This window comes from Medicago sativa, chromosome 1 (genome assembly GCF_051527215.1).
Source record: "Medicago sativa cultivar Bolivia chromosome 1, Bolivia_mono, whole genome shotgun sequence".
Classification (NCBI taxonomy): Eukaryota; Viridiplantae; Streptophyta; class Magnoliopsida; order Fabales; family Fabaceae; genus Medicago; species Medicago sativa.
This window is the reverse complement of record NC_140749.1, coordinates 86,444,251-86,516,339: the sequence shown is the minus strand read 5'-3', so window position 1 is coordinate 86,516,339 and position 72,089 is coordinate 86,444,251. Positions and strand designations below refer to the sequence as shown.

The window sequence follows — 72,089 nt, the reverse complement described above, 5'->3', positions numbered from 1 at the left end:
CACTAAGGACCTAGTCAACAAACCACATCGAGAAGGAAGATAATCAAGCTAAACGTGGGGTGCCACGATCCCCATTATAAGGGGAGCTATCACGCACAACCCGTCAAATTAGCCGAGCAAAGGCTCATCACCATAAACCTCGATGTTTGGCTAATATGCATGTTTTTTTTTATTCTGTAAATACTCAGTTCATACACTACAATTAGACATCCAATCAAACAAACTAATTTTGCATTTTTATCCCTTTATCATTTTTTTATGAATTTTCTAATATAGTTTAAAAAACCCAAACCAATTGTACCAAACTCTCTAATTGAAAAGTCAGGGAACCCACAATTAGGGGACAAAGTTCCTCCCTCAACGTTAATCGCCTAAAGTAAAAGGAATCAAAGTTAAGGAAATTGATATGTTCGGTGTTGACTCCGTAAAACCACCCATTTTAAGACGTTGTAATTGAAAAACCAACATTACCGATCTCAAGACCTTGTTATAATGATATGTGACAATCCTAGATTCATGCTTGTGTTTTTTCAATAAATATTTCAGTTCTTGTTAATGGGTCTCATACGCTAGAGATTAATATCCAAAAGGGATTCAAATAGTGTGATTGTATGACTTCCTTCTTTTGAGTGCTTTTATTAGAAAGGACGAGTCCTTGAGCGAGTTCTTAGGTTTTGTTTTAGACGCCTTGTGTTGTGAAGTAATACGTATATTGGTCTCAGTGATATGGGTTTTCTTCTCAACTTTGTCCTAAATAGTATTCTTATTTTCTCCCTTTCATTCACGAAGATATCTAAAAAAAAGGTATGGAAACATATTGTCTTGTTGCAAAGGTGCTTACTTTGTGAGGGCTTCCAAAGGGGATAAAAAAACATACTATAAGGTTCGATGGGATGATGTTTACAAACCAATTTAATAAAGGAGGTCTTAGGGTGAGGGACATGCATGTGTTTAACTTGGCTTTCCTATGGAAGTGGAGCTGGAGGATCCTTAAAGATAGTTCAACCTTATAACAGGATGTCCTCATTGATAGGTGTATGAGTCCTAGATCATTAGGTCCCACTCAGGGAGGTGTTCTGAAGGATCTCGATTGGTACCTGCTTGGTGGAAAGTCGCCTCGTAGATTGGGTCTATCGTGTAGTCAACTTTGGACTTGTTTTCAACGAGAAGTCATGTAGGTGATTCATAATGGACATTAAACCTCTTTCTAAAAGGATCCCTGGGTGTGGGTGTTAACCTTGGGTCGCTAATTCTGAAGGCTTTTCCATATGTTGAATCAATGTGATTCAGTGGTGGGAGGTATAGAGTCAACGTTTGGATATGTCATCTAGTGACAATCATTAAGCTCATTATCTAGTGAACGAATATCAAGGGTCAACCATCCGTCAAGCATATGATGTAAGATTCGTTTAAGATCAATAAATATATTATATTTAAATCACCATCTAAATAACAATGAATTTTATGCTCTGGTGATCAAGTAATTCATCTTTTGATATTGTTGTTCATAAAGATTTTCTATAAGGTTATTGTCTAAAGAACAATAGTATTATCCATTGAACCTTAATCCAAAAGTTTGAATTCAAAGGCACATGTCCAATACATTTGTATATGTTAGTGTTTGCAAAATCATACGAATCATCTAAAGTTGAAACCCAAAGAAGTTTCTGTGCTTAAAAGAACACGTATGTGTTACAACGTGATCAACACAAAATGTGTTGAGCACCACAACTCAAAAGAAATTTCCAAAAGTTTTTAAGCAATGTCTATCTGAAAGAGTTAAAAAGGTGTGAATACAAGTCTTTAGAAACTATTCACAACTTTTAAAGATTAGGAAACCAATGTCAAACAAAAAATATCTTATAACATTCGATTTATAGAAAAAGAGATAGTAAAAGGTTGCACATAAAATAAAAATCTTTTGAAAATGCCATGAACATAGAATTTAGGATTTCATTACATATTTTCTCTTATTAGAGTAAATAGATCATTTTTTTTTTAAAAGGAGAGTAAATAGATCATATTGTACACCAAACAAGTTGTCGTAACACAAGTTTTGTTAAAAAAAAAAAAAATTAGGAGATAAAAAATGTTTTTATTTACCTGTCCTTTTTAAATTTTAATAATACATTAATTATTTTGTCGATAAAACCCATATAAGTATTTATTGCATATTCAAAGGTATTACAGAAACAAAACATATAATTCCATAAAAAAATTATTAGATTTATTAGGATATATGTAATTTACGCTAAAACTATATATATATATATATATATATATATATATATATATATATATATATATATAATTAAGAGGGTGATTAAGAGGTTAATTAATATATGATGAACACTTTACAAATTAAAATAACCAATAATAAGGAACTTAATTGATAAAATATTGACACATGGTTAATTTAGTCCTACTTCTACCGTCCTTTCATTCTAGAGTTCCAAAGAATATATCATGCATGTTCTTTACTGCAAGTTTTTTGACAGGATGGAGAAAGGTATAAATGCTTTAATAGTGAGTTCCCTGTTAGGACAGAGATGAGCTCGTGCTACACAGAAAAGAGTTTGACTGAGAGCACTCTTGGCAACAAAATGGCTTCTTTCCTAAAATATGTGTCTCTAACTCTCCAAGGCACCTTCCTATCTTCACCCTCTAACTTGTGAATTGTGAGGTGAGCTCGTGCTACATAGAAACAAGTGCAGATTGTTTCATGTTTGTGTAAACTATACTTGTTTCAACTTTATTTCAAACAATCCTTTAAAAAAAATACATTTTTTCAAACAAGTGAAATAAAAGCTTCTAAGGTGAGCAAGAAGCTTCCCTCACTCACCGAGTTAGACTTTGCAAAGCCTATCTGTCAAAAAATTTAAGACCTAAGTCTACATACTAAAACCCTGATATGACATGCTAGTCTTTTTTTTTTTTTTGTTGAGGAAATGCTTGTCTATTTCTTACAAACATCTTTAAATAAGTAATGTGGTCTAAGTTTAAATATAATAGTGAATTAATAAATTAATGAGTTTAAACTCTTTTGATATTTAAAAAGAGTTTTTAAAGAATTTGACTATATATATTATATCATACTAGGGAACATATTTGAAAATTATGAACGGTGTTTTTTTTTTTATGAAATTTTGATTTTGATTAAAACTAAAAATATAAATGTTTGTTTTTTTAATGACACAAACAACAAACTTTATTATAGAACAAGTTGTTTAAGGGTATAATTGAGATGATGAAAAAGTAAGCATAAATATACTCATTTATTTCGTTATACTTTTTAAATGATAAAGGAAAAAAAACATACATACATATATATATATATATATATATTCATATCGTGTTTGTTACCTTTTTTTTCAATATTTAAATTTATTCTTATCTATTTGTACATGTGTTATTTGAATTGAAAATTGAGGGCATTTTTTAAAAGAGAAAAAGTCAGTCCAAAAAAACTGAAAGGAGTTATTTTCTTTATATATAATATAGATTTCAATTCGAATTTATAGTAATACATTTAAAAATGAGAAAAACTAATGTATTTTTTTTGTGGTGGTCGGGATTAGAACCCCAAACCTTTGCATATATTATGCATTGTCCCTATCAATTGAGCTTATCTCACGAGGACAGAAAAACTAGTGTATACTAATAACTAATAAGCTTAAATTATTAAAAAAGTTGACAAATTTATAATTTAATTTAAAATACAAAATATAATATAACAATAGATAATATTATTCATATTTAGGCCGACCTCACTATAACAAATTTCTAGATTTGCCATTATGTCATTCTAAATTTTTCGTTCAAATTATAGAGGATAAGGATAAGGATGGAGAGCTTAATATTTTTGGTTTCTTATAGGTTTATTTACTAGAGGTTTTTAATCTATGTATTGTTGTTCACTAAATGTGAACCTCTCTCACGTATGAAATTTGATCTTAATTCGTCACGTTATAAGAGACTAGTTCATTCCAATAGACTCAACATAGTTGATATGATGGCTGTTTTTAATAAGGAGTATGAGGAGTGCGGGAAACATTTTTTTTTAAAAATATATTCTTTCTGATACTCACTTTATTATTGGACGAAATCAATGTGAGTTCACATTATGGAAGTAGATCCCACATAAAATGGTAAAAACTACATTGGTTTTCCACAATAACGGGGTAATTGATGTTAGAGAGAATGTTGTAAAAATAGTGTTGCTTACGCTCCCATAATCGTATAAGGATGGAGGCATGAAGACTATGGTTTATAGAGAAATATATTAAGGAAAATTGTAAATTGTATTCTCAACGAACATGGACAATATATCAATCTAGTTATAGCAATCAAAACATAATTTAGTTTAGGAAACAATATATCCATTTATATATGTTTTGATTGTGAAATATTAAGTCTAAAACATACCTTAAAAAAGGGTGGTCACAACGTAGGGTAATTGGTTTGATACGTAGAACCCACCTCTGAAACTGACCCTGAATTAAATTCAATAAATTCGTCTCACGGTTTGTCCCCAAAACACAGTCAAGCATTAACTAACCCACTCCAAATAGGACAGGCACAGGTGAAGTGATTCAAATTTACCAACAATATCCATTGCTTTGCCAAGCCCAAGCAATTGTGTACTGTAATGGTCCAAATGTTTCAAACAACCAAATCAAGATACAAGCATAGTAAAACCACTCTGGCTTCAATATTACAACTAGTTTTGATTGTATATCGAACGGACATTAATAATACCTCTAGTTTCGATTTAAAGTCAAGTCTACGGTGCACAAGTAACATAAGTCTTGCATCATGTATAAGGTTGTTTTTACCATTGAATAAATAAATATTGCTATTGAATTAAATAAAATATGATAAGATTTATTGGTTTAATGTTAAAATAGACTTGTGCATGATGCAAGAGTAATGTGTCTGTGCATATTAGATAAAATCTTGATTTAATAGGTTCATTCGTCTTTTTTATTGGTAAATATATTGTTGATGTGAAGTGTCTAAATTTTTATCGATGACTAACTGGTCGCTTTTAGTCTTGTTCGAACAAACTACAATTTGAACTAGATTGTACCAACCTGAAACTAATTAGTTTTCAGTTGGATCCATTGCATTGATTTAATTTTCAAAACATTGATTACAATTGTGACTCATCTTGATTGATATGGCTAAAAAGTTTAAATTAATTTATACAACTAAATAATCAATCATCATAACAAACTACTAAAACTAGGCCCTCCAAACCAACATTACATTCATCATAGTGGAATTAGACTTCCATTTTTTAAGCAACGTCTCGAGTTTAAACATAGTTGATGAAAAAAATATGATCAGGAGAGAGGAGAGACCATTAAAGGTGGCCAACCAAAAAATTTGGTGAAAACTCAATAACATGATTACTGAAAAATAAATTGGAACTCAGTGTTGTAATCTGTTAGTCAAAACTAGCAGTCTTGAGTGGGGAATTAGGAAAATTACTTTCGGAAACTATCTAAATCAATGGGAATACATTAGAATTGAAACTAATTATAAGTCATATATAATGCTGACAATAATAATATATAGTCAGAAGAGGTTTGTAGACAAAAAACAATATTATGCTTAGCTTTAACATGAATAGTGTTGGGCTTATTCATGGAATTATAAGGACATGTATGTGTTATAGCAAAATGCAACTGCCACGAAGAAAAAGACTAAAGATAGGTTCTTGCCTAGCTTTTAATACATATTGCAAATTAAATAAGAAAAAAGGAGTGATGGTCATAAACCAATAACCATGGCAAGTCTATTGTTCCCCTTCCAATCTTAATCACCCTGCTCCCTTGCCAACGTCTAAAGATAGCTATTAACTCTTTTTCATTCATTACATGTAACCTCAATGAACTACATGCGAGGTAGTTCCAATTGAAGGAATGATTTACATCACTCTCCCGACTCTACATCGAGTACAAATGAATTTCTTAACGATAAATGTTAGTTGTTATTTACTCCCTCCGTTTCAAAATGAGTGTCGTTTTGGGTGTTTACACACATATTAAGAAATGCAATGATTAAAAGAAAGAGAATGGTTATTTTACCAAATTATCCTTATTAACTATTGGTTAGTTTTAAAAGTAATACTTTGGAAGTAGTGTGCAGAGTATTAATTGGAGGGTATAATTGAAAAGAAAAAGTTATTATTGCATTGGAAACTGAAAGCGACACTCATTTTGAAACAATTTTTTTTGGCTAAAGCGACACTCATTTTGAAACGGAGGGAGTATTTGTTATTGGATTATTTCAATCTATAAATTCTTATTGTTCTAATTCAAATGTCTCTCCAATCTCAAACTAACTAGAAAATATGTTACTATGCTATAATAGCTTCCAAGGATAATTCATTTATAAGTTGAAAATATAACTATTTCTCATTTTGTTAGAAGTCCCATGTTCGATGAGATATGATCCGACAAAATGTTAGGGCGGACTTCACTTTGCAAGTCATTTTTGTAAGTTTGAGTTGGATTCAACCAAAATTAAAATATGTCATCAGAACTCGATCAATATTTGTTGGTATTGCTATTAGGTCCGATATCATGGTTGTGATGGGGGTGTTAAGCGTCTCATATTTAATATGATATGACATAACAATATATTTATACGTGGGGCAGTCCTCACCATAGAAGTCGGGATTGTAAGGTTGAATTGGGTCCAACCAAAATTCTAATACAACTATACAAGCGATAAATTACCTGATCTAATCCAGTTTCTGATATGGTTTTGGAGCTTGTCCTGCCGATTATAAAATCAACCTGCAAAGGTAATACATATGAAGCTTAAGTTAGATCCTAATTGCATTAGAAATATCCTAATCACAGTAGAATTTGTTGTTGTTTGAAGTAAACATGAAATTTGGCATCTGTTATGAGATTTGAACCCTTTATTCAGTCACACACACATAAAAAGGAAAAAGTAGAAAAAATAACAATTAAATAATCATTAATTTTCAAATGATTTTAGCATGTTCACTTTTTTATGTGTGTGACCAAATAGAAGGTCCAAATTTTTGTGTCCACCGAAGAATTATTCGTGTTGAGATATTTTGTGATAAAAGTGCATATGTATATGGCCCACATAGTGAGGAGTTGATATAAGATGGTCTTTATGTCCTACAGGTGTAATGAGTTGTTAGGCCTGCCTCAATTCAAAATGAATTACCATGAAAATTGCTTTTCTCACATTTAATTTTGCCTAAAAAAACACATCGTAATGATGTTTTTTTTACTTCAAACGGTAGTTAACTACCGTTCAAACTTTTCAGCGGTAGTTAACTACCGTTCCACGTACAACTTAAAAAAGAAAAAAAAACTCCAAAAGTAATTAACTACCGTGGAGCATGAGAAATTGATTTTTAAGGGATGTATTTTAACGGGTAACATTTCTAATTCTACCATGATATGATCTATATGGGATGCCTTTTATTTAAATATAATAATTTATTTTTAACTTAATTTGTCTGGTGATTACTTTAGGGACCAGCCACAAATGTCTATGATATGATCGATATGAGACACACATCAGTCATATTCATACTACAACATGCATGTTACAAGGAGATTTGGCCGATAAATGTGTTTTCAATGTTCATTTCAAAACAAGAAATTTAGTTAGTGGCATCCATCTTCATATCTACGTCTTGGTAATGTTTTTTGGCTAGAAAGACTGGAGCTTCTTGTATTTTTTATGAGTGGTTTATGAATCCTTTGGATTATACGTTTAATTAGGAAGTTTCGCATATGTAGGGTATAATTTTTTGCTTGTGGATTTAGTATACTTAAATTATTCTCGTTGGTTGGGTTTATTACTTGTATTTATATCCATTATCAACATATTCTTCTTTGATGTTATAACAAAACATATCTAAGTATTGGTCTTCATATAAAATAAAACATAGATTAACATTGATTTTTTTTTTCTGATGGCAAATGGAGCAAAGTCAAACTCCTTATTTTCGGCATTCCTTAAGCATAAATTTTTGCTTCATTCTCTATCACTTAAATACTTGGCTTATAAATAATTTTAAAGAAAGCCTAGAAATAGACCGTACTTAAATATAGACTAATGAGAAATGAGAAAATGTATAAAGATCATAGGAGAGCCTTACCAACAAGATACAATTCAATTCAATTTGAAGAGCAACAAACTTCCCCAGCCCTCATGAGTACCATTTGAGAATAGTGAACTATAATTTGTAACAAATATATAAATGCATGTTATGATATGACCAGTAGATGGCAAAATAAAACTAAACTACCAACAGAAATAAAAAAAGACCAAGAAAAAGAAAACTAGTTCTGCTGAATTCCATCAATTTTTTTCCCAATGTTTCTGAATCTTCCTCACCCTTAATATAAAAAATTGATCATTTTCTTTTTTCTGTGGTTATTTTATTTTGGATTTGGATATACAACAATAAAAACATGCTTAGTTTAGACAAAATATAAAAACAGGATGGAATATTATCATGCAAAAAAAGAATGTAACAATGCAAGCTAATAATGACTAACAAAAAAAAATTGAAACGTTGGCATATAGCCAGTTAATCAAGGACAAAAATAACATACCAGGAGAGATATATTCATCTCAGAGCAAATGATTAGGAAATGCGTGTCATGCACCAAACAGTGAAATGTTGTACTCTTAGTTGTTAAGATAATTTTTAGTACACATGAAACATATAGTAGAAGCTTACAAAATCACCAGAGAGTCGTTATAAATAAAGCAAATGCATATTGATTCATACACTGCCAAATAATTTAAGATAAAATATAGTTGCAGATATGGACTTCAAATCACTGCAAAAGGAACTGATAATAAATAAATAATACTATAACCTTGAGATAAAGAGGACTAGGGATATAGAGAGAATGATTACTACTTTAGAATACTAGTAAAGCAGTCATAATAATAGCCTCGAGAGAGTAAGAATCAGAGAGTTTGTATCAGAGTTGTTGAAGTACTGTACGATTCCTGCAAATTTGGTTATTATATACAGAAAAAGTTCCTAATCCACACTTTTCTGGATTTTGTAACTTTATACCGCTAGTAATAATCTTATTTTTATGCAGAAAATAATCTTATTTTTCATGCTGCATCTTTTTTCCATTTCCATTTCCATTCCCACCTGCATACTCCTGTATTATTTTCTTTAGAAGATATATATCCTTCTGACAAATCAACTTTCTTCTCTGTGTCTCTTTTGTGTACATAATATATCTAGTGCAGAATGTGATGTAGGCTAGACCAGGTCATAAGCATTTTTTGCATAGTATATGTCCAGCTTGTCTAGTTTATGGTAGTCAATAGTTATATTATTGTGGATTAGTCTTTCATGTGGCCCAACAAAAATCACTTCTATTCAAAATATCAATGACTCAAATTCAAATGCAATTAAAAACAACTTCAAAATATCAACTATTCAAAATTCAGATATGATTAGCTCTAATAGGTCAAAATTTTGTCAATCCAAAATAATGTTGATGTTGCTTACTTAGTAGTTATAATTTAGAATTTGGTAAGGTATATTATATGTTAAATTAAGCAAAAAATAACGATTTTAAAAATTTATCAAATGTAAGAGCTTGATAATTATAAATATTAGGAGCAGTGGTTAGGTAACTTAGGTTAGATTTGTACTCTAACATTTCTCTATGATGTAGCCTGATTTTCCTTGCATCCAAATTTACTGCATCGGCCAACTGCTCCTGCTATTCAAATCTATAAATCAGTGCTTTTTCCTATACATTTTAACGATCTTTAAATTAACATTAATGAACCATAGCTAGCTATAGAAATAATGTCTCCTTTGACATTAGCAAACCCCAAGTTTTCCTCGATCTTTTGCCACTTTTTCATGTAATTCCCTTCTCCTCTCGTACGAATAATTTATAAAGAACACTCCCACAATAACTGCACTAAAAAAATAAAAATAAAAACTATTTCAATCACTGCAAAATTGGAAGTGAAAGTGAAAGGAAAATGAAAAAGATACTCACCCTTAGAAATTGAAAGTTCTTGCTTCTTAGTGCACGTATTGAAATTGTTAGGAAAACAATGAATACTAAGTAGCAACGTGCACAAATTGCGGAGGTTGCAAGTGATTGCTTCAACTGAAATGGTCGGGAGTGTGTACGTGCAGACACTCCGACGCTAAGTCAATATTGAGTTATAGAATGGAGGTTATAAGAGTAAAGAGAATCTAACATTGGGGGACTGTTGAGAGTCCCCTTTATATAGTGTGGAGGTACATGTACCGTTGTGACGGCTACGGATTCGAGTGAACGTGGGGGAGACATTACCGTTTAGGAGGGAACGGGTCTCCCTATTGCTCCGAGCACCCCCTTACAGGGAAGGGGTGTATTGCGAGTAAAATAGCCCAAATACTGGATTTGGGTTGTTTTGGATTGGACCTATGCAAACGGGTCTAGGAGCATTTGCTCAATCCATAACAATAACCTTAAAAGTTGATAATTTTTAAAAATAAAATAAATATTTAATTATACGATCAATTGTTCCAAAAACTAAAAAGCATAAAAATTGTGTCATTACCATAAAAAAAATAGTTTGGTTAGCTACTATTCCGCCGTTATCTGGATTGTGTAATCTGGACATGTGGGTTTTTAGAAATGACTAGGGGATAAATGAAGCTATCAAATAATGTGTCGTTGTTGGTAAAATCAAGTTTCAGTTGAGTTTATATCTAAAAAAAAATTAGTTGGGTGGAAAGTAACAAGACCGAAGCCGAGGAAAGGAACAAGTCCAAAATTACAAACCTTGAACTTTAGGGACAATGCAATTTGAAAGCTATTTTTACTCTCTTCTCTTAGAATAAATAGTCAATTTGATTCCTGACTCTGCACCTCGCTGTCACAAAGGTCTCTAACTCAAGATTAAATACAAAGTTACACCTGAATGTGCACTTCTGTTATCACATATTTACCCTTCAAGACAAAACAAAATTGTGCACAGATGAGTAAATCCAGATAAAATGACGTTTTCCCCATCGGGTAAATAAATTTAGCGAGAGCGATTTTTGAGAATGAGGTGGGAAAAGAAGCTCCCATACAATGTTAATCATTGGGCTTTGAGGAAAATTTGTCAAATTAGGACAATTAAGGGGTGAAATCAAGTCTTGAAGGTTAAATTAGAGAAGCTGCTGCTAGACATAGTTTCTCTATTTTGAGCATACCTCCCTCATTTTAAGCTGGGAACAATTATTTGTTAGCCTTTCAATATTTTCCTCTCAAACTCTTATGTCAAATTAATGCAAAATATTTAGGGAAATTTTATCCTATACCCCAACACATGTACTTTCACCCCTACAAATCCTTTAAAATTTCAGTTTTGCGCTTTTTACTATTTAACCTTTTTACACATTAATTGTTCACCATCACTTTCCACATTTTTCATCTAGTATGAGTTCACCCCCACATTAGTATATTTTTTTTTTGACAAATAGTATATTTTTTATTTATTCCCCTGCTTCTGAAATTTTTACAGAACACTCATCTTTACTTTTCGAATGCTCTAGACATCCTTTCCGAAAATAAACCAGAAACCTTACATAAGAGTATTCCGGTGTACATCTTTTTTCCAGAATTTATTTTCTTATTTCAAAAGAATCTGTCAAAGAATTAATAAAAGGTGGGGAATTAATAAAAAATAGACAAAAGAATTAAACTAAAAAACAATAACATCACAAAACCAGAAAAAAAAAAAAAAAAAAAAAAAAGTGAAAACTGTTTGTTTTATGGTCTCTGCACCTCCGCTCTGTTTAATTAAAATTTGAGTAAAAAGAAAGTAAGGAAAACTTAATGAAACGTCGAAAAAGAAAAACAGTGCCTGAACCGGAAAACTTAATGAAACTATTCCGGGAAGCTTTGAATGTGTTTTCCGGAAAATCAAGCAACTATTCGGTGAACGATTTTCGTAACCAAAAATACGATTCCGTGAATCTAACACAACCATAGAGCGAAACGATTCTGGTAACTATAACATTCTGGTTGCAAGAGTCTACGTTGGTAAAAGAAAAATCAAATCAAAACGTTTCCGACAAAGAAGGGTTCCAGACTTCTGGTAATACTTACTGTTTGTTGCTGCTGCAAACGTTCTCCAAAAAAAATGTAGGGTGAACATTTGAACAAGGTGGAGGTAAACAAGTGAAAGAGTGATTGAGTTTTATTTTGAATAAAGGGTAAATTTGGTACTTTATGTCAAATGTTGGGGTTAAGGTATAAATGTAGGGGTGTGGGGTATAACTTCCAGGTGCCAATTTTAACTGCCCCAATAGAGCTTCGAGTGTACATAAAGAAAACAATGATTTCACTTCCCCAACATTACTCAAAACATGTGTTTTGTCCGAGTTGCACTATTCGGACGTGCAAAAATCACCCCTTGGTTGCATGTTCAGATTTTGTTATCCAAACAAAATGTGTGTTTTGATAATTGAGAAGCTATAAAAATAAAAATTAACTTTTGCCCAATTTGAACATGAATTTCTAGACAAAACACCATCGCCCATCAACCTGGTATAAACGTGGGGTGTGTATAAAACTGGGCCCAAATATTTATTGAGTTTTAAAAATGAGGACATAGCCTTAGAAGTTAAAAGCCCGTCGTCTTATAGCCACTTGAAAATTGCTCTTCTCACTATCATTTTCATCCAAACACACCCTTATGTAATTATTCTTCATCCAATTTATTGAGTATCACTCATAGGTATTGACAATATAAAGGAATTGCAGCTGATCGGCGGTAAGAGATGTGGGTATGTAGGACCGAACTTAGTTAACAAACATGTTTATTCATTGTTCTCGTGAACTTAGTTCAATTGTATTGCACAATGCATAACATATGTAAGGTAAAATAACCACCCGTTATACTATTTGGTCGATTTGGACAAACCCATTAGTTTTCGATTTGAGTTGGGCTGGATTAGTGGGTTAACCAATTTATTTTTCAGTTTTTTTGTTAATATTAAATGATTAAATGATGATTCCTCAAAATTTTCATAAAAGATACCCAACTTTTTTATTTTTTAAAAAAAATTGTGTAACTTATTTTCACTATATTTTACGTATACAAATAATAAATGATACTATCAAATAATAAATTTCATTGTAAAATGCCTGCAACAAGGTAAAATTGCATGACATAAAATTACATTAGCATCACAATAACCAAAACGTACAACATCCGAAATTGTAACTCTAGCATGTTTTGATTTTGAATATAGAATGACTTGTGTCAATTTGGAAATTAGACTTGATTTATGACCAAAATATTTTGTATTCTTCTTTTTCCTAATGAAAATAAAAATAAAAATGTTATATTATTAGATAAGTGAGTTTATCGAATTTGAGTTTAGTTTTACTCGAAACCTATTATTTTTTATGGATTTTTCATTTTTAAAATTATACTTACCCAATTAACCAACCCAACCATGTAATTGAAATCAAGTTCCACTTAATTTTGAAGAAAATGTCCCTTAACAACCTGCAAATTAGAGGTATCATGATTTCACATGATTGTGAAACAGCATGAACAAACTTTTTGCAAATTACTTATCAAAACTCTGCTTAGTCAGTGACTTTGTTTGGCATAATGCAAACATTTCTCTGAGATCGTTATAAACAATCATTTGTAGAAATTGTTGCATCAGAATTCACAGAGAAATATATGATTCCCGGACTGTGAATGCTGGTGTCAGCACAACATCTTAGTTAATTATTATCTGTAAAAAGATGAAGAATTTCAGAGAATAAAGGTGTGGTCCTAAACATGTTATATGAGATCGAAGAGAGCTAAGTACAAAAGTAAAAGTCTAACAAAATGGCCATGACTAAAGCTGTGCAGAGCACCAAGAAATTAAAGTCATAGGACGCCAATTATCTTTTTCAGTTCATACAGAGTCCTTTGAAATGCTTTCCCACCAGTTGGTACTTACAAACAAAATCCAAAGCTATGACCAAGGTAACGTTTACCGTGATTGAGACAAGCCCATGTCGTTATGAAATGCTGCTTCTTCAACAACATATATTGTTTTTTTTTATGGACCGTGTATCCTCTATGCGCAGCTATAAAGACTAATCCATCGAGTTGGGTTGGGCAGCAATAAGCGGCAAAGTTCTTTCTCAAAAGATTTAACTATATTACATTCTCAAAACTTGGTTGGAACTCACAATCTCCAGGCAAAACCGAGAGAGACCATTGAGTACCTCATCTAAAATCATCTCCAATTACAAGTTTATAAGGAACACGAACTTGGTTCTATTATCAATATTAAGTGGCTCCCACAATGTCATATCACACTTATGCAACTCAAACATATTTTACTCCAATGATAATAAATTAAACAACTTTACGAAACTCACATTTATTATGATTTTTTTATTTGAACTCAACTTTTGTAACTCATTTTTAATGATTTTTCTTATGCAACTTTGATGATATGGTAACTTATTTAAGCTATTTCAACCATGTATTTACTACCTACACTATCACATCATGGTTCCTCCAATAAATAGAGAAAATAAAGAACTTCATTGAAGATGATAAATTTAAAATAAGAAACATAAATGTGGTGACTCAACTATTTGCAGTTTAGACTTTAGACCAAGAATATAACAGCCATGCTTCTTTTGATTTATCTGTTTTATATTCGACACATTGTAGAGCTGTGACATAAAGTTAGACGATGTGTCAAAGTGATTTGTTTGATTTAAATTAGATAAGAACTAAGCCAAATCAGATGCCACCCATGCATGCATGTGTTAGTAATTGGATGGAATGGACGGGACTTGATTGTAAATTATAGCAAAATTAAGGGACCAAAATGACATATTTTTGAAAAGAGGCGAAGAGTTTTAAATCACCAACTAATTAAATACCTATTTTGGAGCAAAAGTAAAGCTTACAGGATGCATGTAAAACAACAGGGTGTCAAAGGTAGTTATAATGCTTTTCATGAACTGAGAATGAACTTAATCATTTTTTTTTGGAAAATGCTAACAAGTGCCCTAAGGGCATTGTTTAAGCATCTAAAAGTAGCAACTTTTGCATTGGAAATTGTACGGGTATGACTTTAACATGTATTTGACTTGTATTTTCAAGACATAATTCTTTTTGTGGGTTCCTTAAACAATGCCCTTAGGGCACTTGTTAGCAAGACCCTTTTTTTTTTTAATTAACCATCCAGTTTATAGTAGGATTTTTCATATGATTTTTATCTGAGGAGCCCTTGATCTCATAGGTGCTAAAGAGTGGATCTATATGTAATTTGAATTCTGTTTTTACTTTTTGGTTTGGTAGCGTCGTTGTTTTGGTGTTTTTTTTATTCCGTTACCGTTGTAATTTTTAAATCATAACACTTCTTGTGTTTTGATGGTTATGTTTATCCTATCGTTTATTTGGCATTTTCAAAACAAAGTTTATAGGAAAAGGTACCCTTATAAAAAAATTGTCATTGTAATTTAAAGTTCGGTCAAAAGTAAGTAAATTTCAACAAAAAATTATTGAAACTCGTTAATCAAAGCCCCTTGATCAATTACTTTTAACTATAGGAAACTTAATTTTCAAATAACGAAGAGAAACTTCCCCTCTTATAAAAACATGGTTAACCTTTATTCTTTTAGATTTATTTAATTAATTTTTTATAAAAAAATAAAATTAATTAATTATTATTAAAGGGTCAATGGGACACCATATCTAATCTTCAACCAAGTGAACTATTAAGGCCTACCCACATAAAATTCTTTGTCATCAAGCATTCCCAAGAAACTCAAACTAGTGACCCCTTATTAAAGGCTTAGAGACTGTTTTTACTTATGTTCAGTAGCTTTCAGATGGATTATCTTCTCACTAAGAAATTTATAGGTTGTCACCTTCAAACATGGCCAATTATCAAGTTGTCACAGCTTGCAACAATTGAATTATTAGTATTACATGTAAGTTAATGATCAATTATTCAAGCGACTGAAGATAGTACATTTGATTATTATTTTCACATTCCATAATGGACACTAAGCTCATGTTGCTATAACATTGACGTATGTCTATTGTGATAACGTAAATTCTTTCAACGAATTTCTCACGCGCGTTGCACGTGTTCTCGAGTTTACACGCATTGGAGTGGTATGAAGTGGCTCTCTAGAAGCCATACAGACAAAGTAGTTCAATTGTTGAGATCTCATGAATGAATGACTCTTACACCAGATTCTTAACTGTGACATGAGCAAAAATCAACCACAAAATTGAATAGGAACTAGTATTACTCAAATAATGATTTAGCATTAGTCTTTTTCTGCAACTGTTATTGTTTCTACTTTTCTTAGGGATCTTAAATAGATACACACAAAACAACAAAACAGATGATAAGGTAAAGTAGCTAAAGTCCACCTAGTCAAAAGTAAACAACAGCAGCAGCAGTTGAAAGGCATGTAAATAGCATCTTCAAAGAGTAGGGCCTTATTGTATTAGAGCCTCCAACAATTATTCCCGCCAAATTTGCATGCCTCTTTTGGTTTCTTAAATACTCAAATACTGTTCCTTGTTAGTAAAAAGAAGAGTTTACTATTTGATTTTGATGTCAAAACCAACTTTATCAGTACAAAAATTATCATGCAGACATAGACAGAGAACTCAGCACAAGAGAGTTTTTGGAATCTATATAATGAACTTCAATTTCTTTTTTGTTCCTTTTCTTTACTCAATTATACTGTTGCAGCAATCCACTATACATCAAAACTCTCATTCTCTTTACATTACATTAAAAAAAAGTTAGTGCACAAATGATTATTCTGACAATCTTTCAGTTTCAACTACATTCAGTCATCATAAATATTCCCTAAAAATAATTAAAAAATCTTGAATAAAAAAATCCTCTTCATCAACTACCTGCATAATAAAAAAATAACTGATCATTAGTAAGCATGTAAATATTGTTATTAAGCATTAATAATTTAATAATTAATAACAAAAATGTAGTATTACCTAATGATTGTTAAAGTGGAAACTCAAGTGTTTGTTAATTTGGTATCAAGATGATGTGTTGTATTGATCATATCATATGTTAGGCAAAGCACCAAAACTAGAGATTATAAACTGAAAAAGATAAAGTGAAGGCAAAATTAGACAAAGAAATGAGGCAAAAGCAGAACACAAAGAAAAGCATGAAAGAGAGAAGAAAAACTAACCTTTTTCGGTATATGGGAAATGGGTTGTCCCTATCTATCTCCCTCCATGAAAGTATTTCTTCAAAGTAAAATCCCTATTGGTAAAAGGGGACCATTTTCTGAAACAGTAACAGGCGCATGTAAGATTTCTAATTCAAGTTAAAAGAATAATTCTAATGACAATAAGAAAAGAACAAAAAGACTTTCAAAGTATTAGAGAATGAGATATAGACTTTTCAGACTATATTGTAAACATAAGTTTGTTTATGTTGCCTTTCAATTTCATGAAATCAATTTGTATAAGCTAGAAACTTTTTACATAAGCTATCTTGGAGAGTTAATGGAAATAAGTTGAAAGCAACTTATAGACAAGTCATAAGTTGTTTATAACTCTCGCCAGCAGTCTCACAAGTGCTGATAACAATAGATAAGCTCAATTAAGTAAATACAAGCAGACTAATGTCAAAGATCATATAGGTATATTCTTTAGGCTGTATGTATTCATTGCATGATGCAATGATCCACTATTCCACTCTATTATGTTCAAGTCCATATAAATCAGTTACAGCCTCAGAATCTTGTACTTTTGGTCTAACCAGCAATATTATAAAGAAAAGTTTGGGCCCCCTTTTGGGACAGGGTCATGTTTGCTTAGGGTCCTGCACATAGTTTTTTGTTTTTCTATTTGTATGTTGTATTTGAATGAGCTTATAAAAAGAAAAAAAGTACAAACACTAAGCTGCTTAATTTCCACTATCTTAAAATCATGATTATGAGAGTCTATAAGGGATAGAAAAGGTACTTGAATATGGATGGACACGTCTCTTGTTCAACCTTCCCTTCTTTAGAAAAAGTTTAGTTCAGTATATCCACCAGAATATGGCAGAAGTTCTTCCAACTCAATTCTTGACTGAGAACAACTCATACTTTTCTTCAATTTGCCGTGAGGTGACTCAACCTCAGCCCAAAATATGCCATAAACAGGTCGGTGGTCTGAAAATCTTGATTCACCACGAACATAAGACAATTGATGGAGACCTTCTCCATACCATAGAATACGGTCACACCTATAAAAAGAAAAATGTTCATGTCTTCGTAGGTTGTAACAATTTAACATGAAATGAAACATACTTTATTTTATAAATTCCAATTAGGTAATGTGATAATCTTACCAAGCAGGTGTTCTCCTTTTTTCCTTGGGGTGCATATCATCTCCTGAGTATCGATCTGAATTAGTTGAATACTTGTAAGTTGGAGGAAAATATATCTTCCCTTCGTTCCATCCCACAAAAGCGCGGCCTCTTTTTTGCTCTATTCTCAACTGCCATGAGTGTCAATAGTTAAGAATTATTATGTAACTTAAACAATAAACATGAGGTTAATGATGACGTGAAAGAGACATACTTGATCATTTTCTAGCAATGCTCTCCAATTTTGCATCTCAACAAGTGCCTTAGCAGAACGGTAGGAGAGAGCGATCCGATAATTCAAATCTCCAAGCCATATAATTCGACTACATTAATGAATTTAAAATGAGAAAATGCAAAAGCTTTTGCTTAATGAGAAGAAAAGACAATCATAAACTTAACTGTTACAGAGTGCATTCTAATTAAGTGCTTATTCAATATGTTGTTCACATGAGCTTAATTAACTATTAGTTATTCTGTGGATCTTGTTGAAATAAACTATTTTTTATAAATGTATCCAAACACTAATATAAGTAGTCAAATTATGAGATGAGCACAAATAAACTCTTTCAAACATGAGTTCAATCATAGATGAATATATGAGAAGACTCTTACTCGTGCTCGAGGATTGTCTGAGGAGATTTCTCGTTGTCAACGCCATGAACACGAGGAAACCTTGTCTTTTTAAGAATCTCCATTACATCAGAATTTCTTCTTAGTTCATCACCCTCTTTCTGTCCTGAGGTTAAATGACTGCAGATAAAGCAAAAGCTTGTTTCGTGCACAGACATACTAATTGAGATGGACCCCTGCAAAATCCAACCAAAATAACTCTCATATAAGCCAATCCTAAGCAACCATCATTTTCACCATAAAATAAATTACTCTAAAGAAAAACAAAAGTTAGGATTGTTATGAATGAGTTAAAAAATTCACCTTATTTCCTAGATATCCCATCAATCCTCTGCCAACACACGATACTTTCATGTTTCGAACATGATCTTTCAGTTCGCCTTTCACCCATACGGTAAGGTAGATTCCCACCATTTGCTTACTTGCAACGAGGCAGTACCTTGAATGTCCTGGCATGCTATATCCATCTTCATTAGAGGCAGATCCACCATTAGTGGACATCGGTGAATATAAGACGGTACTCGGTGAATCCACAAGGCCATTGTCATCATCAGACGAACCCCATCTTGAATAGTCACTCGGTCTCGAGTAGTCACTTGCCCTTGAATAGTCACTAGGCCTATAACCCCATCTTAAACTAGGATCAAAGTCACTAGGCCTGTTACCGAAAATTACACGATCGCAAACGCTGTATCTTCGATCAACTTGTGGTTGCACAAGTGAAGGATCATTGTCCATTCCCCAACCACTAGAAGTTGTCTGGAACGATCGCCTGTGGAAGAAAGACGAATTCTTCTGCCTAGCTGATCCCTCGAAATCTGCATTCAGCTCTACAACTGGCTGAGGAATTGGAGACGGTGTATAACATCCACTACTTCCACTGGTTCCAGGAAGATTGTTTAATGTCTTTCTGATAAGAGCCAACCATTTTTTGGCAGGGCCATTGTCCTCTGCCCCTAGGATATTACCGGCATTCAACGGAACTATCTCTTGAAATCTGCAAGAGAAAGGTAAAGATTCAGAATAGAAAAATATGTCATTCGTAAAGCAGTTAAGGGTTAAATATATTTTAGTCGCTATCAAATTTAATTTTTTTTTTTGTTTTAGTCTCTGTACCAACTTTTTAGTCCTAAAAATTACAAAACCGGATACTTGTTGTCCCTCTTTAGAGACTTGTAAGTGTGTATAGGGACTAAAAGCAGAGTTTGAGATAATTTTACGAACTAAAAACATATTTAACCGAACAATTAATGCCAACTTCAGGAGAAGACTATAAAAGCCGTCAAGCAACAATTCTTACCCAAGAACATAAATGTCAGCTGGTGGTGAGGAATGAAGCCAATCATCTACACTCAAATTACTTGGTGGGGATCTTCCAGCTACATTCCATGTAGCTACAAAAATGCTGCTCAATGTTCACAATTCATGAGAAACAGAACAAAGCCTTTTATTTTATTTTTCTTGGTAAAATTGGAGAAGTAGGATACCTATAGTTCTGCACATCGATAATTCGAGGATGGTCAAGATTCATTCTTCCTCGCCTAACTTGACTCGTGCTCCTGCTAAACTTCTCTGTTCACAGCAATGAAGGGTTATAAACAACTTGTGCAAATGTAAATATAGGCGGCATTTTAAATGATACCATCAAGAACTTCAAAAGGGAATGATTCAAGAAATGGTTCACCTGTTTTGCTCTTTTTGATTGTGCATGGTTCTCTCTCAGAGAAGCTATTCCTACTTCCATATTCAACCTCACCTCCTAAAGAAGGAAAACAGTAACTGAGTTTATTTGGATGCCAAGAAATTGTAGTAATCTATAACTTAGTATTTAGCATACATATCCAATTGAAGAATATGAATTGTTGAAATTGATCACTATTAAAAAGTGAATTTTGAAGAAAAAACAAAGATACTGACCTCCATAAACAACAGCATCTGCTTGAATATCTTCACATTTGCTTTTGAAATTAAAAAACTTTCTAACCATTTTCTTTGACCATGAGAGCTAATTCATCAAACAACATATAGACAAAACAGTTAAAAACTTGCAATATGCAAACACCAACATAATAAAATATTGAAATAATAATAATAATTGTCAAAAACCTTGGTGTTCTTGGAATTCTCATCTCCCATTTTGACACTTCTACTTCATACACCTCCCAAGCAAGTTTCTACACCTCCCAAGCCAGCTTCTGATATTTCAGTGATATTTTGAGCTAAGAAACAAGACCAAGTTCATTTGTTTCCTTGTTTTCTTCTTGTGAGTGCTATGTATGATCTTGCTATACTATAATATTAAAAAGTGTAATAAGAAGAAGAATGAAGTAAATTCCCATAAATAAGAGAGAACAAGAACAGCACTTTAAGAATAATGCATGGAAGTGAGAAGAGATTCTTAAGTAATAAGTAGAACAAGACAATGCAGTAAGGTTAGAGATAGAAAGAGAAAGCAATCTCCTCGTTCTATGTAATGTAACAAACATAGCAAACAAAGTATCGAATTTGAACAGAATAAAGCACAGTAAAAGAGACCATACAAGACCTTTATTAATATTAAATTTACAAATATGTTTTATGGACACAACACTTTTTTGTTACACCAAATGTGGTCATTTTATTGAAGTATTACCAAATGAATAGTGCTTAGGCACACACATAAAAAGATTTTTCTTTAATAATATAAAATAAATTTATAAAAAAATGATTTAATATTTTGAGGATAAATATTTTTATGTGTATGTATCTTTTTTTTTTTTGAAGGATTTATGTGTATGTATCTAAACACTATTTATTTGGTTTTTTGACTGACCATAAAAGAATATCTCAAGTTCAGTTGATTAATTAACTTCACTTTAAAAATTAGGACTAATCCATGCAGTTGAATTATCACAAATTGAATTAATCATCATCTATTCAACTAAATTAATCATATTTTTTAACGTAACTAACCAAATGTATGTAAAAAATGGATATCTTATGTATTAGTTTTCCTTTAAATTAAGTTTGAAGAATGTTAAATAGTGTTTCGGAGACATTGATTAAGCAATTAATACATATAAATTTTTATGAAAAAATAGTCGGGACACCGGTTGACAAGACCCATTAGGTTTAGTTTTTTGTGACAACCTTAGCTTGAGACAAAGGGGGCAACGGGCAGGATGTTTTAGCTTTAAGGTTTCTGTATAAAACGACTCGGTCAGTTGGACAAAGGCTGCCCTATTAGTCAGCAAAGTGGAGAGGAGTTGTTATTGTATTCTGAAATGTGTGAACTATGAAGTGAGATCTAATAGGATCCTGTAGCTGCATTCTTTCTACAGTTTTAGTACATTTTCGGTCTTACAATTAAAGCAAAAGCAGTTAAAGAGATAAAATAAAGATAAAGGGTCTTGTGTAATGTAAATAATAATGTTATTGTGTTTTTTTTTTCCCTTTCTTTTGTTGGACAGGGAATGTTTGGAAGAGAAGCATTCTGGTAATGACATTTCATTGCTTGTACTACTGGTTTTAAAAATTGAACTAAGCACCTGTTTGGTTTATCTGTTTGTTTGATTTTGATTGAACAGCAGTTTGGTTGAACTAGGTTGAATTATAGTTAGTTCAAACCATTTTTTAGTTTTTGTATTTTTCATTTATTTTTATGATTTTTATTAATTTATTACAAGTACTTATTTATGTATGTTTGTTATCTAATTCAATCGAGGTTGTGATAAAAAAAAAAAAATCAATTAGATTAAACTAATTGAACCATGATTTGAAGGTCCTGCCGTTTCAATCATCCGATTTTAGAAAACATTTATATATTATTAAAACAAATATGTAAGAGGGGGGGAAAAATAACAATAGAGTATCTCATTTTTGGATACTAAAACAAAATAAAAAAATTAATATTGTCTTTGTTAGATTTGCCACCTTATGAGTACAAATTTTATATGGAGCAATGTGACGTTTGATTCCATAGATTGATGATAGGTATGGTGCCAGTGGATGTAGTGTGTGTTGCTTTGCCTTTGAGGTCCTTTTGGCTCTGAGCTAGCTAGCCTTCAATCCATGTCTTTGAAAACAATGGCAGCTTACCCAATTTTATGGTGTTGCCTTGGCCATGCTGCTGATGTCTCCCTTCCCCTCACTGCTTTTAACTGTTAGTAGAAAGCTAGAAGCTACCATCAACATGTCTTTTATGTTGCTAAATGCTAAGTATGTTTAGAGTTTAGACTTTGGTGTTAAGGTTTTATTTTATTTTATTCATTATTAAGAGCTTCCATCACCAGGAGGTTGGGATATTTTTCTTCATTTTTTTGTTTTGTTTTGTTTTTAGTCTCAAGCGCCGCCCATATTACCTTTGAATTCCTAGGGTGTCCAATAATACATGCCTCTCTTGAAAAGAATATCCCAATTTCCAAAACAAAACTACCTTTTGGGTTTGGCTCCCAAGTTTGGACTATTCCTTTTTTGACTAAAGTAAATTGTCATGCCTAAAACTTTCCTTATCAATTTATCATAACTGAATCTTCATTGCTCTAATCCTCATGGTTAGAGTTTTAATTTTTAAATATACTACATCATACTCCATTGAGATGTATTTTGAAACGGTTAGAGAATGATCATACTTCATTCGTTTCAAAATACTTGTCGCACACAATTACTTCACACACGTCAACACATAATTTTGACTGTTAATATTTTTAATTATTTAAAGTAAAAAACTATAAAAATGTAATATTTTAAAAATATTTATCCACACAAATCAAACAAGATCTTACATGTCAAAGAGTGTGTTGTTGACTTGACCCAAATATCTTCCCCTTTGTAAGGTTTTGCTACATTCTGACATCCAAGGTCCAATAGGCTCTTGATGTTCAAGTAGTTTGCAGCCTAAAACGAAAAAAAGAAGAAAAAAAAATCAAACCAATATACAAGTTAGCTAAACACAACACTAGCAAGTAAAGCAAACTTACAAATTCAACAATCATTCATAAAGGTCTTAATGAATTCCAACAACAATAGCAAAACTTAAAGTAGAATAAACGTAATATACACAAATTGATTACAATTTTATTCATAATGTACTCTTTGATTATCTCATAAATAAGTCATAATTATTTGGGTTTGTTTGATTTAAGATAATATTATGATTTCAGTATTAACTTAAAAAATACTTATATGTTGACTTTAGTTCCAATTTTTAAAATAATGTACAAATGTAGAGAAATAATAGCCTTCAAAGTTTTGTGTAGTGGGTGTGATATTTTATCAAAATTAAAAAATGTGTTTCCCCTAAACACAAAATGAAAACATTGTGATATATCAAATATAAAAAATGTATCCACTTCAACACAAGATACAGTCAGAAGAAAATGTGAATATACAGCTTTCTATATAAAAAACTTTTCACAAAGAAAAACATAAAATTAAAGTCTCGAGCTTAAGGCACTTCTTAATTTGAACAAGCCGATAAGTTTGATACAGAGAGAACATAATACTAGTAATATTGCATCACATAACCAATAAAATTGCAATTCCAAATAGTTGAAAGGTCTCGCTAAATCACATTAATTGAAAACAAACCAAAAAATCCAAAGGAAGAAACCCTAAATCATCAGATAATACCAAAATCGACACAATAATTAGATAAAAGAAATAGAAATCAAAACTAACCAAGAGTAGATCACATAGTGTAGACTAATCTAGTTTGATGAAATTAATGTCCCAGGCTTTGAGATCGTACTGAGAGGTTTGTTTGTCATCTTTAGCATGCTTGTTGCAGTATTCAACGATAGTTAACTACCGTTCTCCTGTGTTCTTCTTTTATTTTGTTTACCTTTTTTATTTTAAACTTGCTACTATCTATTTGAAACGAGTTTTAAAGTGAAAATCATTTTTAAAAAGGAATTTTGTATACTTAGTTTGCCAAAGAGAATAATTTCAAAAACTCAATTCAAACCTCATTTTTTGTGTTTTTTACATCATTCACAATCACTCAAAATACATCTCGAATCCCTTACAACATTTCATATGGTCCAATAAATTGAGGTATCGGCTTCTTTATCTTCAACACTCTGCCAACTCCTTTAGTAGATGTAACTGTTAGAAAAATTATGATCTCATACTTCAAAAAATAATTTCGTAGATCTTTTACCATGATTACTCTTCTATCTTGAATCAATCTAATCTTCTCGGTTGTATTTTGATTAGCTCGGGGTCCAAGTACAACATTATCTCCTCATTCAAACCATAAAAAAGAGTTTTACTCTTTCTCCCATACAAAACTTGAAATGATGTCGGTTATATATTGGAATAAATACGAATATTTTAGGTAAACTTGATCCAATGCTAAATTTAAGTTTGAATACCATTACTCCTAGTTACAAATCTTAGATTGAATTATGATATCAACAATATGATATCTCGTTGTTTACATCCCCTAACTACAATTTAATATCATCTCAAACTCAAATATTAAACAATAAACAAATGTCAATCAATCAAAACATTTCCTCTTAAAAAAAGCATTCAAAGCATTTGATATTATCATTTCAAAAACATTTGTTAAGTTAAAAAAATATATCTTTTGTTAACTCTTTTGTGTGAGGAGACAACCATAATAGCTAGGGGTAGACTAGTAAATATATTTTCTTACATGAAATTAAAAAAGTTAAATGCACTTAACTACCATCCTTGACAATCGCGAAATAAAATGACATTCGATTTAACCCTCACGTGATGCGAACACCAAAAATGTACAAGCAGTTAATTAACCACTTTAAAGAAAACGTCTATGTCAGCTGCAGAGGAATCTAACCACAGCTTGATGGCACCATTACTGGCACCGATTGCAAACATTTTTGTTTTCATGCCCACAACAAAGGTGCGTACCTGCAGCCACATTTTTTTTTCAAAAAATGGGAGTAAACTCAAATTTTGTTTGTTTGGAAAATTTATTGTGGGGGAAAATTCAAACAAATTTAACGGTTGCAACTGCATTTTGAGAAAAATCATGAATAAAACTAAACATATCTGTACCGGCTTATGGATGTTGATTGGTGAGATTAGTAACAGTAATGAATACGTACTTGGATGATGTATGGTAATCTTTTTATGTTTAAAAAATTGGCATTTTCTAAAATACACAACATTTATTACAATTTTATTCATAATGTACTATTTGATTATCTTATCAAAAATTCACAACTCTTTGGGTTTATTTGATTTAAGATAACACTATGATTTTAGATTAACTTAAAAAAATACAGATATGTTCACTTTAGTTATGGTTTTAAAAATAATGTACAAATGTAGAGAAATAATTTAGCCTTCAAAGCTTTGTATAGTGGGTATGATATTTTATCAAAATTAAAAAACATGTTTCCCCTAAACACAAAATGAAAACAATATGATATATCAAATATAAAAAAATGTATCCACTTTAACACAAAAAACAATAAGAAGAGAATGTGAAGTATACAAATTTCTATATAAAAAACATTTCACTAAGAAAAACATAAAATTACAGTCTGGAGCTTAAGGCACTTCATAATTTGAACAAGCCGGTAAGTTTAATAGAGAGAGAACCTAATACTAGTAATATTGCATCGCATAATCAATGAAATTGCAATTCCAAACAATTGAAAGGTCTCGCTAAATCACATCAATCGAAAACAAACCAAAAATTTGAAAGGAAGAAACCCTAAATCATTAGATAATACCAAAATCGACACAATAATTAGATAAAAGAAATAGAAATCAATACTAACGTATATCATAGAGTGTAATCTGATCTAGTTTGATGAAATTAATGTTCCAAGCTTTGAGATCGTCCTGAGAGGTTTGTTTGTCACCTTCAGCATGCTTTGAAATAGAAACCATTTTATTTTGTATCTTTTGCCATTTTTTGTGCAGTACAGGCATGGCCAAGATTTAGCGTTATAAGGATAATCCTCAGCTAAACCAACTCTCTTGTATGTATTGAAAAGACCCATACATGGTCCCCGTACGACAGTTCATCTTGCTGCTATTACAAGCTATGATTATTTGAGCACTTAATTTCACTAAGGTGCCATGTTTGATTTTAATAACACTTTCAACAGTAGCAATTGAAGCAAATGTGTAACATGAACCTGTTTTAAGATGAAAAGATGCATAAAAGATGATTAAAACTTAACACAAAATAATAATTGAATTTTACTATCCTATGCTTAAAAAAAGTAAAAGTCATTGAAAGTCCAAAAAACTAATAATAATAATAATAATAATAATAATAATAATAATAATAATAATAATAAATCATCCATCTGATCTTTTTATTTGATTCAAAAATTGGAAAGGTGCTTCCACCCACAACGGAAAGAACACGAGCAGCTAGTACTTTTTTTTGGACCCTTCATCTTTCTGAATGGAGGCCTGGCTCGCGTCGTTCCAACAACCGGTGGGGAGCACCTCAGTATACGATCGCGTGCAGTAACTGGGAGTCCTTTTTTTTACATCTAAGGCAAACTTCAATTCACAAAACCAAGGTTCATCTCGTGTAGTGATTGTGGACTCGTACAAGGATATTGAATAGACGGTTGATGTTTCAGACTCGACCCTATCGCTCAGCCTAGAGCCTTGAGCATTGTACAGGGACGTATTGTAGGAGTAACCCATTACCTTCTGGGTGGATAGTAATCATTGCATTTTGCGATGGTGATTTGGTGTATTGCGTTATAGTGTGTTGAGTTTTGCGTTTGGAAATGGAATGATATTTGTGAAAGTGATGTAAAGTGTGGCTGTTGATTGTTTTTGTAATATTCAGTGAAGGTAAGTTGAGGTTTTTGTTAGTGTAATCTTTTTGAACAATGAGACATGAGAGATGGGCACAAAGCTATGAGTAAATCATATCATGTCAAAAAAAAAAATTTAACAGAGAGAGTAGCAAAAAATTATAAGTGAAAGTATAAGTAAAATAAACGAGTAAATAGGCAATTCAGAGCACCTAGACACACATGTGAGGAGTCCACTCACGACGCCTCTAATCTTGATTACCTGCAAGTTACCCATACGAAGAGCAACATTTCCAAACAGAAGGGTGAGATTTCTCAAACAATAATATAAAGCATATAAATCATGTAAAGTACATTCAACAACTTAAACATCCTATAATTCATTAATCATATCTAGCAACTTAAACTTCCTTAACTAGTATCATTATTCTTCCTACAATAGTCATATACTTCATATTATATCATCATATAAATATCATCACATATCTACAAATATTAGTCATAAGCATTACCATATATTCCTTTTAATCATAGCATCTTAATCATAGACATAAACATCATCATATAACATCAAGTACTAATCATAACCATAATCATCAAATCATAATCATCAACTCATAAACAAACATCATCATCAAAAAAATCATGAACATCAACAACAATAATCATTTAGCATCTTATAATCATTATAACAACTTCTTAATCAAACTCATAATCGACTTCATAATCATAGTCATAAACAACTTCATGATCGACTCGACTCTTGACTTGACAATGCGACTCAACTCGACTATGCAACTCTTATCATCTTAAATCATCTTGAGTCATCATGAAAATGCAAATGCATGTGGTACCATTCAACAACATAAATGAGCGTAATTAGGCTCTTCAACATGTGAGCATAAAGCTGCCGGGCTTAAAGCCCCCAACGTAGTTTGAGCACAAAGGCTGCCGGGCCTAAAGCCCCCAACTTTAATGAGCACAAGGCTGCCGAGTCTAAAGCCCCCAACTTTAATGAGCACAAGGCTGCCGGGCCTAAAGCCCCCAACTTTAATGAGTATGCAATGGACTCAACTTCCTACAACTTAGACAACTTCATGAACATCTATGACATCCTAACATCTTGATATCTTGACAACATAACATCTTAATAACTTGATGACTTCATAACGACTTGACGAATTAACAACTCTTATCATCTTAACGTCTTAACATCTTGACAACATATGGATCACATAAATAATTCATGTCATATCATAATATAACAATATCAAATGATAATAAACAACATCTTAAAACATCATATTCATCAATCATAAACAACTTCATATAACATCATATTTAAACATCAACAATAATTCACTATGTATCTTTGTAAAAACATAATAAATTATCCACAACATATTTTCATGTCAAACCAAAGCTATTGGAAAGATATCACAAATATCAACAACTTTAATGTTTACAACAAAGATCAATTCAAAACAGAAACATATGAACAAAACGCAAAAACATGAAACAGAGAATGTTGTCACCGTACAATTTTGCTAAGACCTCCCTGTAGTATTTTCATCATAACTCACAGACCAAAGTATCATTTTCACGTCAAACCAAAACCACTAGAAAGCTAACAAAATTATCTAAAACTTTCATGTTTACGCCTAAGACCAATTCTGTACCGATCAATACCAGTTTTTATTTTAAATTCGGAAAAGTTGTGCTGAAAGTCCATAAAAATTCACTGTGACCTACGTGCAGTAATTTGACCATAACTGAAGTTCTATATATCGTTTTGACGTGAGACCAACGACATTAGAAAGCTAACATCCATACCTACAACTTTCGTGTTTACACCTAAGACCAATTCCGCACCGATCAATACAGGTTTTAATATCAAAATTCGAGCAGAATGCAGATTTTCTCCAAGTTTCACCTAATCTCATGGTTCTAACCTCAAAACTACTTCCAATAATCATCCTATGGATTATCTAAGGTCTGTACACAATTTCTACATCAATTCAACAAGTTTTCATCATCTAATCATCAAAAACTCTCTCAAAACCCTAATTCTCAAATTCTCACAAACTCTCCCCAACTTGTAGGATGTAATCTAATGATTTAACAACTTAATATTAATGCAAGATAGTCTCACCCTCACCTTAGATTAATTCCTGAATCATCAGCAGCGTTCTTCTTTCCTAAGGTATTCTCCTTTTCTCTTGACTTTTCTCTTCTCTTCTCTTCTTTCTTGTTCTCCTCTTTTCCAAAAAGCGGTTTAAGATAAACTTTTTCCAACCTAAGCTTCTCTATTTATAATACTAAAATATTCTTCCCAAATCTATTTAGTCCCAACAACTTATTCTTCTTTATATTCTAACCCCCAAATCCACTCACACTAATAATCCTCATATTCTAATAAATAATATTTCTCTACTAAATATAGTATTCCACTAAATATATAATAATATACCATATAACAAATAATAGCATATTTCATCAAAATATATATGTATATAATATTTTAACACCAAATAACAAATATACCTCTTCATTTAATAATAAATATATTTCTATACTAGATAACATATATATTTCTACACAAAATAACAAATATATTTCTACACCAAATAATATATATATTTCTACACAAAATAACAAATATATCTCTTCATCAAATAACAAATATATTTCTACACAAAATAACCCCACAACTTAATATTTATTTTATTTTCGAATCTTATTTTATTAAACAATAAAATAAGTCACAACGTCTCATAAATTTCTCTAAAATCATATCAATCACATAAATCTTATAAATCACACTAATCATATAAATATATTCTAAAACTCATTTAAAATAATTAAATAAAAAGGAGGGCGTTACAAATTACCCCCCTGAAATTTTACACTTATGTGCAAAATGCCCCCTGAACTTGAAAAATTAAAAAAAATTGAAAAAATTCTAGAAAAATATTTAAAAAAAAAATTAAAAAATTCTGGAAAAATGAAAAATCAATAAAAAAAATTGAAAAAAATATTAAAAAATTTTGGAAAATTGAAAAATTAATAAAAATGAAAATAAATCTGGAAAAATTAATAAAAATAAAATAATCTAATAAAATGAAAAATAATGAAAAAATTCTGAAAAAAATAAAAAAGATTAAAAAATTCTGGAAAAAATAAAATTTCTAAATTTCTAAAAAAATTAAAATTCTGGAAAAATGAAATTTTCGAAATTTTAAATTTTAATGAAATTCTCGAAAATAAAAATTCTGGAAATTCTCGAAAATAAAAATTCTGGAAAATAAATTTTAATGAAATTTTAAATTTTCGAAAATAAAAATGAAATTTTGGATAAAAGAAATTTTAATGAAAATTTTTTGAAATTTTCATTAGTATTTCTCAAAAATTTTCCAGGAATTTTCGTGTATTTATAAACCGAGAATAAGGGAAAAAATATGAAAAATGTGTATTTATAAACCGAGCTTAGGTTTTTTATGTATTTTTCGAAATTTCGAAATTTTCATTAGTATTTTTTCCGGGAATTTTTGTGTATTTATAAACCGAGAATAAGGGAAAAAATACACTGAAAAACCTAAGCTCGACATATATACTAATCAAAATTTCGGAATTTCGAAAAATACATTTTTTCCAGAATTTCGAAATTTCGACATATATACTAATCAGAATATTTTTTTATTTTCCAGAATTTTTTCATTATTTTTCATTTTATTAGATTATTTTATTTTTTTAATCATTTTTTATTTTTATTAATTTTTTCAGAATTTTTAATTTTTTTCAGATTTTTTTTTAAATTTTTCCAGAATTTTTAAATTTTTTCAGATTTTTTAAATTTTTTCCGTTTTTTTTCATTTTTATTAATTTTTCAATTTTCCAGAATTTTTTAATCTTATTTTTCAATTTTTTTTAATTTTTCAAGTTCAGGGGGCATTTTGCACATAAGTGTAAAATTTCAGGGGGGTAATTGATCATAACCGTAAACAGTTAACAGAAAAATTGACGGAGGGGATAAATTGATTAACGTTATGCAAATTCAGGGGGGTATTTGACAAACCTTGCAATTTCGGGGGGGAAATTGCCTATTTACTCGGAAACATACCACATGCAATAAAAGTAGAAACTATTTTTGCAGAACTTTCAATAATTTAAAATTCCAAATATTTAACCTTATCCGTTCTCCACAAATGTTCAAAAGTCATCATATTTGTTATACCACCACCTCTCGTTGAAATGTAAATGTCGTAGTTGTCTAACCCGTCAATGTTGGTGAAGAAAAAGAAATTTTTCACCTGAGAAACTTTGTCCATTTTTTTTTTTTTGCAATTTTCAATACTCATCTTATAAGAATAACCACCAGGTTACCTCTCAATAAATCACAGTGTGAAATATTGAGAACTTTCAAATCTGGATGGTTGTTGAGTAAATTAAGAACGACATCTTTGTGTATAAATGTGAGCATATAACTCAAGACAGACATCTTTGGAAAAGACTTGGAAAGATTCTAAACATGATGTTCCGTAAAAGATTCATCAACAATAATCTCTAGTTTCCTTATGCAATCCATTGACGTTTCTTCTTGAGAAACATATGACAGTATATAAAATGGTATGGTCAAGGACTCCAGATTTTGCAACAAACGTTAGGTGTCACATACTGCTTTTCTTTTCAAACGGCTATAGTTCCTAATGTCAAAAACTGGTTGAACATGCCTTTTCAAATTTGGTGTTTTGCTAAAGAAGAGAAATTACAGTTTTAACGTTTATTTATTTTCATACTTTTGATCATAATTAATAAATATATTACTATTATCAAAAATAAAAATTATTACTTGTTAGAAGTATATATCAACAACTCATCTAGCACGAGCACGTTGAAAGGAAATATCAGTGTATTAGTAAGTGTCCCACCAAAAATTAATAATATAATTAATACTTTACCTACTCTGTTAGTATATCTTCTTGATGGATTATTGCTGCAGCATTTTAGCGTTGACAAATTAATCATCTTCCACAAGGAAGGGTCACGACAAATGGAGCGCCATCCCTTACAAACATGGCATACTCCTCAATCAAGTTAGGGATGTTGAGGAACAACAAAATGCTCGACAAAATATCCATGTCTATATATTTTCATCTCTGATATCCTTCCTTCGTCTGCTTCATGATCCAAAAACAAAAAGATAAATAAAAAATTTATATGCTTGTGTAAAATAAGATGGGTTACAAAATCAGCAACACTGATTCTCCATAAACCGGAATCTTTTATTGAAACTAAATATATGTTACAAATTATGAAATATATAAAATGTATGTTACAATTGTTGACATCAAATAGAAAATTGCTACAATATAGGAAACATGGAATCAATAAAGAAAAGATCCACACACAAAATCACTCCATAAATTCAAAGAGCGACTTATTAAATTTAAACACAAATAATGTCAGCCAATAACATGTATTTTATAGTACAAAATTCAGCTTATGCATAACCAATAAACTAAGAAATCTTAGTTCAACTGGCAAATGCCGAAATTGCAAGGCCGGACGTCGTAACCCGGGTTCGAACCCGGGACCTCACAGTTGTGTGTGAGTTTAATTTTAGTTTATTACCACTTCATCTAAGACAAAAAAAAAAAAAGAAATAAAGCTATATTATGTATTTACAATTAAGTTAAGTTTCACTTATAGTTGATATGTAATACATGTTCTCCAAGTGCAAACAACCACACAATTATACCGTTGTCCATTACAAGCCTTTATTTAACCTTCTGGACAATCACAAAATGAAATAACATTCGATTTAACCATCATGTTATGTGAACACCAAAAATGTAGAAACAAATAACTAACCACTTTAATGAAAGTTTCTTTGTCAGCTGCAGAGGAATTTAGCCACAGTTTGATGACTACATTACTGGCACGGGATGCAAGCATTTATGTTTTCTGTCCACAACAAAGGTTGATACCTGCAACCACATTTTTTTTCCCTAACAAGTGGGGGAAAATCAAATTCTATGTGTTTGGGAAAATTTATTATGGAGAAAAAACCACACAAACCTAAATGGTTGCAACTGCATTTTAAGAAAAACCATCAACAAAACAAAACATATTTGTACCTGCTTATGGGTATTGATTGATGAGATTAGTAACACTAATAAATATGTACTTGGATGATTAATGTAATCTTGAGATTAGTAACACTAATGAATATGTACTTGGATGATGTATAATAATCCTTTATGATAAAAACTTTGGCATTTTCTAAAAATCATGTCTTAAAAACCAGTTTTGCGAACAAATATATTTTCCATTCTAAAAATAAAAAAATTCTTGGGAACAAAGATCTTTTTCATTTAGAAACCCAAGATCAACGAATTAATCAATTGATAAGGTTGGTCAAATAGGCAATATAGTTAGCAGCAAAACAATACATTACTATGTAGTATGACCCCTGCTTTAATAGACATTGTTTTTGAACATTGATGTGTATACATTATTAAGAAGTAAGGTGATGTATGTTATCCACCTAACAAATGTTATGAAAAATTAGAAACCAAAGGTTGTCAAATATTAATAACGAGGGTATCAAACCAACAAATCTCCTCATCATAAACAAATAGTAATTATATTTCATATTGCCCTAAAGTCATAAAAAAGAAAACGTTGTCCTGAGAACATAGTTAACAAGTAATTCATATATTTATGAATTGTTAAGTCTAGATTGCAAATCTCATTTGCAATCATTCAAATCCAATTTGGTTTTCCTTGCAAATTTTCTCATCATTGTCGGAGTTGAGGTTACTCTCAATGTTAAAGGTCTTGCGGATTTCCTTAGGTGTCTTCTCCTTGATCGGGTTTGCTACAATCTGACATCCAAGGTCCAATATGTTGTTGATGTTCAAGTAGTTTGCAACCTAAAACGAAAAAAAGATCAAACCAATATGCAAGTAAGCTAAACACAACATTAGCAAGTAATGCAAACGTACAAATTCAACAACCAATCATAAAGGTCTTAACGAATTTCAACAACAATAGCAAAAGGTAAAGTAGAATAAACCTCAAATACACAACATTAATTACAATTTTATTCATAATGTACTCTTTGATTATCTCATCAATAATTCATAACTCTTTGGGTTTGTTTGATTTAAGATAACACTATAATTTTAGTATTAACTTAAAAAAAATACATATATGTTCACTTTAGTTCCAATTTTTAAAATAATGTACAAATGTAGAGAAATAATTTAGCCTTCAAAGTTTTGTACAGTTGGTGTGATATTTTATCAAAATTAAATAACATGTTTCCTCTAAACACAAAATGAAAACAATGTGATATATCAAATATATAAAGTAAATATCATTTTCAAAAAGGAATTTTGTAAACTTCGTTTGCTTAAAAAGTATTCAAAAGAGAGTATTGCTAGCATTTCTCTTATATTTATATATTGGTTAAAAAATATGGTCAAATAAGTCATGTGAATAATGCACATTGCAAAAATGTGACACATATTTTGAAAGAGAGATAGTGATATTAGTTATAGTATATAGAATAAGATTTAAAGTAATTATGATATCTGGATAAAGAATTACATAATGGAGTAGTTAATAAAGTTGAAAATTTGAAAAGAGTGTTGTAAAAAGGGATAATAAAAATTCTAAAAAAATATATTATATTTAAGGATGGATATATGTGCTACTATCTTTGTTTTTCTTTGTGTCATATTATGATTGTTTTCAAAAGTTAAAGGCATGTTTAGATTGAGAATGTAGGAGAGGAATGAATGAGAGAATTTATTTTTCTTTTTTAAATTACTGATACTATAAAATGTTTTTTTTTATAAATAAATTAAGTGTAGTTGAAGTGTTATATGATCATCATGTTATTGTTTTAATTAAAAAAATAATACATTTTGTAGTGTCTAGAATTTTTAAAAAAATCAATAAAAAAATTTATTTATGAAATTATTTATTTGTGCATGTTATTAAGGATATTATTGACGTAAAAATTAATTAACACAATCACTTTTTTATCGTCACTTTTTTATCGACAATGTTCTTTTGAATCGACTATAGTACTAAGAGAAATGATATTTGTATAACCACTTTTTGACAACTTTTGGAACAACCCTCTCTCATACTCACATGTGTTTTTATTCTCTCTCTTCTTCTTTCTCTCACTATTGTTTTTATCCAATAAAAAGAGAGGAAAAATGATTGTCACAAAAGTTGTCTAGGATTGGTTGTACAAATATCATTCCTCTAGTACTAATCCTCAAATTGGTTGTGACCTAGTTTCTTTTATACATGGTCAATTCTCCCAACAAACATGTTGGTAGTTATATATATACACACACACACTTTCTGTAATCTAAACAACAACAACAAAAATCTAATGGAGTATCATAACTAACCGATTTAAAATTTACTCATTTCTTTGTGCAAACTTTAAAGATCGTATCTATAATTATAACGTATTAATTCATTGAAAAAATTCAAAAGAAAGTTTGAGAAAGCTCTTCAAGGGACGTTGAAGCCATAGTCCCACCATGGCCATCACCAAACCTCTTTATTCTTTCACTAATTGTGCCCTGAGTATCTTATTAGTCAAACAAAATTATTGATATTGTGGAATGAAAATGCATTGAACTGACGGCGCAATAGTGAAATTGGAGGTATTTTTTATATTTGCATAAAAAAAAAAAAACTAAGCAAAAACAATATGGTGCAAGTCCACCACCTTTCAAATTTGTATATAAAAAAAAAAATCACCTTTCAAACGAGATCGATATGGTTCTTCTAAACAATATGGTATACTTCTATTTAATTGATGGCTGATCTCCAAATCTATTAGATCATATTTGGAGCTCTTCCCTCTTAATCGGGTTTAGATTTTGCAATCATGATTAACTCCTTGGTTGCTTGAATAACTATTAAAATTGTGCCTCTCTAAAAAAAACTGATCAAATTGCTGTGAGTCAAAAAAGATATTAAAATTGTCACTAAAAAAAATAAAATTCATTGGTCAAGTATGAAATTATTCACCTAGTAGGTTATGAATAAATTTCATTATAAATATTCATTGAGATTGATAGTTCTTCCTAATCTTATATGTGGATGTAGAATCTTTAACGAGGTTGATGCTCACACCTAGTGTCAAACTATTTGCAACATTATTGCTTTTACATAACATGATATTTGATGATTTCAACAAGGTTGATGCTCACGTCTAATTTCATTTAAAATAAAGCAATTAATATAGATTTGGTTAAAGGGTCTCATTCCTCATTACCGCTACGATGCAAAAATTACTCTAAAAGTTTAAATGTGCTTTTTACATATTTGGATGTTCTCAACTATAATTGATTTTTTTATTTATTTAATTGATTTTAACTTATGTTAGAGTTTGAATATATTGCATCTACAATTGATTTTTTATTATTTAACTCGTATCTACTTAAATCTATTTAGACATAAATTATTTTATATTCAACTCTCAACTTTAATCACAATTATTTTTATCAAATCTATTTATTCAAAGTATATTTATGTCACCACACAACTAAACCAACACAAACTTTGTTTAAAAAGTATTTACATGATGTCACAAAGATGAAAGGTTCTGGTAAGATTGTACCTACAAAAATCTAAAAGATTGATAGTATAATTTTATATATAAATTTAGCTGATAAAAGCTCTTTTAGAATAAAACAAAATGTCAGCAACTTCATAAGCTCCATTAACAACTGTATCAGCTAGTGTTAACAGCCATGATTGCAAACAAGGTTCCAATCCAAATAGTGAACATGCACCGGAGCTTTTCTGAGACCTTATGTTAAAAGAAATACGAAACAGTGTCTTTTGCCACAACCCTAAAACATGACAAAATAGTTTGCACTCCTTCCATTAGCAACATGTATAACTATATTTTTATTTTCATTTTTTTAAAAGAAAAACTTTAAAAAAATAATTTAACTATAATAGAGAGGAGTATTGAGTGTTCATTATTATTGGAGCACTGAATATTTGTTCAAATAAGGCAAGCATGGGGCCATTAGGTTTAGCAAGGCTCTCCACCACTGAGTTTGGATTTTTGATGTCTTATCAAAATAAGGGAAGTAATTGTTCTAAAGAAATGTTATTTCATTAGATTAGTCTACATAGTTTTTTTTTTTCCAGGGAATTAGTCTCCATAATTAAATGTACAGATTAAATTATAATAATCATCTACGCTGCTTTCTTCTATACACATCGATCGGTTAGAAATTGAACTCGTGACTAGATGCTGCTTAACACATCCGACATCTAATAATCTGTCAACCGTGTCAATACTACGTTGGTGAAACACAAGTGACATGAATGTTCTGCTTTTGCTTTCAGTAGGAATTTTATAACGTGGTTAAGCTTATGCATCGTTGAATGTGGGTTTTAGGGAATGATTTCTGAGACAATAAGGAAGAAAGAGGGGTCCATTGAATTTTCCAAATAAACTCATAAAGATAAGGAATCGTTACAAAAACGATAGAGAATTGGGCCATATATGGTAATTGTATATTTAAAGAGTAGAACAAGTGGTCCTACATTTTAGAATGTGCTAAGTCATCGTATCATTTTCTTCCACCTATAGATTATAGAATAGACATCCTAGTAGACGCAACAACGTCAATTGGAACATATGTTTTTCGATTCAATGAGGTTATGATGATTACAAGGTATATTCCAAAGTAACTGATATTTTGTTCTTAAATTTATTTATTTTGATTAAAAAAGATCTCCAAGAATATCTGCTTCTTTCTTTTGCTTTATGTCTCCTAGAGGATCCACCTTATAAAATACGAAATTAAATTGTTTTTCTTCCTCTTCTTCTTATTAATTTAACAGTCAATTTGATAAAATATTAGACAAAATTATGTTTTACGAGATGGTCAAAGATATATTTGTCTTTTATTTTTCAACATGCCTTCGGTTTGATTCTTTTATTGCTTTTTCTGATTTGAGAGAGACCCAATTTGTTTTTGTCTCCTTTTTATTTCATAGCTTCAAGTTTTCATATGTTTTGTCAAATTGGCTTTGGGTTTGGCATTTTCAAAATGTGACAAAGCTTTCCTCTCATGTCACTATCTTTTGAATTAAAGACGAACCCAATATTCACAAGCAAATTGTACACTAGGAATCAGGGGTGGGCATGGTTCGGTTAACCTAAAAAACCGAACTGAAATTTTGAAATGGTTCGGGAAAACTGAACCGAACCGTTTCAGGTATGGAGCTAACGGAACTGAACCAAAGTTATGGTTCGGTTAACCGTTTTCTTACCTATGAACCGAACCGAACCGAACCAAAACCAATATTTTGAACCGAAATGTATTTTTTTTATCCTTTTGTGAATTTAATTGTTTTTTTTTATCCTTTTTTTATCCAAAATGCAAAATATTTTTTTATTTACTTTTTTTTTAAGAATATAATTTTTTTATTAATATTATTATTACACAAACACAGTAAAATAATAAGTTCATTTTTCTCTAAGATGGTATAAAAATAAACATTGAAACAATGAAATAGCAGCAGTGGGTGCTAATGATTCAAATTACAAGACATAAGTAAGTAGGTTCATTTTTTTCAAGGCAGCTGGAAAGGGAAGAAGCAGTATCATTCTGAATAGTTGTAGAAGGTTATGCAGCAGTGTCTTCAATTGGATTGAAGACGTTGTAGGATTCAAGGACATGAATGACACAGTCCAATAAAAAAAAGAATAAAATCAATTTCACCACTACTTTGACAACTATATCTGAGGTGTTACAAATTTACAATGATGCAACAAGTCTCACACATATTCATTGCATAAAATGTTGCTGAATCCAAAACAGTGATGGATCTATATAAAATGACATTTCCATTGATGATAATCCAGCAATCAGTTTTGTTGTTGTGTTTGGCGATCTCATCAAACGTAAATGTTTTAGCATTTGAAGAAGCCATTTGCTGCTAGCTGCTGCCTCTGTCACACAATATATGTATGTAAATTTTATAAATAAGTTGTTTTCATAAAATAAGCTGTTTTGAATAGGTTGTTTTTTAAAATAAGGTGTTTTGCATAAAATAAGCTGTTTTGAATAAGTTATTTTTTAAAAAATAAGCTGTTTTTCAAATAAGCTGTTTTGAATAGCTGTTTTTTTTAAAATAAGTTGTTTTCATAAAATAAGTTGTTTTTAAAATAAGGTGTTTTGCATAAAATAAGCTTTTTAAAATAAGCTATTTTAAATAAGTTGCTTTTTTGGAAAGATCCAACAAAGAGTTCAAGTGGTTTCCTTAAAAAAAAAAAGTTCAAGTGGTTTGGTTCGGTTCAAACGGTTCGGTTCGGTTCAAGATGGTTCGGTTATGGTTCAAGAACTGTTAATAAATTAACGGTTTGGTTCGTGAACCATTATAATGGTTCGGTTATTTTTGGTTCGGTTCGGTTCGATTAGCGCGGTTCGGCGGTTCATGGTTCTTTTTGCCCACCCCTACTAGGAACGAATGTGCTTCTTTAGATATACTCTCCACGCCATAACACACATTAACCAAATTCCTTTTTTCTTCCAAGGTTAAAGGAAGAACCTACCAGTATATTTCTTTCTTTCCCTTTCTAATTGTAACCATACAATTTGACATCCGACACCATATCAACATGTGATTGAGATATGGTTTGGATTTTTAGAGTGGTGATACCTTGACCACGATAGGTGGCACACACATCTTCTACTACAACACACAAATGTGACACGTGGTCATGTGACCCTCACCATCCCACCTAATACTTTCTTTTACATGGGATGAAATTACTAAAATATTCTTTCATATGGGAAGTATAATCAGCAATGTTATTTGGCTCGACAACTTTTTCGTGGGATACACGCGAATATATTAATTAGCCAATCAGATAATGCTAACTATAAAAAGTCAAAGTGCTGGCCGGAAATCATGGTGCATGTGGAATAAACCAACGGTGGTGATGCATTCATCCATACTCCTCTCGTACCACAAAGCATTTGTCGAAGTATAATATGGGTAGGAAAAAAAAAAGGCGTCAACATAAAATTATTCAGATTTTTTATCATTATTTTCTGTCACCCTTTTTTTATTTTCTCCATTTGTTCTTTTTTAATTACCGTTTTTTAAATTTTCACAATTACCAGGACAATCAATAAATTTTATTACTTTTAATACAATTATTTATCTTTTATCTATAATACTTTTAATCATTTAATATTTTATTTTATCTATTTTTCTCTCTACGGTAAAATGAGTAAGGATATAATTGAAAAATCAATAATTAATGTTATATTAAACTTTGAAAAGGACAACTAAATAGAGACAATTTTTTTTTGAAATATGACGATTAAAAAAGAAGGGTGGAGTATGCGTTCTTGTGTTTAGAAGAGAACATTTTGTGTCATACATATTTTGGTTACATGATGAACTCAAATATCATGGGTAGTAACCAGTAATTTCATGCATGATTCCTTAAAAAAAAAAAAAAAGTGATTTCATGCATGATGGAGTATACATTCGTATTACAGTGACTACGAGAATGATGTGTCCCAAGTAGTTTTATGGTATAATAACTCGTTGACGTTTGTAATTGTAGTGGTCATCCATTTTTCTCCTTCATATTGCCTCATCAAATTATGGGGTATCTGACTTTTTCAAGATGATGTCCTCCATCACCTTTCTACCTTACCATTCGTCTTCATCCAGCTGTGGACCTGTGCTATGGTATGAAAATGTAATAATAATATACAGTAGTTAGGTCATTATCTCAAGTCACACATTAAAAAATATAGGAATCTTAATAAGAGTTTGTAGAGAGTTATTGTTCATCTTACAATTTGAGTTTTATAAGGTTGAGTTATGTCAAATATAAACTCTAAGATGATATCATATTATTTTATCAATTCGGGTCACCTACTTATCCACGTATCAAGCTCAATAGTGTTGAGAGTGAGGGATGTATTGGAAAAAACTCAAGTCTTACATTGTAAAGAGAGGTACTCCTTATCTTACAAGTCGATTTTGTAAGGATGAGTTAGACTCAAATTTCTAACATATTAACAATACCCAAACACTTGACGTGAGACTTTAATCATACACACATGGCACTTTAATTTTCTACATATCCACGCACCAAGCTCAATAGTGTTGAGTGTGAGCGGGTGTTTTGGAAAAAACTCAAGTCTCACATTGAAAAGAGATGTACTCTTTAACTTACAAGTCGATTTTGTATGGATGATTTAGATTCAAATTTCAACATATTAACAATACCTAAAAAAACCTAATGTGAGACTTTAATTTTCTACATATACATGCACCAAGCTCAATAATGTTGAGCGTGGGAGGTGTATTGAAAGAAACTCAGATCTGGCATTAAAGAGAGGTACTCTTTAATTTATAAGTCGATTTTACAAGGATGAATTATACTCAAATTTTAACATATTAACGATACCTAAACACCTTCTGTAAAAAAAAAAAAAACGATACTGTTTTATCTTGGTTTTTCGGGTGTCAAACATTGATTACGTTTGAACCTTTTAAACCGGTGATATCTCATTTTTTCTTGGGAAGGGAAAAAATAAGCAAAACCCTTGAGAATCGAGGTCCGGGAGTTGTTTTCGCTACGGGAAGGTGTTAGGCACCCATAACGACTATAGTATCCTATAGGAACCGTCTTTACTTTCTACGCGCGCGCTTTATTTTTAAATGCTATTTGAAAGTGATATTTACACCTAAGAGTTTTCTAAGTGAAGAATTGGAGGGAGAAGAATGTTTGATTTTTTTGTTTTATTTGAATTGAAGGAATTTTGATTCCTTGCCTACGTACCCTTTTAAGGGATCAAATCCACCGTAGTTCTCTTCCAAAAATATTTTTGTTTTTGTTGGTTGATTTTAAGTTTGAAAATTGGAATTTTGAAGAATGGAGATCGAGAGGCTTCATGAGCATTGAGATTTAAGAAAAAGTGGGGTTTTGATTAGTGATTTTTGAAAAAAGGTCTAAGTATGATTAAAATTCATTAAAATTTGATTAAGAAAATAAAAGGGGAAAATACAATGGGATTTTGATCCCAAGGTTTATTTAGAAAATGGTTTGAGTGATATTGTTCATATTTTTTGTGAAAAAGAATTTTTCTAAGTATGAACCCTAAGCATACATCTAAGGCATTCAAACCCTAAACATACATCTAAGGCATGCATAACCTAACCATACATCTAAAGTATCTATGTGATGTGTGTGCATGTGTCGGTGCTTGTGTCGGTGTACATCATTAGAGTCCATTGTCCTTTACATCATTGGCCTAGATACATTCTATGGTCTTGCGAGAAATTAAAAGTTTTCATGAAGTAAAATACAAAACTCCTAGGCTTTACATTCTAAGTATTGGTAAAAATTTAAAATGCAAGGAATAAAGTGAAGAAAGAGATGGAGTGTGGAATGCTTTATGGAATACATGAAACATGAAGTAAAGTGGTTAGTGGAATAAGGCATAAGATGATAGGAAGATAGGCAAGGAAATACTAAACAAAGAATAGCAAAAACAACAAGAATAAAATGTCAAAGTGTAATTGAAAATTCACCACAACCTCTCAATATGCACATGACCTATAATTCTCCCATCATAACAATTTTCAAAGGCTTCCTTGCATTATGATTGTGAGAATTATAGGGCACATTCAAGTCAAGGATCATGACATCTTTTTAGGTACACTTGGCACTTTATTTTCGCATACAAACATTTACATGACTTGTAAAGCAAGAAATTAACAAATTGCATTCACAAACAGTACCAAATACACTAAACTAGAGACAAATATATCACAAAATCGGTCCATTGAGTGTCAATCATCATGAGATCAAGCATTGGCATCAAATTACACAAAAACTTCATGCATATTGACAAAAAAACACCAAAGCATCACAAGCAAGATCACCTATATTTTCTATCCATTTTTCATGTCAAAATATCACAAGAGACCAGTTTTATACGTCCAAGTCAAACACAAAAGTTATTCACCAAACTTTAGAATTTTTTTTAGCAAAGTCTTTAACACAAATCACAAAAGTATTGAATCACTCAAAGGACACAAAATTTCCACATATTTGTTATCAAGATTGACATTTAAAACACACCAAAAATTAACAAAAATAACAAGAAGATGTTGAAAGAAAAAATTTAGACATTTTTGTCAAGGTTTTTAAGTAAACAATGGTACAAACAGCAAAAATCAGCATGCATATAGCAAAAACAATAGAGAAAACGAGATCCAGTAAGGAAAAAAAACCAGGCCCAAACACAGGTTGGATCTGGATCATCCAAAAGCCTTGGAGGCGTTGGATTGATCCAGAACCCCTAAAACCCTAGATCCAACGGCTGTAAGGCGAAGGGAGCATGGGCACACAGTGTACGCGCGTGCGTGTGATCAAGCAGGGAGTATATAAACGAAGTACAAAGGAAAAGCTCATAATACACACCACTTTCTCTCTCTAAACTGAGTTTAGAGAGAGAAGCTCTGCACAAGTCCTTCTTCTCCGACGAGATTCCGGCGAGAACTCAAGGAGAATTCCGGCGACGTCGCCGGAAAGTTTTTTTATGCCGTTTCAATTTTTTTTTACGGTTTTTGAAAGATCTCCTCGTGTTCTTGCCGAATCCATCATTATCTTTGAAGAAAAACTCACACAAACACGTAGATCTACATCTTGATTCGAAAATAATTTTAAACAAACATTCACCAGGTTTTGTGAACGAAAGGAGGCAAGAATTACCTCTCTTGTATGTTACAGCTTCGCTCCTTTCCTTACTTGGATCTGCAGTTCGTTCCTCTTTTTCGTTCACCGTTTGCGAATTCGTTGAGCTTGCAATCGTAAGGTTGCAGCAACGATTTCCAGCACCGTTCCTTTTTATTGTCTTGATTCTGATTTTTGGCTTTGATTTGAATCTGTTACGAACAGTGATGAACTCAAATTGAATCCTGTGATGTTGAACTTCGTAGAAGGTGATGGATTCGAAACTGATTTGATGAATAATTGCTGAATCGAGTTCGTTTGAGGTGGAATTTGAATAGAATTGATTGATTCAGTGTTGAATTGGTGATGATTTGATGCGAATTTGATGTTCTGGAATGGTTAGGGTTTGAAGGTTCTTCAAACCTTCATCATTGTTCTTGAAGTTTTTTTTTTGGGTTCTTTGTGGTGTTTGATCCGTGAGAAATAGAGAGAGAAAGATGGAATCTGTTTGTGCAGTGTAGTTGTGATGTGGCACTGTGTGTGTGGTGTATGTGATGACTGGGCCTTTTTATAGGCTGACACATGTATGGACCTGGACCAGTAAGATGATGACACGTGGACTTGGACTCATAACAAACTTTCTGGACAAATTTGCAATTAACTAAAAAATAGAGGACTAAAGTGCAAAATGACAAAAAGGACTAAAAAGTAATTAAAATAAAAATTGGTAAAAAATGTAATTTGGAAATAACGTAAAGTGAAACGATTAAAAATGACAAAACAGACTAAAACGAACCAATTGCTTAAATGAGGTACTTTAAAGTAACCTCTCTCTGCCGAAATTTCGTGTGAAATGACCAAAATGCCCCTGGGACTAAAACGACTCAAATGCAATTTTAAAATGATTTTTTTTAACAGAGAACTAAAGCAAGAATTTATACAAGCAAATTAAAAGACTCAGAGACAATTCTAAGAAATTACACAGGGTTTTAACACATGAAAAGACTAAAATGCCCCTAGGGGCTAAACTGACTCAAAATGACTTCAAATGCAATTTTTAAAATGGCTTTTGACATGGAATTGAAATAAAAACTTATTCAAGCAATTTGAAAAAGAATCAAACAATTTTTAAAGGACTAAAATGAATTTGGATACAGGAAATGACTAAAATACCCTTTTTCATGAATTTTGCAAGTAACATTGAAATAACATGCAGAGAAAGATGCAATTGATCAGAGACAAATTCAAATGACTTAGAGTGCAAGAAAGATGTTTTGGATGACTTGAAATGCAAGAAAACATGGACAAATACACAGTTAAAAATATTTGTAAAGCTAAGCAGAGTGAAATGTCAGTGTAAACAATAGCAAATTGACAATTCTTCAAAAGTAATAGACATATATCAAAGGTGAAAGAAAATTTTGAACAAGTATTTTTAGGTCCAAAATTAGGGTATAACAGATACCTAAACACCTAAATGAGACTTTAAATTTCTCCCTACACACATCACACTCAACATTGTTAGTATAGTGAATGGTCAATGGATCAATGATAAATTTTAATATCATCTTTTTAATATCATCTTAGAATTTGAGTTAAATCTAATTCAATCTACTCACAAATTAACTCGTAGAGTGAGAAACTGTTTATAAACTTTTATTACATCAAATTACGTCCAATGTGGGATAAATATGAAAGATGGAGGTAATTGTGGAAATATGGGGTGGGTTAAGTAGGTGTGAGATAGCTATCTTGGGCCGTTCATTTTGTGCCAGTTTCTTAAAATAAATATATGATAGCTACTTTATACACCCCTGACGTTTCTATAAAATAAGTATACTTTCGGATGAAGAAAAAATAAATCATGTTTTTATCACGGAACAAAAAATGTTGAGCTTAACCAAGTTGCTTGGGCTCCGGTGGCAAGGAGCTCCTTCCAAGGACGTATCTGGGTAATACCGGGTTCGATTTCCAGAGGGAACAACGCTTAGCCAGTGCGCATGCTTCTATGCACGAGCCGGATTAGTCGCCCACCTTTGGTGGGTCGGAAACCGGTGCGAAAGTCTAAAAAAAAATTGTTGAGCTTGAACATCAAAACATTGACACTTGACATATTAGAGTGACATTTTTGGCCAACTTGATGATACTCAATTTCACATGAGTAGAAATCTCATCTGCACACTCATCGCATGCATGCTGTCCACTTATGCATTGCAGCATTCTTCAAGGCGTCTGTTCTGTTTGTTCCATTTATTTTAATTAATTTGGCCAAACAAAAATTCTCATTATGCAATTGAAATTTAATTACCTTAAATTTGCACTAAAACAAAAATATTTGTATAGTAAAAACATAATTTGAGGTAAAATAGGAACTTATGATTTTTTCTCTGTTACTAAACAGGTGCAAACATTTTCTGCGATACTGTATGTGACATTTATGTCATATGCAGGACTCTGATATTATGAGGCTTTACAAAAAAAAATGTCTCCAATTTCTCATTTTAAATGCCATCAATTTGTTTAGGAATTCATTCATTCATTTTTTTTCTGCTGCAACACTCTTATCCTTATCAGGTTTTGTTACTATCATTCAAAAGTTTGCACAAACAGAAACAGGTAAGGCAAGTAATTTATATATAGAAAATTAGAAATTAAAGATTGTTTGGCATATATCCAATTTGTATGGCTACCCATATCTTTGTGCAAAAATGAGTGCATGTCATGTATGAAAGTGGAATAGCCAAAACAAGACATAAAGCTAACCATTTCCTTTACATTATTGTGATCATTTGTTCCATTATTAATTATTACACACATAAGATAAACCATACTTCAACATCAATCAACAGTTTATATACATTTTCCATGAGGTTTTCCATATAATGCCTCGGTTATGCCTCTAATAGTTTTTGGAGTGGTCCTACAACAGCCACCAAAAAGGGAAGCCCCAGCGTAACGCCACTTTCCTATGTAAGGGACAAAATCTTCCTCTGCTTCCCCACTTGATTTCTTCATAAATTAACTTCATATCATCAATTTCATACACTAAACAAAAATGGAGTAGAAAAAACATGCAGTTACACGCATTAGTCGATCTCAATCATCAATTTGAGATCGGTTGACATATATTCCACCTTCGATAAATCATCATTAAATAATCATCGCTTTGATTTCAGACCAGACAGCTAAAGTAAGTAACTGCGTCTAGGCCAACTCCCACGTCTGATATGTACATGTTGACTTACTTTCAATTATATTAAGATTCATGTTTTTAGGTATGCTTTGCCGATTATTGAAGATAAATTTTGAGATTAATAACTTAGAAATGGAATGAGGTTTTATGCTGTAAATAAAACTGCTATCAGATTGAAATCGGATAAACTAGAACATGAGCTGAGAAAGAGAGAAACATGAACTCACCACCCATGTGTTGTTGTCAGCATTATAAGTCTCTCCACTGTTGGGATATACAAGTATTGGTTTACTTGTTGCCTGATATTTAAGAATTCAAGGAACAAGTATCAGCTTTATCACTATTTTTAGTTGAAAATTGTGCATATTGAACAAAAATGCTGATAGTATAATACCAAGAAACTATATGATTTGAATAACTAAAACTTGTATAAGAATGATTTACAAAGCTTAATCAGAATAGTAAAACAAATTAGCACATTTACTTTAATCGTGTAAAGAACATAAACTTGTATAATAGTCATACCTTTTTAATAGATGAAATCAAACCATGGATGAATCTAGGAGCAGTACAGTTAACTCCAACTGCGACAACTTGCGAACATGAATCAGCAATGGAAGCACATTCTAAGATAGAATCACCACTAGCCACTTTGTTTTCATCCTTGCAAGAAAAAGAAAACCATGCAGGAATTTCTATTCCTTCTTCCTCCAAAAGTTCAGCATAAGCCTATATATTTGATTGTAGGGAAAATTAATAGGCATGATCAAAATCAATGTGAAACTTGTACAAATTTGCAAAGGTAATTGGTAAGTACTTGTGCATCAAGCTTGTTTGGAATTGTTTCAAAGGCAATTAAGTCAGCGCCTGCGTCAACAAGAACTTTTACCCTTTCCCTGTGAAAATCTTTGAGTGTCTGGACAGTGACTGCATCACCATAGTCCCCTCTATCAAAAAACACACAATCAACATCATGATCCTTAATTTCATCATACTCGAAGTCGAAGACAAATGCATTTTTGGATTGAAAGTGAGTTTGACAGAATTAGAATAACACCACAATTTGTTGAAATTCTAAAGTGTAATTTTCGCCAAAAACACGTAGACACTAATGGTGCGACAAACTTATGTCCAATCTAAAATCACATTCTAATATATAGTTTTGGCATGGTTTGCTTAATTGACTCACGTATATTCAGAGCCATCAGCTAAATAGGCACCATAGCTTCCAACAGAAGCTGCAATTAAAATGGGACGGCTTCTATATCTTTCATCTCTGATGAAGTCAAATGAATCCTTAGTGCACCTATCATAATATATATCACGTGCCTCGCGTGCAAGCTCTACGCTTCTTCGAAGCAGAGCTTGACCTTCTTCCTTAGAGAACCCTTTAGCTTCAAAACCTTGAATTGTGGCCTGAATATAGATAGATAGATAGATAGTAACTGTAAATCAGTTGATTAAATTATATGTAGGGACATTAATAGTTTAGATGAATTACCTGATAAGATGATGTTAATATTATGTTAGCTCCTGAGTCAAGGTAATCAAGGTGAACCTGTTACATGGTGTCAAGCAATAAATCAACAAAACATCGGTGATTAATTAGATAAGTAGAAAATTACCAATTTATCTTGTAACTTATCAACTCTTCTATAATTATTATTTTGTTCTAAAGAGCGTAGTGGCAAAACGAAAATCTATTAAGCGTTGAAAGGTGAAAAGTTGAGGGCCCGCACCCTAACATATCAAATGTCTTTACGATTTTTATCATATGAATTATACTTTAAAAACTTCTATTTATCTTTTTTAACAAAAAATAAAAGCAATCAACTTATGCTTAAGATAAATTTTAAGATAAGATTATTTTAATAATAATAATAATAATGGAGTATAAAATTTAAGAGCCTAGCAATAATAACACAAAAATTATCAGTTAATTATATAAATGTTGGAAATGAAACTTCATATGAAAAATAATTACAATTTTTAAATTATATAAAATAGCACATTAACATTATTTTCTTGATTGTCCATTGAAATTCTTTAAAGTATACTCTAAAACTTCTTTATAAAAGAAGACCAATGAACTTAAAATCTTTCCCTTAGAGCATTTTGGTTATTTTTAAGAAGTTCACTTTGAACTTACATCATACTTTGGTTTTTTGGATTTTTTTTTATCAAAGTTAGATTAATTAATTTTTATAGATCTAACTAATCCCTTGTTTTAGTAGCCTTGTCTTATTTTAATCTTTATCCTCCAAACAAATTATGCTTGTATGAGCAATGTCGTCTGTTTCAAGTTTTGTAATAATTAATTAAACTAAATAGCTGCAAAATGCATTATAAAGTTAGATCATAGATGTGCAAATCTTGTACTCAATCCCTTTTCTTGTACAAATACCAAATGAACACTACAGCTTGTATGAGCAGTTCCGTCTGCTTTAAGTTGTTTTCATAGTCAATAAATAAACACAACTTGGATCGTATAGTATACATCCAAACACGTCAATCTCATCTAAGATAAGGTTCTTCTCCTAAGTTATACATTTTTGTTTTTTCTTTTTAGTTTCAAAAGTATATCAAAATCCGGAGAATTCTTTCATATCTTAAAGCTTTTGATGGATACTGATATCATCATTTCATTTTAAATGATTAAACATAAAAAAATTATATCGTGACATTAAGTGACTATAGTTTTCACCATAAACTTTCTCCTGAACCTTATTAAGACATTACACCTAGCACAGAGGACTCCATGAAGTACTGAGTACTGACACCTTGTCAACATAAAGTGCCACTTGTACATTTCGTTACTTGATTTATGTCCTTTTTTCGATTTGGACCTAACTATGACTCATTGGTACGTTCTACGTGATATGTATGACAAAGTTGTGTTGTCCATGATAAACGATAGAGTCCAAAAAATGATAAATGTTAGGTTATGATTATAAGTTAAACAAATTAAACGTAAAGTCATGCTAAACGATACTACTGTATTATTTTTGTTGTTAAAAAAATTAACAATGTTTTTTTTTTTTTGAGAGGAAAAAATTAACAATGTTAAATTAGACTCTGAGACTCTTATTGAATTAATTGCATGTATTTGCTACGGGCTATATAAAATAAAATAAAATGATAGTAACGTAAATATGAAGAAGAAGAAAATTTAAATTTTTTGTTGGGACTAATTACCAACTAATTCGAGTGACCAATCCACCGTTTACTAACAAAAGATCCAATTGAAGTTTGTTCTATATGTTAAAGACTTAGGATTTTAAGTTTAAGAAATTCACATTATTAATGATCTTGGAGCTTTTGTGCTTGCTAAATGTTTGTGGACTTCCCTGACTGTGTTTTATCTCTTGTATACTCCATCTTGTATATAGTGATTCTTGATTCATAATGAAATTCCTTGACTGTGTTTTAGAGATATTTTTGAAAAGAACTTATCTACTACTCTTATATGAATAAAAGTGCATTGAAACAAAAACAAGTAATTAAAGAAAAAGAAAAAGTTGTATGTACCCTTCGGACAAGATGTGGAGAAGTAAAGAGGCATTTGGCACTCCAAAGTGGGTCGTTGAGGTCTACTCCATGGCGTTCAAGCTCCGTGGCAAACCCACCATCTATGATTCCATACCCACCACACTTGTTCAGAAAATCTTTCATCATGTTGAGCTATGTGGCCTAATGTTTTCTTGTGTTATCATGTTGTATTAGCTTATTTATAGCATTAAATTCTATTTCGTAGATATGGGACTTTGTGAATTACCATTATGACCTTAACGTGCTTTTTGAATTTTTTATTCTATGAAAAAAAGTTAAGGTGATTTCGATATTGAGAATGCAAGTCTCAACACAAACGGGATCTTTATTCATAAGAAATTATTTGTGTTTCTATTACTCCATAAAGCAAGATTGTTTTGACCATGATAATTTTCAAGTTTCCCTTTCATAATTATCCAAATTTCGGTCTGATTCATCTTTGATTATTTTTCCATATAAAAAAATATAGTATAAAATCATTTTAAGAAATGTTATTTAGAAAACAGTTGTCACAAAATAAATAAATATATAAATAATATAATCAATACATTAAAAATAAAATAACTTTTATAATCTATAATAAAGACAACTTTTACTCAATTTATTCTAACTATTTAGGCAGGTTTTTAAAGTAAAATTACTAGTACCAATACACACCGAAAAAGGGTGAAAATGGGTCAAATAGTTGAATTGAATTTCAATGAATATGAACCTGGTCTAAAACAAATGAACCTGGTCTCGAATCTTTAATATATCCTCAGTCTTTTTTTTTATATAAATCACCCATAAAAAAATAAGTAAAGTTATATCATAAATATATAAAAAATGAATTAAAAAATATCCCAAAATTTATAAAGTAAAGAAACTATATCGAAAATTTGAAATCTAAATAAGCTCTTTCAACAAAATGAATTGCATTATATAAAAAATATTTAAAACTATTTTTTTAAAAAATCATCCCAAAACATTCTTTTCCAAAATAATTTTTTGAAAATTTAAAAGAATCACGATTGTTCAAATAATTTTTTTTTTGTAAACATTGTTCGAATAATTTAGCCACAATAAACGTGATTTTTTTTTGAAGGACAATAAACGTGACCTAGTTAGTATATTTGTAAGATCATATAATTGTTCAAGTAATTTTAATATTGTTAGACTAAACACCTTCACATTAGTTCAAATTTAGACCATTGATTATGTGTGTGAGTTTTAAATGATGTTTACAATTTTGTCTACAAACCATAAAAAAAAAAAATGTAAACTCGATAAAATTTAGCTGATCAAAATAAATAAATCACAAAAATGTATATGACTTGGATTGCTATGAATCAAGCTAAATTTCAAAATAAGAGTGTAACTTTTCAACGAACATGTTCTTCTATTGTATCTTATATGCATATATATGACTTGGAAATTTATCTAAGGGTACAATGTCTAGTTCAATCTCTAACTAAAATGTTGATGGGAACCTCGGCCCTTCTCCAACAATCATAGGCATTATTTGGTTTCCTCCTCCTTTCGGTTGGATCGATACTTTTATATTGTAGAAACTACTTAGGATTGGCAAGGATAAAAATTGGAACTTTGTCCGGCTAAAATGTGATTTTAGTTCCTTGGAGGATTCATAATCATGGGCCAATTGTTTACATCTTTGCTCTCATATGCATTTTCATATTTCTCACAATTTTAGAAAAGGAAATCATTTTGCGAACAAGTTAGCTAACTACAGTCTTGCTCATGTAGGTAATCAATGGTGAGATCATGTCTCTCATTTTATTTTTGGAGAGTTTTGTATAAACAGAATGATGTTGCCTTGTTATGGGTTCTCTTGATTTTCTTCCTTGGGCTTGGCCTAGTTTTCCCAAGCCTCATTTTTATTTTTATTTAATCAATTTTCTGTGGTGTTGCAGAGGATTGTGTTGTGATGTCTAAGGTTTGTGTTGTGATGTCTAAGGTTTGTGTTGTGATGTCTAAGGTGTCAACATAGTTAAGATGACAAATTATTGCATATGATGTTTTTGTACCACACTAGCCTATTATAAACAGCAACAACAACAATCAAGGCTTATCTCATTAAATGAGGTCGGCTAAATGGATCAAATTACGATATTGTGTTTTGTCATAAACCATATTTGTCATAAACCAGATTTGGAACAAGTTAGCTGCCAAAAATGAGTTTAGTTGTCAAAATTTAGTAAAAATAAAAATGATAAAAAGATATCAACTTGTTTCATAGATGTATTTCGAACATCCACGAAGAAAGTTTTGTTAAATTAGAAATTGTCAAGACAACGCAACACAATATGTTTTTTTATCTTACTTCTTTATATCTGGTCCTTATACAAAAATGGTTAACCTCCTGCGATTATTCTCCTGTAATTTTTAATTTTTAACCTATTAGTAACCGGAAAATGTAGAGTCTATTGTATGTGCACTATAGAGCATATCCAACTTTCTACATAATTTAATTATGGCTCTTTTTGATCGAAACACTTGTGATTATAATCTAGCAACCCGAACCAATAAATTTTGTTAAGACAGATCTATGCGCATGCATCAACCAAGTAGATTAATTCCTAAACCCTCACCATTATAAGAAAAACACAACTTTTTTTTTTGACAAAAGAAAAACACAACTTTTTAAATTTATTAAATAATTCATGTATATGATCAATATTATAGACTAGTTATATGAGTTATTTTTTATTTTTTTTTATTACAATTATATGAGTTATTCAATAAACCTAAGTGTTAATCTTCTAAGATTTAGATGGGCGGTAAATTTCTTTTAATAATTTTAACGATATTAAAGGCTCAAACTCGGATTTAAACTCGGAACTTTAATTAGTACCAATAACTTCGCTATTTGTTTTGTAAGAAAATAATACTCCCGAATCTATTTAGGTTGGTCTAGTGGTGTTAGCTTGACACCTTGGAGTGTGTTCCTCCTCAAGATTTCAGACTCGATTCTCCCCGATGCTAATTTTAGTGGTTAGTTTAGCTTCTTCAACAAACAAAAAAAAAACTCCCTCCAATCCTTGTTATAAGGAAAAATCTACTTTTCAAACGCATTGAATAACGGTTATATCTAATCAGTAATATAGACCAAATACATTAGTTATTCAATAAATTTAAAAGTGAATATTTTTCTTATGATAATGACGGAATAAAGTAATGTGCATACAAAATAATAAAAATATCATGCATATTTAACATAGAAAAATACCTAATAGTTAAACCACCGGAAACATCTAGTGAAAGGGATTGTTATAAGTCCACAAGTCCTAGCTTAACTGGTAAAATTGTCGAGATTGTTAGATTGGAAGTCATGATTATGGTTCAAACTCTGCCTCCTTCAGTTGTGTGTGAATTTTCAATGGCTATTGTCATTTTGTCTACCTAAAAAAAGTTTGCAATGAGAGATTAAGGAGATGATATGATTAAGAATGAAAAAATAGTGCAAACATTCTTTTTTCCGCAAACATGTTAAAGTTAAACTCTCAAATAGTATTATGCATATTTGATTACATGTAAACACTATACCATATCACGTAAGCCTAAAACATAGCATTACGGGACCATACCAACTTATTAAGAAAGTATGTTTGGACAAGATAATTGTTTCATGTAATGCAAAATTAGAGGGCAATAAATAAAATTATGTGAATTATATTGTTTTGATGATAAATTTGAAATTTTATTTGGAAAATTTTAAATACCACTTAAAACGCAAGAATTTAAAATTTATTATTTAGTTATACAACGTGAATCTCAAAAATTGGTTCTTATATGTTTTCAAAATTTACACATTAGATCCTATTTATTTTTTGAACTTTTTGTAAATTGAACCCTATATTTTTTTCATATTATATAAACCACTCTTTATTAACTTTAAAAATTTGAAAATTGGTCCCATCAATTTCTAAAAATTGCAAAATAATCCTTATAAATTATAAAAACAATTTTAACTTAGTCCCTATAATTTTTTAAAAATTGTAAATTGGTTTCAAAATTTTAAAAATCACTAAGTTAATTACTCTATCCAAACATAAAAGTGCAGAAATAAAGAGAATTCAATTTAAATTTTTATTTTTTAATTGTTTAAATTCTTTTTTTTTTTTTTGTAATTTTTAATTATCTCATCCAAACACACTCTAAACATGCATGAATATCTTCTAAAAGGGTATAAAAGTAAATGTAACAAAAGAAAGAAAAATAGAATTCGTAGAACCATGTATCTGGTCGCAGTAACGTCCTATAGAAGTCTATAAGAGAAACATTTAGGCAAGCAAAACCGTGCATATCTTTGCTGGACCAACTTCTATATGAAGTCTTTGGGATAAGACAACCATGCAGCCACGATTGTATTGCTTTTCAAAATTTTCTCCATCAAAGTGAATGAACCTCTCCACTAAAAGAGTCCACATCATTTCCATTATGCTACTAAAGCTAAAGGATGATGATTTGTCGGGGATATTATAAATGTATATCATGAAATGAATGGAGAATGACGGTTTTGTTTACTAGTACATGCTACTAGACTAGAATGTAACCAAACAAAGTTACTAAACTATAGGTATGCAATGGGGCAGAGGGGGAACGAGTTTTACTTTCACCGTTTCCATCTTCAACTCATATATATTCACATGTTACCATACTCATATCCAACGAGGATGAGAAATTAAATCTCATCTCCGTCTCCGACAGATTTGGGTATCTCTGTTTCATTTTCATTCTCGCAATGAATCCTTTTTTTTTAATAATTTTTTTTCCATTTCTGATGGATACATATATACATGTTACTCATCTTGTACCCGTATTTTAAAATCGAGAAAAATTCAAAATTATACTCAAACTCAGTCAAAGCATAAAAAACCCAATAACTTGGAGTGGATTCGGACGGATAACCGCAAGTACGGGTTTTGTCATGCTTCTATCGTGAAAAAATTGACATGAACCCTCGTCTTGATTTTCCAATGTGTGAGACTGTTATTTTTTTTTGACAAAGTGTGAGACTGTTATTATAGTTCATGAATCATGAATATATTGAAGTTATAAAATAGTCGTTTTTTAATAATTTGATGGAACAATGACTCCAACGTAGTTGTTTCCAATGAATAATATTAGCAAAAATGACTCCAAAATGGAATGGGGTGGAAAATTCAGAAAAAGGAAAAAATTGAGGAACCAAAAAACAAGATTTTTCCTTAAAAAAAACCAAGATTTTAAAATGAGGATCAAAATTTCATTTTTTAAAAATAATGAGATCGAACATGGATTTAATTTTTTTAGTCTCTACCTTTTACAAAAATATGGTGCTTTCTGTAAGTACTAAAAGTATATTGTTTTTAGAACTTTCTTGTCTACTATGAGATTTATGATTCAGTGGACATCAAAATGTCTAATTTTTTATATGGATTGAGTTGTCTTTCAAATGAGTGATTTCATAAATCAACTTAGGTTGTTTTCTTGCATGGAGTTATATCACCAACGTTTTCAACATCATGCTCATAATCCTTATGGTCATTTTATAGTTATCAATTAGTTTTACCATCAATTTAATCGAATACTTCAAATTCAATTCCAAGTTTATCCATTTTTTCAAAGGCAAAATGAAATCATTACTCAAATTAAATAGTGGATAAGGCACAAGAAATGTCATTATCAATTATCTTATCCACCATTTTTTGTTAAGCATTATTCTAATAAATTTGTACACCTCTCACGCTCTCTCTCTTTGCTTCTCTCCAAATGTACCTATCCAACATGCTTGTAAGGTTCATAGAAAAATTGTTTGTAGTTCAGAAATAAAAGTTAACAAAGATTATTTGATTGTAAAGTGTAACTTTAAATTTGAATAATTTATAGTTTATACTATATTCTCGACCATAGCGACAACACTATGTGCACTTATTAACCGGGACAAAATCTAACATATATTGGATCTTATTATTATTATTATTTTTTTTTTGTGGTGTAACATATATTGGATCTAGCATTGGATCTCTTTTTTTTTTTTTTGTGGTGTAACATTATATTGGATCTAGCACAATAGATTAGTCTCTCACATTTAATAAATTAATGTTCCAATTTTGACTTAACTATGCCAATACTTAGTACTTGTGTCTCAAACAAAATTACCTTGAGTGAAAGAACCAATTAACCAAAAAATTGCAAGTAGACCAGTCTCCAGTCCTCTCCCTCCAACTAAAATTTCTATGGTAGAAGGAGACATATGGATAACAACAACAAATATTCCTTAAAAAAAAAACAACAAATATGTTATTTTTTTTGAATAACATATAGTATGCTTATCTTTTTGAAAGCATAATTATATGATAACAACAACATATAGTATGTTCCCTAAAAAAAACATACAGTATGTTATTTTCATAAAAAAACATGTAGTATGTTATTTTCGTATTGTTAAAACCATAAAGAATTTATGAAAGCATAATTTTTTTTGTGGTGGCCGGGGTTCGAACCCCGAACCTTGCATATTTTATGCATTGTCCCTACCAACTGAGCTAAGCTCACGAGGACTTATGAAAGCATAATTATGTGAATGATTGAATATTCAAAATTTAATTACATTTTAATTCTTTATGGTCTGGGTAGCCCCAAATCTATATTATACATATAAAGAAATATGTTATTTTGGATTGACTTTTTCTCCTTCTAATTATAGCATTAAACAAATTTGATTATAAGAATGTTATTTTGTTGGTGTCATTCAAAAAGATTAGAATTTATATTATATTTGTTATATTGCCGGTATCATTGAAAATGACAAATATAGTTTGTTGGCTTAATAGCAGTTTTAGCCACCTAACTTTCTCAAAGTTGCGATTTTGGCCTCCTAAGAAAAAAACTACAAAATTGCCCCTAAGGTTTGCAACTGTGGCAGTTTTGTCCCCCAAGGCCAATTTTGACTTGGTCTACGCTGACGTGGCACCCTAAGTGAGGTGCCACGTGTTATTTTTTTAATTTAAAATTGGCATTGGAGGGCCAAAACTGCTACAGTTGCAATACTTATGGGGCAGTTTTGTAGTTTTTTTTCTTAGGGGACCGAAATCGCAACTTCGTGAAAGTTAGGGGGCGAAAACTGCTATTAAGCCTAGTTTGTTACAATATGAAACTGCAAAATATCTATACTTATACTTTAAATCAAAATCAAAATAATTTTAATCAAAATTTCATATTTTAAGAGGGAAAAAAAAAGATTTCATAAAAATTATTGTCCATAATCTATACGCATTAACGTAATAAAAGAACAAACATATATGAGCACGGAGTGCCCGTCTAAACACTGGTATTTTTATTAAGAAAATAATATTATAACTTGACATCATAGAAAAATATGATTAAACACTGGTATCTATTAAGAAAATAATATTATAACTTGACATCATAGAAAAATATGATTGAATGTCCAGTTTTAAACTTTTTTAATACTTCAGTGCAAAGTTTGCGCATATTTGACATATGGGTCTTGTTAACCAGTGCTCCCGGGGCACTGGTTAAGGAGTCCAAAATGGAAATTTTAAATCAAAAAAAATACTTTTTAAACTTTTGATGCAATGATTGCACAACTTTCAAAGCAGAATACTACTATATTTGACTCCTTAACCAGTACTCCGGGGGCACTGGTTAACATTTCCCTTGACATATATATCAAGCCAAAAATCATTACTGGGTCTCGCTTTATAGGCCCCCAAATTGCTCAACTTATAGCAATGTATGTTTTCTTAGATGTTTTCTTGCATACAAGCCTAACAAAATTTCCTTAAAAAAAAAAGCCTAACAAAATTAGGGATGGCAATTGGACCCAGGCCCTATGGGTACCCGCAAAAAATACCCACAATGGGTAGGGTAAAACCCCGCATTTATGGATTTGGGCACGGGTCCGGGTAATACCCACAAATTTAAATGGGTATGGGCACAGGTAAGGGTACTATACTGCCCAGACCCGCAACCCCGCATATACATATCTATATAAATATCATAAATAATTTATTTATTTTTGGTGTATAATTAATTTATTTATTTAGCTCTTTAAGCCTAAACCTAAACTTAAACCAAAAAACTGCTTAATACAATAACAACTTCATCATGCCGGTGTACAAATTTTTAGGGATATTTTGGATGTTTTTTATTTGACTAAATATTATGATTTGTACTATTTTATGAGTTAATTTTAAAAAATTTGGATTGTAGTTTTATTTCATTTGTGATGTTTTTATTGTCTTTTCATAGTTAAAGTGCGGGTAATGGGTGCGGGTATGGGCACTTAGGTACCCATAGGGTACGGGGAAGGGGACTAAAGTTGTTGCCCACGAGGGTATGGGCACGGGTACGAGTATTTTTTACAAATGCAGATATGAGGAAGGACACTGTAGTACCCTACCTATAGGGTACCCATTGCCATCCCTAAACAAAATATAATTTCCGATATGTGTTTTCGTTGATTCTTATGCAATTTAGGGGTCTCATCGGTGATTTTTAAAACTAGGGTTGTACATGGGGTGGTCTACCACATATCTCATCAAACGATACTCCAGCCCATTTTTCTTTAAAAAAAAAAAAAAAAACAAAAGAACAAAAAGAGTCAGCATGACTTAATTTGAATTGAGCCGTCTTCAAGTCAGTAAAATTAAAAATTGCATCCACATATTTAACTATTTGTTAGTATTTTCTTTCCTAATATATTAATACTTTATTTGATTTTTCAAACTTTAAACAAAAAAAATGTTTCAAAATAATAAAATGTCAATGTAGATAACACATTCAATAACCTTTCCTTCAAAAAAAAAATTATACAGTGGCTACTTGACTAGTATAGTAATTGTGAAAGGAATGATAGTATTTTGGAGGAATAATTTGGAGAATTATGGCTTTAACTTCTCTGACTGGTGTGGATGGGGTTGATAAGTGCCTGTGACCTAATGGAAGATTCAGTTTCCTCCTCATGTCATTGTGCAATCTTCATAATGAGAATAGTGATATAGGATGGAATCGGATTTGGAGGTTGGAGGTGCAAGAGAGAGTGAAACACTTTATTTGGTTGATCCCTCATGATAGATTGATTGATGACAAATGAGAGAAAGGCTACGATGAAAATAGGAGATCCCTATTGCATGCCCACCAGCTTTGGTTGTGTGGTTGAATGTGGTAAAGATTGAATATTGGCTACAATTTTTCTCCTTGAGTTTAGAGCAGTTGATTAATTTGAATTTATTTATCACTTGGGGATCAATTTGAAACATCGATCCTTGGCCGGAGATGTCGGACATTGCATGTCATGCGCTTTAGGAGATGGCGGTATACAAGTAATCATAATCATGAATTGTCTCGACCAAGACACGCATGGAGGGAAGTGATGAAAATGATGGATAAAGTTCACTTGAAGAACACTAAAGTGAGAGAGATTAGATGACCACCTCCTCCAGGATAGGTTAGGACTAACGCTGATGGGGCGAGTAAAGAAGGTAGGCGAGTGGGATGTGGTGGTTTGATTAGAGGATCAGATGGTCAATGGTGTGGTGGTTTCTCTTAATTCATAGGAAGATGTCGTGCTTACATGGCTGAGCTATCGGGTGTGTTCCAAGGTTTAAAATTAACCTAAAGCAAAGGATATAAGATTGAGTTGCTCTTAGATGCAAAGGTGGTAGCTGAAAATATTCTTGATCCTAATACAGTGTCGACAGATTGGTGGAGGCTAGTGCAACATATTCGTCGGATACTTCAAACAGATTGTGAAGTTAAGAGTGTGTCATGTGTACCGTGAAGCTTATGGTTGTGCAGATGCCTTGACTAATATGGAATGTGATCAAGATCCATACATGGTTTTCTATGAGCAAGAGCAAGTCAGCAACAACATCCCCTGTTGATATAGCATTCATCCACATTCTGTTCAAAAAAACAATTGCTCCTCTTATCTTTTTGATTTGCACGTTTCTATTTCTAAAATTGATAGATTGTACCATAGCACACATCCAATCTCTCAAACAACACAACAAGAGATATCAATGCTCGTGAATCATGATTCATGAATGCATTGACGCCACATTGAGTATCCCAGAAATCAATGACTCACAATACCAGCAAGCAACTCAATACTAGTTCAATATCTTCAATATCTAATATAAAATATATATGAAGTCAACCAGTAAATTGACAAGCAAGCCAATAAATTACAGTTGAAAGCATCAACATACCTCCGATATATCCATAGACAACAACTCCGATATTTCTATAGACGACAATGACTTACTTAATGTACATAATAATACTCATTAAAAACTGAGTATGACTATTATGGACCACGAGCAGGTTTAAAACAAAAACAAAATGGAGTTTGATCTTCTCTTATCATTCCGCCTCCTTTGCTTGTATCAATTTTTTCCAACATTTCCACCACATGTTTCATTTCTGGACGCTTTTCTGGATTCTTGTCCCAGCATCTTTTCATTATACTTGCTAATGCACTTGGACAGCATCTAGGAATCTCTGGTCTCAAATTCTGAGCAAGAATGAAAGAAAAGTTGATTATAATAAATAGGAAATGTAGAATGATGTATGAAACTTAATATAAAGTATTTCAAGAGAAAATGTCTATGGATGAAAATAATATTAAAAGATGACGGCGTTACAGGGAGCAAATTTATGAATTACTTTGATAACTCTGGTCTCTTGTGAATTAATTTGATACTTACTTAATAAGAGTAAATTTAGTTCAAAATACTTAATATTTATGGTCATATGATGACAGCCTAAAGAGTTTACTGTGTGATATATAGGAACCAATAAATGGCTAAGCCTATGTTTGTTTAGTGGTACAATTGTAGTAGATGCACGTTTGTACAGAAGCCACAATTCTTAGCGTATGTTTTTTCAGGGTGGATTGGCTTTAGAACTCACGAAATTCATGTCAGACGCCAATCCAAACGCGTAATAAATCATGCCAAGTTGAGACAAGCTAATGAAAAATTCAAAATGCTCATATGAAAAGAATATGAGGGTAGATAGAAAGAGTTCATGGTTCATTGTATAAACTGACCTTATCAGCAACAGCAGCAGACGCATCAGCAAAGCTTAGATTCATGTAAGGCATGTCACAGCAATAAATTTCCCACAAGCAGATGCCAAAGCTGTAGACATCACAGCTTCTGTTGTAAGGCCTACCATTTATAACCTGCACATAGTTTAACGCCAAGATTAAAGCAAATTATTGAAATAGAGTTCCAATTTCTTAGTCACGTGAGTGATAATCATAAAATATAACACTTTTATAATCAGCCATCGCATTGAACCGCATAATATCTAGAGCGAATTTCAAAGCAGAATTAATACCTCCGGTGCCATATACCCAACGGTTCCAGTACTACCAGTCATTTCACTTGGATTTACCGCTTCAACCCTAGCAACTCCAAAATCAGCTATTTTCAAATTCAGATTCTCGTCTAGCAACATATTATCAGTTTTTACATCGCGGTGAACAATTTTCTGCGAATGTAGATAACTAAGACTGCAATGGGAAACAAATAAACTTGGTTTGAGAGGAAAAATACATTTATATATCAATAATTGTAAAGGTAAATACAATGTGACACACCCTCTTGCGAGGTCCAAAGCCAACTGAATCACAACCCTGTATGCAAGTTTTGACCGCCTATTTTTCATTAAGAATTGTTTCAATGTCCCACCATGAACAAACTCAACAATAACGCAGCACGCCTTGGAAGGAAGGGGATTTTGACCACCAGCATCTGAAGGAATCTTAAGATTTGAAGTCCCCATTGAAGCTCCAATAAACTGTTGGAGGAATGATATGAACAATTACAAAACTACGCTTTTAAAAAATAAAAATCCTATAGTTCCACATCATAAAGGAAATGAGAAAAATAAGCATACAAAATTTTCTAAGTAGTAATCGTGAATTTAAATAAATGAGAGTGTGAAGGATATTAAGTTTGTACTTTTGTGACATTTGAATGATCAAGTTTTTGCCACACAGTAACCTCCTGCCGAAATGATGCTCGTAAAGCAGCAGTTTCAGCAGCAGTGGCAACACCATCCTCACCCCAGTCCAACACTTTCACTAGAAAATTGAACATAACAATTCAGTGAGAAATCTAAAAACAAAAAAATATTCAAGAGCAAGACTATGACTTGAGTTTTTTTTTTATGCAAACAGTATAACTAAATTGGAAATTTAACTTGTATTGTAGCTTTAAATTGTAACCTGAAGCCGCAATGTAAAGATTTTATAGGCCTTTACAACTGCAATTACGGTCGCATTGGCCGCATTTATTTGTCGGTATATGCAATATTAATGATTGCAACATAATGCGACAACGATTGCAATTTAAAACTTAGATTCGATGCTGAAACAACAAACCTTGAGAGAGTAAAATACCTTATACTATCTAATCACATTGAATAGGATTGTAACAATACCGCGACAACGATCACAATTTAAATCCTAGATTCGATGCTGAAAGAGCAAAATTTGAGAGAATAGTACAATACCTTATACTATCTACTCACATTGAATAGGATTGTAACATAACCGCGACAACAAACACAACTTAAAACCTAGATTCGAGGCTGAAAGAACAAATCTAGAGAGACTATGATACCTTATAGTTATACTATCTAATTACATTGAACAGCATACTTTTATTTCTGTCATATGTTTTAAACACAAAAACAAGCAACCAGAATACGAATGCAAATTGTTAAAGTACACGTACCAGCAACATCTTGGTTGTCATAAGTTCCCCTGTAGACAGTGCCATAAGCCCCATTTGCAACAACATATCGTATTTCCAATTTAGCCAAATCAATCTCCCACTCTTCTTTAGGCCTACTAGCCTCAATACTTCTAGAAAAAACCCTGCTCATGTGCCTTTCTAGATCAGCATCCAAGTTCTTCAGATCAATTCTATCAGCTCTGAAAATCATATCTTTACTGCTTAGATTTCCACTACGGGTAATCCTTGAGCTTGCTCCACCTTCCGACCCCGTCTTAGGGGTACCAAGATCCCCAGATCTTGATTGCATCCTAAACACCCAAATTCAACAACCTCAAATCCCAGAACAATTTTCCACAACTAGTACATTAATAAAATAAGAAAATCACAATTTTTCGTTTCAGCATCACAATTCTTATTGAAGAAAAACAAAGTATATATATTAATAAACAACATTTCAAATCACATTAACAGTTGTGTGTTAATCTGATTCGTTATAAAATAAGAAAAACTGCACTCAAATACAAACTATGCAGCCACAATTGCGATCGCAAAGACATCAAAGTAACATTGATGCCGTGTTTAACTGATCATTTTTTAAAACCTGGCTTATAATAATAAGGCCAACAAAAACCAAATCGTCAATCTACATAGTTTGCACCTAAAAATTTCTCCTCCCATTCCACCTATTACATATTAACCATTATTATCATATTATGATAAAAAAAAAAAAACAATTTTTGATCGAAAAAATAAAACCAAATCAATGAAAAAAAAGGACCAATTTAGACAATCATATGAACAATAGCTCACACACGAAAAAAAAAAAAAAAAAGAAACAACTTTTAAACGGGATCAATTTCAAAAACGTTGATAAAAGCTGCATGCAAGCGAGAAAAAACACACATGAAACCCTAACCCTAATATAAACACTTATCAACAAAAAGTTTGATATAATAATCACTTCAAACGATCAGGAAAAAAATCACAATCTAGTGGAAAATAATGATAATATAACAATAATAAGATCAACAACAACGACAATGAAGCAACGTATGAAGAGAGAGAAAAGATGTAAACCTAGAGAGAGGAGTGAATGTTGAAGGATGAGGATGGCAGAGAAGAAAAGTCGGTGCTACGATTAGGATGAACCACAGAGAAATGAAATGTGAGAGAAGCGCGGGGGTATCCCTTTGAATAAGGAAAGTGAGAGTAAAAGAAGTTTACTTTCAAGATTGCAAACTTTGTTTTTCAGTCTATATATATTTACTATTCATTTATTTGTTTTGCTTTTCATATACGCTTCATCTTCTTTTTTGACAAATGGTTTATCTTTATGTAAAATATCCCAACAACATATTTTGTTGGAGACTTGTTTGTCCTCGTGAGCTTAGCTCGCTTCAATTTTTGAGTGTATGTTTGTTTTTTTGACGTTGAGGATATGTTTGTTAGTGTTAAGATAAAATTGATTTTGACATTTAATAGTTAAATAATTTAGAGATTATTTTATGATCGTGTATGTTTTCTATATTTAATTTTCAACTAATTTTTTTTTTATAAACTTTGACCAAAAATATTTTTTTATATATATATATTTTGACCAAAAATAAATAAATGAACCTAGACCCGAAACGAATTCTTCCTCTAGTGTATAATGTGCTAAGTTAAATTTAAATTCAAATAATATTTTTTTAAAGGAAAATTCAAATAATTATTACCCTCAAACATAAATACATCTATTCTCTAATTATGAAACTTAATGTCTACTAAAAATGTAATCTTACCCTTCTTAATTTTTTGACATGTCATCAAAATTATATCCTTTTGTGTCTTTTGCTTCAATCTCTTTTCTCTCTTAAAAATAAATTAAAACAAACTCACTCAATAAAACACACTAATCTTTTTTCAAAGAACAAACAAACTTAATTTTAATCTCAACCAAAATAAATCTATTATCTAATTGTGAAACTTAATGTCTGTCAAAAATACAATCTTATCCCTTCTTAATTTTTTGATACGTCATCAAAATTATATCATTTTGTGTTTTTTGCTTCAACCTCCCCCTACTTTTTCTCTCTTCAAAATATGGTTGAAACAATTATCGTTGATACTAACAAAAGGCTAAAAATATATTTTCACTAAGAAAAAAACATTCAATTATATCCGATTGATGATCACAAAATAACATAACTTCAAGAAAGTTACAAAATATTTATTACAACGCATATACCTACTTTTCAAAAAATTACACATTTTCAATATTGCTTCTTTTCTAAAAATAATTTTCCTTTTTCTTTCTTTATCTTTTTTTTAGTCCAAAGAAAAATTATATTAAATAATAAAAATAGATAAAGAGACTGGGGGCATTAGACCTGACTCAAGTATAACTCAAAATAGGGATACAACATAATAAATCAGACCAAGTGGATCGACCCTAATCTATCCTAATTTTTTTTACTAATCAAAATAGGAAACCCGTGTACGGGCGCGAAACCAGTTTACAAAAAAATTGAAAAGTGAACACTTGCGAAGAACAATTAATGGATTGATTGTCAACACGTTGCAAAATCCAAGTGCGAACAACTTCCTGAACAAATCAACAAGCATAAAAGTTCTTTCGTGCTTGAAGAACTAGAGTGTAGGCAAACAAAACACCTTGAAATTTGCAGATCTCGACATATTTAAAAACAACATAGAATCAAAGAAGTCAGGCCACCATATCATATTATAAAATAATATTTTTTATTGTTGTAGATTATTAATTATTATAACTTTTAAAAATAAAATAAAACTATAAAAAACACTGAAAAAATGATAAATGAGTCACTAAATAATACAGTTGTATAATTCATACACGGGTCTCATAACGACATCTTTATCAATAATTAAATCATTATTATTTTTAATATTTTTACATATTTTTAGTTTATCACTTCATAATATTTAATAACAACTATTTCAATAATTTTATCATGGGCAAACTACTCTTAAAAAAAATCGTGGGCAAATTACACTAACCTCTCCTAAGGTCTTCTTAAATAACACAAACACCCGCTCTATTTTTTAACTAAGTACTAATTTCTTTTATTTTTTATCAAATTGACAAGCACTTCCCTTATAATATAACACAGTTTAAACTTTTGTTAATTTCATTTTTTATAAATTAACTTCTTCGTACGAGTATGAACTCACTTAATTTTCGACCAATTTTTCTTTTCATTTTTCACTTATTGTTCCTCAGTCAAGTGGTTTAATTTTTAAAACTCTAATATAATAAAAAGAATATATCGAAGATTATTTCCTTTTCATTGATCAACCACAATGTCAATCCACCAAAATTCTTCTCATTTCTATATTCTCTTTTGATTTCTTCTGTAATTGCCGACTTTTGATTCTATTTGGTGGTAAAAACAAATGTTATTGTTTCTCCATTGAGAGAAAAAAACCTCATTTATCTTAATTGTGAAAAGAGAACACAGATACAAACAACACTAAATAACTGAAATTAAATAGTGTATTTACAAAGTTATTGAAATGGATAAAATGAGGGGAGATTGATGTGTTTGGAAAACTTGAAGGGGTGATTGTGTTATTTAGAAAAATTTCAAGGGAAGTCAATGTAATTTGCGCTTTTATCATTAATGTCGCCTTTGTTTTTTCTTATTTTCTCAATTCATATAACATTTCAATGCGCTTTGAAGCATAACCCCCACTTTGAATTAGCCCGTGCTTAGCACGGGTTTGTTGCTAGTTTTTGCTAAAAAAATAAGTATCTAGGCAAAACAACCCACACAAAATATTTTAACTTAAATGCATTTTTGATCCATTTATTTTAAAAATACTAGCGAAAAGACGGCCACTCACGTGCCCGTTTTGCCACTCTTTTTATTAGGTTAAAGTTTGAAAATTATGAACGGTGTTTTTTTATGAAATTTTGATTAAGAGTAAAAATATAAATGTTTGTTGCTTTTAAGTTATAACAAATCAAACTAATCATGATTATCTTATTTTAATGACACCAATAATATAACAAAAATATATAATCTAAATTCTTTTTTTTAATGACACCAACAACAATTTTATTATAGAAAAAGTTGTTTAAAGGTATAATTGGAATGATAAAAAAAAGTAAGTATAAATATACTCATCTAGTTTGTTACACTTTTTAGATGATAAACGAAAAAACAAAAAAATATACATTCATATCGTGTTTGTTACATTTGTTTTAATATTTAAATTTATTCTTATCTATTTGTTACATGTGTTATTTGTACTTAAAATTGAGGGTATTTTTGGAAAGAAAAATCAAACCAAAAAGTGCTAAAGGGGATAATTTTCTTTAGGGGAATGTTAACTAGTGCCCCGGGGCACTAGTTAAGGACTTTAAATGGTAACTTTTTATGAAAGTTTGTGTAATAAAGTGCATTGGAAATTGAAAACTTTGACATTTTTAAAGAGTGTCTCGGGGTCACTCGTTAACAAGACCCTTTTCTTTATATATAGTATAAACTATTTGTTACATGTGTTATTTGTATTGAAAATTAAGGGTATTTTTGGAAGGAAAAATCAGACCAAAAAATATTAAAAGAGGTATATATAGTATAGATATATGTATGAAATTCTGGTCTCATTATTTTAAAAATGTTTTTTATCCCTCGGTTTTAATTTTTCTAAGTATTAGTCTCCCACCCTCGTTTTAGGGTCAATTTTGACGAGGTGGTGGAATCTAGGTGGACAAAATTGATATTTATGACGTAATTAAATCATTTTATTCAATAATTATCATATTTTAAAATAATTTAATTATTAAAATAACACATTAAATTAAAAATGTTATGGAAAATGATATTCAATTCAAAAAGTGATAAAAATATTTTAATTGTTACAAAAAGTGATAAAAATATTTTAATTGTTACTTTCTAAAAACATTTTCATTAAAATAATATATTAAATTGAAGATAAGTTGAAAAATATTAAAAACTTACTTTATGAGATATTTTAATAATTAAAATAATATATAAACTATTTAAATAATATTTAAATATTAAAAACTATATTTAACTATTTTAATGATTAAAATAACATAATAATTGAATGCTTTTGTCAAACATTTAATTTTCAAAATATTTTAATTTTACATTAAAGTAGGATTTAATTTTTAAATAATAATAACTTAAAGTAGAGTAAAATCTTAATTAAGTATTATAAAATTAAAATATATTATAAAATTAATATTATTATTATTATTATTATTCTTATTTTGAAATAATAAAATTATTATTATTGAATAAAACAAATTAATAATGACTTAAATATTAAAGTTATCCACCAACGCATTTTCACATCATCTGTGACAAGGCCACATCACCAAAATCGACCCAAATATGGGGTGGGGAACCAAAACTCAAGAAAAATTGAAATGATGGAACCAAAAAACTGATTTTAAAATGGAAAGACCGAAATTTCACTTCTCTAAAATTAGGGGGATCAAAAGTGCATCCAAGTCATTTTTTTTTTTTTGTGCGAGCTAGATACCTCTTAGTTTAAAAAAAAAGTATATCGAATGTCAATAAGGCTTAGCTCAACTGAGAATGTTGATGACTTTAGGCTAAACACATTTAGTCAGGTTCAAACCCAAAACCTTCCTATTGTGAATGTGAGTTTCAAATGGTATTTGTCACTTCGTCTGAAGAAATTTTTTTAGATAATAGATATATCATGCTGCAATATAATTAATATATTGATCCAACTTCACGTCCATTACTTTTTTCAGTCAGTGTTATAAACAAATACATTTTTTTTTTCAAGTTCATTAAATAATTGAGGTATCTAGTCTATGTTATAAATCATTGATAATTTACATCCGTTGGCACAATAAAAAGAATGGAAAACAAACATAGATTTCACCATGTAATTTTTAATTACTCATATTTTACCCTCACCATGTTAATAAGATATGCAAATAAATTGTTTTTCTATATTTATGTCATAGCAAATTGTTTTTTATTTGCAAAATGACAATTAAGCGAAGATTATGAGTTTAACCGAGGTTTTTTTTTTAAAGGGTAAAATGAAATATACTATCAACACAAAATGTTGATCCTAGCACAAGGTGTGACCAGGAAAAACATAAAAGTTTGTACAGTATTTACAACCGAGTTTAACCGAGGTTAATTATGAAATTTTGTTGGATATTTTTTTTTTTATAGTAGTAGCTACAGTAGACATCAAGGAGATGGTAGTGATACGGTTGGACCAAAGAAGATTGTTTGTTGGATGATATCCACTGGGTAGAGGGATTGAGCTTTACGTCGTCCATCGGGGTCTGCCGCGAGTCCATCTTCATCGGAGGGGGTGTTGTACATACACGTGTCGGGTAAGTTAGTGAAGAGTTCAAGAGAAAGTATGGCTAAAATAAGGGTACAAAGTGTGATACTCGACCCAAAACTAAGCATGAATATATATAGTGGATAAATATGGTTTTGGTTGTCAAGCCTTCACGTGAAAAATTGTCCCTAAGGGGACAGGTGTGACCATCTGGGTGGTCATGTGGCTTTAAATCCAAATTGGACATCAGTACATCACGATTTGTTGGTACAGACTATAATAGTGAAATTTAGGATGTGTCCATTATATATATAATGTCACCTGTTTTCTGATCTCGAGTCAGCTGAGCCTTAGGCTAGTCCGGAACAGATAGAAATTCATTATTCTTCGTGGTGAACACCATCATCCATTGTCGATCACCTTCGCCTTACCAAATCGCGTCCCAATTCGTATCAAGATCAGGAAAATGAATTTGAACACATTACGTTGGGACTGAAAACAATTTTCTACTCGAAGTCAAACAAACACAACAATATTACAAACGACGTAATAAACTTTTGCATATTTTCACCTCACACAACCAACTCTACTTTTTTGTATTTTTGAACGGACCACCAACTTTTTTTTGAAGAAACCAACTCTATACTTAAAACACATGCATAACTCAGTTACTAAATTTTGAAAATATATATACGCAAAGTTAAATTATTTCCTCGCATCATTCTCATTTTCAACTTTCAAGAAACAATAAAAACAACCCTCTAAATTAAAAATTCAAAACAAACAACTATAAACGCCATTAAAAATGCCAAGAAAATCACACTTCCTCTTACCAGCACAAAAAATATTGAGCATATATATCCATAAGTTATATCAATTATTAAAAGCTAAATTCATAGAGGACCAACATATAAATTAAAGGGAAAGCAAAAATAATACTACATTACCTTCTTTCCATGTTTGATAAATATGATTGCCTAGAAGAATATTTGGTAAGAAACTTCTTATTATAATGTAACACCCTGGTTTCTATTTTACATTAAGAAATAAGTGAAGAGATATTTGTTACCACATGTGCATAGAATCAATTGTATTTTAGACCTTTTGGATCTTTAGAATTAGAAATTATTAAAATGGAATTAAATCATGTATGAGTGACCCAAAAATAGTGAAAATTCACTTTGGTGTCCCTCACATATGCAAGCAAGATAGCTCGCATGTGCAAGCAAACGCATATGAGAGAAATTCCAGTTTGCGATTCATTATATTGCACATGCAACCTAGGTCAAAACGAGAGAGGTTGATTATGTGTAGTGTAGAATGTGTGGTTGTATCCCTGTCCATATGCAAAGAAGTCTGGAGAATGTAAGCTTGGAAGGAAGAGTTGGTGCGCAAGTGTTGTGTTCTTTTATCACCCATTGTTTTGCAGGCTAATGCGAACGACATGTGGATTTGAAAACTTCATGTCTCTTCCAAATACAATGTTACTAGCGTTTACAACCTTCCAACTTCAAGGGATGCCCCTTTACCTCATGATCATACTACATTTTTTTGGCATAAGGAGGTTCCTTTAAAAGTCAACATTTTTGGTTGGCGGCTACTTCACAACCGATTACCTACAACTGACAACTTAATTAGGATAAGGGTTCTTCAACCAAACACTAATTATTGTTCAAGTGGATGTGAC

At 31.0% G+C, this 72,089-nt stretch overlaps 3 protein-coding genes across 4 annotated transcripts; all 3 read right to left on the bottom strand.

The window, feature by feature from the left end:
• Positions 1–16,706: 16,706 nt before the first annotated feature.
• CVL1 (CVP2 like 1) lies at positions 16,707–21,522 on the bottom strand. Its single transcript, XM_085740122.1, has 13 exons — positions 21,152–21,522; positions 20,963–21,050; positions 20,730–20,804; positions 20,533–20,617; positions 20,346–20,450; positions 19,349–20,042; positions 19,028–19,221; positions 18,630–18,738; positions 18,398–18,546; positions 18,028–18,292; positions 17,247–17,344; positions 17,044–17,154; positions 16,707–16,947 (listed from the first exon to the last, which is right to left on the bottom strand). Exons 1-10 carry the CDS (start codon positions 21,179–21,181, stop codon positions 18,070–18,072), a joined length of 1,752 nt encoding a protein of 583 aa, XP_085596248.1. The 5' UTR covers positions 21,182–21,522; the 3' UTR covers positions 16,707–16,947; positions 17,044–17,154; positions 17,247–17,344; positions 18,028–18,069.
• Positions 21,523–47,331: 25,809 nt separating this feature from the next.
• On the bottom strand, positions 47,332–51,474 carry HMT3 (homocysteine S-methyltransferase 3). 2 transcript variants are annotated; one of them, XM_085740121.1, is made up of 7 exons: positions 51,300–51,474; positions 49,273–49,329; positions 48,961–49,187; positions 48,589–48,718; positions 48,297–48,500; positions 47,999–48,070; positions 47,332–47,623 (listed from the first exon to the last, which is right to left on the bottom strand). In XM_085740121.1, the coding sequence occupies exons 1-7, from the start codon at positions 51,444–51,446 to the stop codon at positions 47,603–47,605; spliced, it is 858 nt and encodes a 285-aa protein (XP_085596247.1). In that variant the 5' UTR covers positions 51,447–51,474; the 3' UTR covers positions 47,332–47,602. The 2 variants fall into 2 exon arrangements, with proteins under 2 accessions (XP_085596247.1, XP_085596246.1); XM_085740120.1 differs by having other exon boundaries at positions 47,332–47,587.
• Positions 51,475–61,439: 9,965 nt separating this feature from the next.
• On the bottom strand, positions 61,440–65,184 carry LOC146958601 (serine/threonine-protein kinase 54-like). The gene is made up of 7 exons (XM_085740119.1): positions 65,156–65,184; positions 64,076–64,386; positions 63,299–63,420; positions 62,935–63,134; positions 62,673–62,847; positions 62,380–62,514; positions 61,440–61,842 (listed from the first exon to the last, which is right to left on the bottom strand). The coding sequence occupies exons 2-7, from the start codon at positions 64,383–64,385 to the stop codon at positions 61,636–61,638; spliced, it is 1,149 nt and encodes a 382-aa protein (XP_085596245.1). The 5' UTR covers position 64,386; positions 65,156–65,184; the 3' UTR covers positions 61,440–61,635.
• Positions 65,185–72,089: the final 6,905 nt, after the last annotated feature.

What these genes read in the sequence shown, in the direction of transcription:
- LOC146958601 (XM_085740119.1), bottom strand. Translation starts at nt 64,385, where the DNA reads ATGCAATCAAGATCTGGGGATCTTGGTACCCCTAAGACGGGGTCGGAA. An exon ending in TGACAACCAAGATGTTGCTG is followed by an intron (nt 63,421 to 64,075) that starts GTACGTGTACTT and finishes TCAATTTTCTAG; the next exon opens with TGAAAGTGTTGGACTGGGGT. An exon ending in ATCATTCAAATGTCACAAAA is followed by an intron (nt 63,135 to 63,298) that starts GTACAAACTTAA and finishes TTCCTCCAACAG; the next exon opens with TTTATTGGAGCTTCAATGGG.
- CVL1 (XM_085740122.1), bottom strand. Translation starts at nt 21,181, where the DNA reads ATGGGAGATGAGAATTCCAAGAACACCAAG. An exon ending in ATCGATGTGCAGAACTATAG is followed by an intron (nt 20,451 to 20,532) that starts GTATCCTACTTC and finishes AACATTGAGCAG; the next exon opens with CATTTTTGTAGCTACATGGA. An exon ending in AAAAGGAGAACACCTGCTTG is followed by an intron (nt 18,293 to 18,397) that starts GTAAGATTATCA and finishes TTCTTTTTATAG; the next exon opens with GTGTGACCGTATTCTATGGT.
- HMT3 (XM_085740120.1), bottom strand. Translation starts at nt 51,446, where the DNA reads ATGATGAAAGATTTTCTGAACAAGTGTGGTGGGTATGGAATCATAGAT. An exon ending in CTCCACATCTTGTCCGAAGG is followed by an intron (nt 49,330 to 51,299) that starts GTACATACAACT and finishes ACCATGTAACAG; the next exon opens with GTTCACCTTGATTACCTTGA. An exon ending in TATTAACATCATCTTATCAG is followed by an intron (nt 49,188 to 49,272) that starts GTAATTCATCTA and finishes ATCTATATTCAG; the next exon opens with GCCACAATTCAAGGTTTTGA.